This window comes from Solanum dulcamara, chromosome 2 (assembly GCF_947179165.1).
Source record: "Solanum dulcamara chromosome 2, daSolDulc1.2, whole genome shotgun sequence".
Taxonomy (NCBI): domain Eukaryota; kingdom Viridiplantae; phylum Streptophyta; class Magnoliopsida; order Solanales; family Solanaceae; genus Solanum; species Solanum dulcamara.
This window is the reverse complement of record NC_077238.1, coordinates 10,248,381-10,320,469: the sequence shown is the minus strand read 5'-3', so window position 1 is coordinate 10,320,469 and position 72,089 is coordinate 10,248,381. Positions and strand designations below refer to the sequence as shown.

The 72,089-nt window shown below is 34.8% G+C and overlaps 2 protein-coding genes and 2 long non-coding RNA genes across 8 annotated transcripts; all 4 read left to right on the top strand.

Annotated features, from left to right (window-relative positions):
• The first annotated feature begins 1,357 nt into the window (after window positions 1-1,357).
• Window positions 1,358-3,161, top strand: LOC129875266 (uncharacterized). Its single transcript, XR_008763129.1, has 3 exons — window positions 1,358-1,440; window positions 2,110-2,187; window positions 2,837-3,161. It is a non-coding gene; the product is annotated as an uncharacterized LOC129875266 (long non-coding RNA).
• Window positions 3,162-26,890: 23,729 nt separating this feature from the next.
• LOC129880286 (tRNA (guanine(37)-N1)-methyltransferase 2) lies at window positions 26,891-38,552 on the top strand. 5 transcript variants are annotated; one of them, XM_055954251.1, is made up of 12 exons: window positions 26,891-27,137; window positions 27,804-27,931; window positions 30,974-31,071; window positions 32,040-32,144; window positions 34,008-34,070; window positions 34,261-34,334; window positions 34,827-35,331; window positions 35,410-35,538; window positions 35,713-35,877; window positions 36,888-36,994; window positions 38,094-38,168; window positions 38,283-38,552. In XM_055954251.1, the coding sequence occupies exons 2-12, from the start codon at window positions 27,831-27,833 to the stop codon at window positions 38,334-38,336; spliced, it is 1,476 nt and encodes a 491-aa protein (XP_055810226.1). In that variant the 5' UTR covers window positions 26,891-27,137; window positions 27,804-27,830; the 3' UTR covers window positions 38,337-38,552. The 5 variants fall into 5 exon arrangements, with proteins under 5 accessions (XP_055810226.1, XP_055810227.1, XP_055810225.1 ...); XM_055954252.1 differs by having other exon boundaries at window positions 27,799-27,931; window positions 35,410-35,529; XM_055954250.1 differs by having other exon boundaries at window positions 27,799-27,931.
• A 1,247-nt stretch (window positions 38,553-39,799) lies between these two features.
• LOC129880288 (glucan endo-1,3-beta-glucosidase 8-like) lies at window positions 39,800-42,975 on the top strand. Its single transcript, XM_055954255.1, has 2 exons — window positions 39,800-40,290; window positions 41,410-42,975. The coding sequence occupies exons 1-2, from the start codon at window positions 39,932-39,934 to the stop codon at window positions 42,524-42,526; spliced, it is 1,476 nt and encodes a 491-aa protein (XP_055810230.1). The 5' UTR covers window positions 39,800-39,931; the 3' UTR covers window positions 42,527-42,975.
• A 14,945-nt stretch (window positions 42,976-57,920) lies between these two features.
• LOC129880285 (uncharacterized) lies at window positions 57,921-60,056 on the top strand. Its single transcript, XR_008765360.1, has 2 exons — window positions 57,921-58,149; window positions 59,780-60,056. It is a non-coding gene; the product is annotated as an uncharacterized LOC129880285 (long non-coding RNA).
• The last annotated feature ends 12,033 nt before the right edge of the window (window positions 60,057-72,089 follow it).

The following is a 72,089-nucleotide window of genomic DNA, read 5'->3' as shown; positions in this document are numbered from 1 at the left end:
TTTTGTGGTCGGACTTCCAAAGACATTGGGTAAGTTTGATTCTATATGGGTGATTGTTGACAGGTTAACTAAGTCTGCTCACTTCATTCCAGTCAAGGTGACTTATGATGCAGAGAAGTTAGCCAAACTCTATATCCGTGAGGTTGTTCGATTACATGGAGTTCCGATTTCTATCATATCAGATAGAGGTACACAATTTACTTCTAACTTTTGGAGGACCTTGCATGCTGAGTTAGGTACTAGGTTAGATCTTAGTACTGCATTTCACCCTCAGACTGATGGGCAGTCTGAGAGGACAATTCAAGTGCTGGAGGATATGCTTCGTGCGTGCGTGATAGATTTTGGTGGTCATTGGGATCAGTTCCTACCCCTGGCGGAGTTCTCGTATAATAATAGCTATCACTCGAGTATTGATATGGCTCCGTTTGAGGCATTGTATGGGAGGAGATGTAGGTCTCTTATTGGTTGGTTTGATGCATTTGAGGTGAGACCTTGGGGAACTGATCTTTTGAGGGAGTCGTTAGAGAAGGTGAAATTTATTCAGGAGAAGCTTCTAGCAGCTCAGAGCAGGCAGAAGGAGTATGCAGACCGAAAGGTCAGGGACATGGAGTTTATGGAGGGAGAGCAAGTGTTGTTGAAGGTTTCACCCATGAAGGGTGTGGTGAGATTCGGTAAGCGAGGTAAGCTCAGTCCGAGGTATATTGGGCCATTTGAAGTTCTTAAGCGTGTTGGAGAGGTGGCCTATGAATTGGCTTTACCTCCAGGTTTGTCTGGAGTGCACCCAGTGTTTCATGTGTCTATGCTAAAGAAATATCATGGTGATGGAAACTATATTATTCGCTGGGATTCGGTCTTGCTTGATGAGAATTTGTCTTATGAGGAAGAGCCTGTAGCTATTCTTGATAGAGAGGTCCGCAAGTTGAGGTCAAGAGAGATTGCTTCTGTGAAGGTTCAATGGAAGAATCGTCCAGTTGAGGAGTCCACTTGGGAGATTGAGGCTGACATGCGTGGAAAATATCCACATTTGTTCGTCGAGTCAGGTACCATTTTCTATCCTCACTCTTCTTTTGACCGTTCGAGGACGAACGGTAGGTAAATTGGTATCTGTTGTAACGACCCTTTAGGTCGTTTTGTATACTATGGCTTTGTATTTCATAAAAGACTCACCCCGTAAAATTTTAGTGGGTACTTTGGACTAATTGATAACTAAGGTTATTTAATTGAGGGGTAACTTTAGATATTTAATTTAATTAGTGGGTTAAAGTGTTAATTTAGTTAATGTCCTATACCACTTGTTCAATACATATAAAAATATATTAGTGGGTTTAGCTTTTATTTATTTATTAATTCATGATTAGTTGCCCTAATTACTTAAAAGAAAACAAACAAAGAAAGATAGAAACTTACCTGCGGCGTTGAGACGAGAGCACGGTGTGTGAGGTAAGTGCTTCGAATTGTTTTTATCATTTGAATGCATATTAGATTGTTAGGTTCATAAAAGTTGCATCAATTTGATATCGTTAGTGTATGTGTCAAATGCTATATTATTTTATTCTCTTTTTTCCCCTTCTAAACGACAAGACAGTGACCAAACTTGTTATTAAGAAAGTATGTAAAGGAGATTTTCCTTTAGTTTCTAGATGATGATACAATAGACTACTAGTCTACTGATTCTACAAGCTTGACATAGAGATACACTTTCCATCAACCAATAATATTTCTAAACTTGTATTTTTGGTAATCTCTTATTTTCAGTAAGTCTAAATTTGTCTTATATATAAAGGTGCCTTTTAGTAAGTCATTAAGGACAATAGGTTGAATTCAGTATAATTAGTGGAGTAGTTTTTTTCAAAAATGTTCATATATATTTATATTTTTGAAGTAATATTACCTGTAATCTTTGTATTATATTATATGAATATTATTAGATTTATGTTATTCAAAGGAATTGAGACTTAACCCTTACCTAAGATTTAGGAATATGAAACTTGAGATATTAGTTGGTATAAAAATTTTTTAGGAATTTGAAGGAGTTATTGAGTCTAGGCTAGATATATAGTAATATGGTGTTTACAGACTCGTGTACTTATTAATATCATACATTGATAGGGTGGAAACGTTTTGAGACATTGACGAAAGAAAAGACATTGGTGGATTAGTTTGCTTGATTGCGGTTCTTCGGTTGAGGTAGGTTATGGTTTTTATTCTATATCATAGATAGACTCTTAATAGTGATTGATATTCATTGAGTAATATGTGAAATTTACTACGCATTTAATTGTTGTGGTTTGGATGGTTGATATGTTGTTGTGATTGGTCTGAAATCCCGAGGCCATGAAATCCATAATTTTGAACTTGCCTTATCAAAAATGGTGCCTTGAATAAAGAAGGCTTGATGAAATATTGTTAATGAAGTGGAATGTAATCATAAGGAATGATAAATTAAATATATTTGGATCGGGTGTCACGTTCCGACACGGTTATTTGGATCGGGTGTCACGTTCCGACACAGTATATTTGGATCGGGTGTCACGTTCCGGCACGGTAATATTAAAGGGAAATAAATTAAAATTACTTAATGCTACCCAATCTCCAAAAACTCATATTTCAAAGAGTATGGTGTGGAGGCTTGAGTCCTCATGTGTGATCTTGATATTGTTGACCGGTTATGTAATTGTTTGTTGGTTGCCACCTGTTAAGTGTTGTTGTTGATTTCCCACTATTATTTTATGCATATTGATTTCTATTTTGAGTCGACCGATGATACCTACTCAGTACGTGTTGTCCTGTACTGACCCCTACTTGCATCTTTCTTGTTTTATTATGTGGAGTGCAGCGAGTGTTCCACAGACTTCGACTCGACCTCAGCTCTAGTCAGTCTCAAGATCATCGGATTTCAGGGTGAGCTATCCTTCTAGCTGCGTGATGGATTTTCTCGGTTATGGCATAGTGTCTTTAGTTTTCAGACACATTTATTTAATTGTTCATTTTGGTGCTTAATGTTCCAGACTTAGTTTTAGAAATTAGATGTCCTTAATGTGATGACTTTCAGATTTTGGGGAAAAATATATTTATTTGAGTTTCCGCGTTATTGTTATTAGTTGGGGTTTGTATCGTTGGTTCTCCCACCCAGAAGGTTAAGTGTGGGTGCCACTCACGGCCCATTTTGGGTCGTGACATTGTGATAGGTTGATTTGTGAATGAATTGAGTCCCATGATTGTGTTTCTTGAGAATTTCCTTAAAAATTAACATATTTTATATAATATTACGTAATTGATGTTTTTTAAGAACTTGTTTCTTCAACAAATGATTTTAAACTACTTACTTCATAAACCCTAATAATATTTTAACTAATATTGGATGTATTTGCCTAAACATTGAGTCTAGAGCCTTAAACTTGTGAATGCATGATTGTGATTGAGATGTGAGCATGATGATAGTCTTGATGAAATTTGATAGTTCTTTATATCTTCATAATTGAACTCAATTGAATGGTCTCAACTAAATGTTGTCATAAATGATTGTCCTAACTACTCTTAAATGATTGGGACTGATTAATTGGTTGAAAGGACTGATTGGATAGAACTGATGAACTGATAAAAGTCCATATGAGATTTGTTGATTGGTTTGATTGGGATTGATTGTCTTATGAGTATTGAGTCTTGAGAGGAGTATCGAGCACCGAATTGGATGAGAGTAAGTAATAACTCAAAATCAATAACTACGTCACCAAATGTAGAAGAGGATTGAACCGTTATGTCGGATATTTCCCTATTTTATTGTCCTGAAAAGATAGGACTTGATTGATTGTTGGATCCATGATTGGTTAATTCGTCCTTTACCTTGGCAAGATACTGGACGGTTGTGGCAACAACAACGAGCTTGTTGTACGATCACTGGCTTATAAGTGAATGTTGTCGGATAAGAGAAACTCTCATATAGGTCTTAATAGTACTCTAATTGAATTAGATTGGATTGGATTGTACATGATTGGTCTTTGTCTAAACCTCACTCTTGCTTTAGACTTGTGACATCTTGATTGAGTTACTTGAGTTAATGTTATTATACCTTATACATGTTTCATTCTGTCATATTACATACTCATACATTCCATGTACTAACGTCCATTTGGACCTGCATCGTTTAATGATGCAAAGACAAGTTTTAGAGATCATCAACAGGCGCATCGTTGAGGATCTGTTCACACTCAACTTATTGGTGAGTCCTCCCTTACATTCGGAGGATACCACTTATGTTATTCTTGCTTTGAGTTTAATCTTTTCATTGTGATTGAGGTAGCCATGAACGTGTCATTGACACCATTTAGATAGTAGTGATAGAGGCTTCATAGACTAGATTGGTGATGTGTAGATTGAATATTGTCTTTTGGCTGGTTTCATTCATATTAGTCTTGTTGATTGGATTAAATAAATTGTTGGCCTTTGGCCTTATTCCATATGTTATCTATTTGATTATCATGTTGAGTTATTTTCGTGATGAGTTAGTCTTCCGCTGATAGAATGCTGATTGAATGAATGTGTGAACAGGCCAAGTGGTTCACTTGGGGACTAACAATAGTTTCTGAGTGCCGATCACGCTTAGGATATCCTCTCGGGGCGTGACATGAATATTAAATTTTGAGTCATTTAGAGTTTATTTTGACTAGTTTGGATCAATTGTGAGACAAAAACACGTTATTGAAATATTCCCTTCATTTATGCGCACACAACCCAACACAAGATATGGATAACAACACCCAAAAATACTCACGCTAGCGGTGGACGGTCGATTGTTCGATTCGATTTTGTTTAAGTTCAATTTGATTTTTTAGTGTTTGATTTTGGAAAAGTATGCATCGTATTTTAAATTATATTAGATCGATTGGTTCGATGTTTTGAACTTTGATTCAATTTATTTTGATGTTTTTGAAAAGGTTTTTCGGTAAAAATAAAAAATAAAACAAAACTAAAAAATTATTATTTGATGTAAGATATAGAGGGGGATATGATAAAGACTAAAAAAGGCATATGATAAAGATTAAAGAGGGCATAAAAGAGTACAAATTAGTGTATCAATTATCAAATTTTGAACAACAGCCAACAAATTACAAATAGCCAATGTATAACAGTTATACCATAACTATGTCCAAGACCGAAGACTGAAGAAGAGGGGCTCAACTGTTTGAAGAAGACGTAAAACTCTTGACTCACGAATTTTGTTTAATTTAGGGCTTCAAAATTTGAGCCAAAATTTAAAATGGATTAGATCATAATTAATATATTTTGGGTCAAAATATATAAGTAATATAATTTAAAATATTAATCTAAATTTATTTAATAAAATTTTGGTTCTTGATACATCGTGAAATCGTGACCTTGCACCGAACATCAAATCAAAGAATCGAAATTTTCGAAAAATAGAATATAATCAACACCGAACCAAAATACCAAAAAATCGATATAAAAAAATCGAATTAATTCAATTCGATTTAGTTTCCGATTTTTCAATATTTATGCTCACCTCTACTCACACATACAACAAAACAAAAAAAAGAAAAACATATACGAAAGACACATGCAGCAAGAAAAGAACAAACATCCAAATTTTCAAAAAATCCTACACACTACTACACGACATATACACACATACAAACGAACATCAAAAATAAAAAAAAACAGATACCCAAAAATAGAAAAAAGAAAAAGAAAGAGAATTAGAAAACAGAAAGGAGAAAAAACAAAAGTGGAGTTTGAGGTTCGCTTTCGTGATTTTAAGTTCGTGGTTTTTAATTGTGATTTTTTCTTTTTTTGAATTAATTTTCACAAAAAATAACACTTAATTTTTATTTTATAAGTTGATTTCACAATTATATAAGACTCGATTCCAATCTTATAAAGTTGCTCAAATTTATAGATGTTTAATTTTGAAATCATACTATTGAAATATGTTTAAACCTTTTATATCGTTAAATTTAGAATAAAATTTATATACAATGTGATTATAAATTGCAAAGCTCATCTAAAGTCCATTTCTTCCTTTGATTTAGTGTTCATCTGTGAATAATATAATTGTCATGTTGTTTGAGTTCCATTAAATTATCTGTTTTATGGTGTATTTGTGTATATGTACATATGTTACTGAATCAATTACAATGATAACAAATTAGGATTAAAACAATGTTATAAAATACGAGTTTGTTAAGTTAAGTAATTGGACTATATATATGGATTAATAAGAAAAAAAGGAGTTGAAAAGGTCTAGGCATCTAAATTGGTATGATTCTCAACTGATTGCATAGTTTGATTCTCGATAATGAATTTAAATTTTTAGATAATTTATTATTATGTTCTTATTTTAATTGGGTCATTTGAAGCATGTTTAGGCTATTAAAAAAAAATCATAGACAAACATTATTAAGATAAATTGAATGTTACGAAAAATTTAAGCATGTCTTATATTCGTAAATTAAGATCATGGTTATGCATTTTAGTAAGGACATGAATATAGAATGTCAAGGTCGTGGTTATACGTCTCGACCTAAATATTTGTTAAAATAATAATCTTTGGTTTAAGCAAGACTAATTGTTTTTAATATTAGATGAATTTTTAGGCACGTTTCAAAAGCCAGTTAATTTTAATTAAGAATGTGGTTACGTATATTTTTTTGAGACGCTTAAACAAGGATGCAGTGATGCACTTTGATCAATAATCAACTTTTGTTAATTATTTTAGTAATTTAACTTTCGCTAATTAAGACATGTAGACATCGATTATTAGGTGTGATGCACTCACGCAAAGAAGACATTATGCCTCTAAGGCGGTGTATGTCAAGATCAAGAATGTGGTGAAACATCTAGGTTGAGACCAATAAAATTGCAACAAATAAAAGTACGAACAAATCATGACCTATAACACAATATATCCAAATTTAGTTTAATCTAAATACGAGTCGATAAAAGCGATCGTTCTAGAACCACGAGACTCGAGGAGTGACTCATACCTTTCCCTCGATCAACATAATTCCTTATCCATTTTTTTATTTTTGCAGATCTATAAAAAAGAGTGATTTTCTTTTGATTAGGAATTCAAAAATTAAAGGTGACTTGAAATACTATAACTCAATTCTAAGTGGCGACTCTGAATAAAGAAAATAATTTCCTTTCAAAGTTGTCACTTCAATTAGAAAAACCCTATCAAAGGGTGTGACAAACCCTCATCTTAGGTGCATCAAATCCAAGCAAAAGAAGAAGAAAGAAATGAAGAAAGCAAAGTTGTTAATAAGAAAAACAGTGTAAAGTCTACAAGAAAGAAACAATAACAACAGTAAAATAGTGTGGTGATCGAAACACAGTAAACAACAAATGGCAAGAATTATAAGAGTACGACTAGTACTACGACAAGCACTAACAAGCCTAAACCTACGCACGGCAAAACAACACTCCACTACTACTAACCTCCTATTCTAATACGCGACCTTCACTACTTATCTAGAGTCATATCCTCGGTAATATAAAACTACACCATGTCCTGTCTAATCACTTCTCCCCAATACCTTTTTGACCTACCTCTACCCCTTTGCGTAGCCCCTAAATCAGCTTCTCGCACCTTCTTTCTGGGGAGTTTACGCACCCCCTCTACACATGCCTAAACCATTTCAATCTTGCCTCCCTTATCTTGGCTACCACAGAGGTCACTTATACCTTCTCCAGAATAACCTCATTCCTAATCTTGTCGTTTCTAGTATGCCCACACATCCATCTCACATATAACTTTATCTCCATAACATGCATTTTCTGAACATGAATCACTCCACCTCATACAATAAAGAGAGTCTAACCACCACTCTGTAGAACTTCTCTTTAAGTTTAGATGATACCTTCTTATCACACAAACCTCCATTTCATCCAAGCCGCCCCAATTTTATGTGTTACATTATTGTCGATGTCCCCCATTACTAGAAAAACTTAGATAACATGGAGATTTCTTGGTGATTTTAAAGAAAAAATCGCACGTATATAAGTTTTCTGTTGTAACGACTCATTAGGTCGTTTTGAGTACTAGAAACTTTTATTTCATAAAAGACTCATCCCGTAAATTTGTAGTGGATATTTTGGACTTTTCGATAACTTCGGTTAATTAGTTAAGGGGTAAATTTAAATAACTAATTTAATTAATGGGCTAAATTGATATATTATCCAATACTCTATACCACTTATCCCATATTTATTAAAATAAAGTGGAATAGGGTTTAATATTTTAATTGTCCACTACTATGCAAAACTGAAACGAGAACATACCTGCGGACGACGAAAGCATCCCAAACTGCTTCAGTTAACCACCGAAATCCCTGTAATGTTATAAGGTTATATTAGTATATTGTATTGTTGAGTTAAGGGAAAAGAAATGAAAATTTCAAGAAATTTTAGGTGATAAATTGGTCAGTGTTCGTTTTTGATTTTAGGAAGGGGACAAGTTTTAGTTTTCCTTATTAGGAATAATTGAGGCAATGATTAAGTTATTGGAATTGACATATATACAATATAAGATAGGTATTGGTTCTACGAATTCCCTCTTGCTGCGTTATTAAGTCATAGTTAATTTTGGTTTTAACTTATTCTATTAATTATCATATTATGATTCAAGTTTTGATATGTTGAGATAAGTAATAGTTATATTGTATTATATAAATGCTATTAGTGTTATATTATTTGAAGGAATTGAGACTTAACCCTTACTTAAGATTTAAGAATATGCGACTTGAGGTATTAGTTGGTATTAAAATTTAGGAATTTGATTGTAGATTTGGATGTGTTATTGAGTCTAGGTTAAACATATATATAATATTGGTGTCTACGGATTCGTTTGCTTACGAATATTGTATATTTGATAGATTGGAAACGTGAGGCATCGAAGAAAGGAAAATCACCGGTGAATTAGCTTGTTTGACTTCGGTTCTTCGGTTGAGGTAGGTTATGATTTTATTCTATATCATAGATAGACTCTTAATAGCGATTGATAGACACTGAGTAATGTGTAAAGTTTACTATGCATTTAATTATTGTGGTTTGAATGGTCGGTATGTTGTTGTGATTGGTCTGAAATCCCAAGATCGTGAAATCCATAATCTTGAACTTGCCCTATCAAAAATGGTGCCTTGAATAAAAAGGCTTGATGAAATATTGTTAATGAAGTGGAATGTAATAATAAAGAATGATAAATTAATTATATTTGAATCGGGTATCACATTCAGACACGGTATATTTGGATCGATTGTCACGTTCCGGCACGGTATATTTGGATCGGGTGTCACATTTCGGCACGGTATATTTGGATCGGGTGTCACGTTCCGGCACGATAATATTAAAGGAAAACAACTTAAAATGACTTAATGTTACCCAATCTCCAATAACTCACTTCCCAAAAAAGCATGATGTGGAGGCCTGAATCCTCATGTGTGATCTTGATATTGTTTTCTGGTTATGCAATTGTTCATTGCGTTGTCACTTGGTCTTGATCTTGTTGGTTGCCACCTGTTTAAGTGTTATGGTTGATTTCCCTCTATTACTTTATGCATATTGATTTCTATTTTGAGTCGGCCGATGATATCTACTAAGTACATGTTGTCTTGTACTGATCCCTACTTGTATCTTTCTATGTTTTATTTTGTGGAGTGCAGGGAGTGTTCCATCGACTTCGCATCGACCTCACCTCTAGTCAGTCTCCATTTCATCAGATTGCAGAGTGAGCTATCCTTCTAGCTCGTGATGGATTCTCTCGATCATGGCATAATGTCCTTAGTTTTTAGACACATTATGTTATTTATTTATTCAGATGTTTGATATTTCCAGACTTAGTTTTAGAATTTAGATGTCCTTTAGGTGATGACTTTCAAGTTTTGGGAAACGTTACGTAATAGATTTTAGTGGCTTTTGTTATGTCTTACTTTAATAAGGTTTGAGCTTCCGCATTATTATCGTGGTTTATAAGTTGAATCGTTAATGTAAGTTGAGGTTTGTATCATTGGTTCTCCCACCTAGGAGGTTAAGTGTGGGTGCCACTCATTGCCCATTTTGAATCGTGACACCTGCGGATTTTTTGCCACACAAAATTCATTGAAAAAAAGCTCGTGAGTAATTATTTACAAAAAATATTAATAGTTCACGCAAAAAAATGGCCAAAAGATCGTGAAAAATGAAATTCCTTTGCGGATCCTTACCTTAGCTATAGCTTGTTCCATAGTTGCTCCTTATAACCCCAAATTCTTATTGTTTTTGTTCGATGTGGCACAAGGAGCAACCACATGATTCTCTCCCATGACCCATCTATTAAATCAAAGATGTGAAAATATTCATTTGTTATAATTTTCTTTGTTTATTTTTATTTATCTACTATTCTAAATATATTTTTTCATTTTTATTTGACAATTTTAGAATTGCAAGAGATTTATATATATATATATATATATATATTATCATTGACATTAATTATTTATTTTTTAAAATCTAAAACTAAACATCAATTAATATAGATATTGTAATAAATTACTCATATCCATCATTATTTTAACAGGCATGCAAAGTTTAAAATGAACAAGTAAAGTGAACGAAAAGAGTATATAGTTTTTGGGGTTAATTACTCTAAACTCTCCTATAACTAAACTCTCCTATAATTTGATTTAATTTTGAATACACCTGATGTATTTTAAAATTTAAAACTAACCTCAAATATTTTGAATTACGCTTATATCTCATGTGAGGTATATACGCAATTAAGTATATTAAAATAGGTATATTATTATTATTATTATTGTATTTATGAAATTAGAAAAAAAAGATAAATAATTTCGTTGGAGATCTTTATTCATGTCTTTCATCAAAAAAGAGTATTTTTTGTTGTTGAAAATACATGTCTTTTCCAATTCTTAAAGAAGAAAATATTTGGAAAAAGATAGAGTATATCCGGATCTTACTATCTTGAGAGATAGAGAAACTATTTTTGATAAACCTTCGGCTCAAGAAAAAAATTATGTTATATAAAATATTATGATTAAATTAAAAAATAAGTTATATGTTTAAAGTTCAAAAAAATTATCTCGTTGGTATATCTTATTAAGTATTTTGTGGTACATATTAAATATTATAATTTTGGTAACAGATATACCTCGAATCTTTTCAAAATTATTGCTTAAATCACAATAACAGAATTTATAGGTAAATTTATTAACCTGAAAATTCCTAGGTATATGCTACTATGCTGGTACAAATGATTATGAAAAATTTTAAAATTTCTACTTATGTACGTTCGAATCTGCGAACTCATTTTTTTTCATCCTTCTATTTCATTTTCTTTTAGTATATTTAGTTATTTATTTGTGTTTCCACTTTAAATTTGTATATACCAAACTTCAAGGTAATTCCCAATATATTATATCCCCAAGTAAATTCTCATAGTAAATTCTCATGAACTAATGACTAAGGTTGCATATTCGGTTCGGTTTTAAAGTTAATTTATCGGTTCGATTTATTGATTATCGGTTTGTGGACATGCTAAATTGTTAAAAAATTATTAAGATATTAACTTATCGGTTATCTGTTTATCAGTTATTGAGTGTTATCGGTTTGGTTATCAGTTTAACCGTTAAAATTTGACACACAAAAAAAAATATTGAAAATTACTTAGAAACAAGGTGACAACCAAATGAACCATGCTTATTAGTTGATAGATTGCATTTTGCGATCAAAAGCAAATACTGACACATTGTAGTATAATCGAGAATTTGTGATAGCTAGAAATAAAAATAAGTCAAAGACTTTATATACTGAATGGTATAAATATAATTTATTAATTTACTATCGGTTATCGATTAACCTGTTAAGAAAAAACCTCAAACCGTTAAGAACCGATAATCCGATAATAAAAAAATCAAAATTGTTATCGAAACCGCAAAACCAATAACTCATTACCAATAAATCAATAACCTTTTTTCAATTCGATTATTAATTTCGGTTCGATTTTGAACAACCCTAAACTAATCCACAAATTCTTATATATCAAACCCCAAGGTACATTCACAGATATGTCTATCCACAAGTAAATTCCCATTAAATAATCTTCAAGTAAATATCTAAATTGGAAGTAAATCTCCATGTACGTATATCCCCAAGTAAATTTTCATCAAATAACTTTCAAGTAGATTCGCATATATTTAAAACACGGATAAATTTGCATGTACGCATATCCCTTATTAATTCCCATCAAATAATCCCCACGTAAATTCATATATATCAAATTCCCAGATAAATTCCCACATACTATGTATATCCCCAAGTAAATTTCCATTCAAATAATTTCCAGGAATATCCCTAAGTATGTTTTCATGCGGATTTTTCTTCAAATACTCAAAATAATTTTCTTTCTCGATTTTCTTGTCGTTATACCTAGGAATTTACATGCAAATATATTACTTACAGTGGCGGAACCAGGATTTTCATTGAGGGGGTTCAAAAAAATAAGTAAACACGCTAATAGTATCTACAAATAAGCAGATCGGATCGGGTCATATATGAACGAGTCGAATCAAATATAAGCAACTAGATAAAATTCAACTTTAGCTCAACACTAACAATAAAATAGAGAAAGTACGCGTTTGACATAATATTAAAATCAATATGAGAAAATGTATTTTTAAAATTTTAATTATGGGTTCTGTCGCCGTCATTATTGTATAAATACATTATTCAATTTTTGAAACTAAATAAGGAACACAAAAGATTATACTATCCAAAAAAATATATTAAAATAAGAGAAATAATTAAATGAAAGTTTAATAATGAGGATTTTCTTAATTCTTGATTTGTACGTTAAAGGCATATTTTTTCTTAAGTTGTGGTCACTAATCTGTAGTAGAAGGATAAGAGAATACTTCCAAAATCCAATCCTATTTATTTAATCTTACTTATAATCATATTATTCCTTAATCAAATAAAAATTAAATGTTTGACTTAAAATGAGTATGAGAGAATTTTTTAAAAAATTTTAAATATGAAAACTCAAAAAAAGTTATAACTTTTACTTAATTTTATAAAAATAGAATTTTTTTTATTGTAAAGTGTAATTCATTTTATGTTGTGCTCTAAAATATTAATGTAAAATAATTAAACACATATAATATAGTTTAATATTACAATATTGGGGTTGGACGTTTCATTTATTAAGCAAATAAAAATTAAAATTGGCTGAAACTAAAATATGAAAAAAAAAATGTTGCTACCCGGGCTCGAACCCGCAGACTTAGCTTCAGAATTTGCAATTTCAAGAACCCCTTTACCGCTGAACCAAGTCTTTGACTTGTGTTCAGGGGGTTCATTATTAAATATATACTCATAAACCAACAAATTGATTCTATATATACAGTGTAATTTTTCGACGAAGGGGGTTCGGATGAACCCCCTAGGCTGCATGTAGGTCCACCCCTGATTACTTACACATAATTTTGCGGATAAATTTTTTGCACATAATTTCGATACGTACTTTACCTGCAGAATTTCTTGGTGTAAAGTGGAAACCAATCCGCATGTAAAAATTATCAATCACTGAATTTTTAGTATTTTCGCATGAAAATTTGTAGGTAATATTTGCGAAAAAAAGTCTTAAGTAAAATTTTCTGGCAATTAACACTTTTCTAGTAGTGCCCACTGTTCTGGAATACAGATCCAATATACTTAAAACTTTACCTCTTGGAAATAGTTTGTGTGGCAAGCCCTACTTCCACTTCCGCTTCAATCAATGCGACACTGAATTTGCACTCCAAATATTCCATTTTGATCCTGCTCAATCTGAACCTTTTGGACTCTAGAGTTTGTCTCCAAACCTCGAACCTAGCATTAATTCTATCCGGTGTCTCATCAATCAGTATGTCACCTCAAATAACATATACCATAGAACCTCCTCCTGAATAACTGTGTCAACTCATCCATCACCAAAGCAAATAGGAAAGGGCTAAGAATTGATCCCTGAGGTAGGCCCATCTCAATTGGAAAGTGCTTCGAGTCTCCTCCACCATTCTAATCCGAGCCTTTGCTTCATCATACATGTCCTTTATCAACTGAATATACATCATTGGAACCCCCTTAGACTCCAAACACCTATAAAGAACATCCCTCGAGACTTTATGATAAGATAACACTATAACAAAAACTACTTTATAACGGCAATAAATATGCACATTACCGACATTAGCTAATTGTCATTAGATCCAATGTCTATTTAGGTTTTAGCAAAATTGACAAAGAGTGCTATAATGTAATTGTCAATAGTTATTGCGTCTAAAAAAACATACTTAATAACAATTAAGTTATTATCGTTAATTAATTGCCGCTGAAAATCATTTTAGATGTAATGTAACATGATAAGCTTTATAGCAATGTGCCATAATCATCATGATTTGGTAGCCAATTTATGGCCATCATCAAAATTTGTGACAAGGCAACTTTAGCTATTTTTATAACGATCAGAATCCATAAGCAAGTTTATGGCCAATTTCTGGCCGTGAATCTATCGTTATAAAAAAAATTAAATGAGATCAAAATTTAATTAATGGTATTAAAAGATCCTATTTGTGCAAATCACTTGTTTATCAGCTGCTATGCTTATAGCTTTCTCGTAATTTTCATGGCTTTTGTGTAAGCTTGACTATTGGGCCTAATCGGCACAAGATCAGCTCGAATGAGCTGAATCTAGCCGACCTTGATTCGGTCACGATTAGGCCTCAACTTAACTAGATCTTAATTTATTGAAATATTGAATTTCATTTTTAACTTTGTAAAATTTGAAAGAATTCTATTTCTTCTTAAAATCCTACGTAAAAATGACTATTACAATGCTGAATAACATTGATTTGTTTTGTTCAATATTGCATTTCCCGAACAACGTTGAAGTGTCTTTATTCACATTAAAGGACCATATAGTAGATCCACTACTTAGGGTGTTTTCGATACTAAAAGATTTTTTTTTTTTATCTTCTTAAGAGCCACGACCCCAACTTGCCGTGACTGGTACCCACAATACTTATTTCAGTGGGAGAACCATTTAACAGCCCAACAACAATAATCGCAATAGGTACACAAGCTAAAAGATGCGAAAGCAGGTTTAAATTAAAGATACACAAGCTTAAAGATGACTGGCACCCACAATACTTATTCCAGTGGTAGAACCATTTAACAGCCCAACAACAATAATCGCAATAGGTACACAAGTTTAAAGATGTGAAAGCAGGTTTAAATCAAAGATAAGTGTTGAGTTCCCATAAACTCAGAAAACTAACTAGTTAGAACCTCCATTGTGCGGAATTGACACCTCTAGGAACTGAAAGTCGTCATACCAAAACTCTAAACTAACAAGTCTAGAACAAGAGTACAACTCCAAATAGAAACCTTGTTTGAATACCTATGTCCTAGAAAAGAAAAGGACTAGAATAACGATAGAGTCCAAGCAGCCTGAGGGAAGGCAGAGTTTTAGGCGGCAAGAGACTTTAGGGCTTGTTGGAGCTTCTGAGCGAAGGACTAGAATAACGATAGAGTCCAAGCAGCCTGAAGGAACAGCTCACCCTTGAACTCGAAGACACAATCACTCCTCTAGACGAGGTCTCTCCGTAACCAGTTGAATATGCCCTGTACTCAACAAAAAGGCAAAGCAAGTGTAGTATCAGTACACAAAAGACAACGGTGTACTGGTAGGATCATGCGGTTAGCCAGTAAGCGAATCATAGACAAGTAAATCCAAAGCAATAGGCATATACATATATAGAAAACAACATCTCAATATCACAATTCAATGTCTTTCACATGCTATCATTTCACACAAGGGTACTCTCAAGGGACCTACAAATAATTAACTTGGTGTCGGAATGTGACACCCGATCCAAGTATATGTTGGAACGTGACACCAATTCCAAATACGTGTTGGAACGTGACACCCGATCTAAATTATGTGTCAAAACGTGACACCTAATCCCAAGATATCACAATTACACGAATATTTAATGTTTACAATATTTATACCACCAAGAACAGGTTCATCACAATAACAGGCCAGCAAGTGATCATTTCACATATAATCTAGCATGTTTCCCTATTCATATACACATATGCATATCATGAAGCAATTTAACAAGTATATGAAACACATACGAGAAACTAGACTATCACTTACCTCAAATTGAAGCTTTCACAACCTTACAATGCAAAAGCCTTCCATTTTCGAGTTCGTTCATCTTGTTCTTGGTCTAGAAACATTAAATACATATCAAGGATCAATACAATGGCCTAACTATTCAGAAATATAACACAATTTCATTCTCTAGGCCAAACCCATGATCCTAACCTTACCCTAAGGCTATTTACCACCATAGATTTTCAGTTCAAACCCTCTCCCAATGATTATCACCCATACTCCTAGTTTCTAAGAATCAAAGTATGAATCTAGGGAGTAAAAACATTACCTTTAGCGTGAAAATCTGTGAAAAATCAATGAAAATCGCCCTAGGTCGCCTCTTGGGGTTTAGAAACTGATTGTTGCAGAAAAGATCGTTTCTGGTCTTTCTCACGATTTAAGTCGAGACTGTCCCGCTCTGACGGGATATGCGAAACAGTGAGCTCAGAGTTTTTGCTCCAAGCCCCCATTTCACAACACACCCATTTTCAAAGATGTACTAAAATATACCATTCACGCTAATTTCGATTTCGGGAGTTTTACTAGCCCGAATGCGATTCCGCGAAGCTGTAAATACTCTGCATCGTCTTGGCTATCAGCCTGTCCAATCAAATTATAAATTTGACCTCCCATCATTCACGTGGTCACCCTAGGTTTCACCTGATTCAAAATTCGTCCAGGTTTGGCTTAGGCTCAAATTTTCCAAAGTTACTACCTAAAGTTTTCTGGCTCGAAATCCTTCCCCATTGGCCTATCACTAACAACGAAAATAGGTCGTTACATAAGGAAAATAAATGGGGGTATATTTATCTTCGTGTGTTTGGTATGTAAGTCAAAAATATTATTTTAAATGTATTATATATATTCTAGACAAATACAATGGAAAAAGGTTGATCCAAAAATTTTGTTTTATGAGTTCAATTTTAGAAATTTTTAGCATTGAACTCATTATATATATTCTTAAAAATTTGGGTTCATACCTATTATTTATTACAATTTACATGAATCTTTTACACAAAATTGTACTCCATGTTAAAAGGACTTAGTTCAGATGAATTTGTTACCTTTGAACTGCATCCACCCTTGACTATGGGAGCTGCCTAGTGGGATGAGGTGTTTCGGAGGGTGGAGAAGAAACAATCAACATGAAACTTGTTTTTTTTACTTTCACTAAAAAAAAGTCACTTCCTTCATTTATAAATAACTTCTTTATTCTAGAAAAAAATATTTTGTCAAAAATTTGATCAATAAAACATGATAAAATGAAAAAAATACTCTATGGAAAATATACACACCCTGGGGTGTGTTTGGTAGGAAGGAAAATGTTTTCCACAAAAAAATATTTTATTTTATATTTTCTTGAAAAATAAAAAAAATCTTATTTAATTTTTAGTGTTTAATAAGTAATTAAAATATAATATTTCAAAAACATTTATATATAAGTCAGTAAAATGCTAGAGTAAGAACTGGGGTTCAGGGGTGGTGGAATGATAGTATTTGGGATGTTGAGTGAGTGGGAGAAACAATGAATTTGAAAGTTATTTATATAAAAATCATTTTTCTAATTTTTAAGTAATTTATTTTTTAAGAGAAAATATTTTTCAAATTAAACATAAAAAAATTCTGAAAAAATATTTTTCGCCCTGTATCAAACACACCCTAATAATTATGTATGATATTCTAACACGAAAAACGAATTAAAAGGGAAAAAGAAAACTGAAGAAAAGTCTTCAGTCGTGAAACCGTCGAAGATAGTTTCTAATTAAACTGTTCAATTATTATTTTCTTCAATCGTGAAATCATTGAAGATAATTTCTAATTAAACTGTTCAATTATTATTTTCTTTAGTCGTGAAATCGTCGAAGATAGTTTCTAATTAAACTGTTCAATTATTATTTTTTCTCCCAAAATTAAGGTGTTAAATTTATAAAGAAAAACAATAATTTGTTAGTTAATGGATGTCCATGATAAATTAATTAATCAGAAAGAGCCAATTTGAGTATGTAACCCCAATCACCAATTCATGTTGTGATTGTTAAAGGCACGTCTTTCCACACGTCTGACTTTCATTAAAAAAACAAATGTGTATTCACTACTTTACCCCAAAAATGAAATAATATGAAATCTTCTACGTATAAAAATTGGTTTTATACATACTCTCTTGAATTTGTTAATAAAATTTATTTAAATATTCAAATTATGATTTATTTTAATTAAACATTTAAAAATATGAAAAAGATTCTTACTAGATGCTTTCGATTTAAATTCTGATATTTTTTTATGTGTTATGAAGTGCACGTAAATAAGTTAATCACTTAAAATATAATCTTTTTTTTAATTATACATATGAGTCTTAGTACGCCATAAAACCTCAAGATTATTTCAATTGAATTCGGTGCATAAATTAAAGGAAAGAAACATATTTATAATAGTCAACTTAATTACCTAATACACTTGAAAATACACGTTAAAAGAAATTCAAAATTTGAATTTAAAGTGTCTAATCAGAATATGTTATCATGTATTCAGATGTCAATTGGAACAAGTTATAATTCAAGTGTCTAAATCAAATTTATTGATAAGTTTTTAAGTGATTTTATATGTATAAAGCCTTAAAAATTCATCCTTGCTGTTTCCATAGATGTATCAATAAATTTTCTGAAGAGTTTTTATAAGACATAAGGTTTAATTATCCAAGTTCTTTTTATGCCTTCCAAAATCCCATGGAAAAAAAAAGAAGAAGAAAGATAAACAAACTAATAGCTAAATATTAAGAAAACAAAGATGGGGTACTATTTGATTTAATTGTACTTATAATATCCCACATATATTATGAAATAAAAGTTTAATTTTTAATAGTTGATGACGACAATATATTTAATTATAGTTACACGTATTTAATTTAATCATTTTACCGAGTCTTTAATTTTTTTTTCGTTTGTCTGGTTTTACAGAGTCTGCTTAGTTTTTCTAATCAATATATTTTTGTTAATTTTCTAATCGTGGAAGCAATTAATTAATTAATACGGTATATATTTTAATTTTCCAAGTGTAGAGGTGCAACTGTGACATTTCCCCCAACTTTTTGTTTCACTGTGATAAAAATATATGCATAATTCATTATTATTTTTTTCTTAATACTTTTTGTGTTAACTTTTGCTTGTCATATTTTATGTTAGGAGAGTTAATTTGATTAATTTTCGAAGCTAAATTGAATTAAATAAATTTAAATTTAAATTTAGATGTTCGAAAATTATACGAAAATACTATAAGTTGTAATCTTTCTCTTTCTCTTATTAATATGACGAAAAATACATATCAAAATATTGGTCAAAGTTCTTATGTTTAACTCTCAAGAAACGAAATATGATAAAGTAAAAATTAACGCAAAAGTATATATTCCATTTTCCTATATATTGAGAAAACATCAATTGTAATTGACAATCTTCATTCTTCACCATCTGCTCTATGCTTTCTTTTCTTCTTTTTTTTTTTAAATTGTTCTCACGTTCTTAACAACCATCAACATCAAAAAAAAAATGGTTTTGAATAATTGTAATGTTCGAATCAGTTTATGTGCACCTCTATTAATATTTTCATGATATATATGTAATTTCCCACCAATAGATATCAGGTAAATATGTTAACCAAGGACATGAAAGATTAATGATCTAAGAAATCACCTAGTGCTTTTATCTTTATTAAATTTGAACCTGAAACTTCATGATTCTCAATTCATTTTATTAATCACTAAACCACACACTTGGTGCCATCAAAGCCGAGTCATTTAATTTAGACTTTGTCTAATTCTTCCAACTCAATAAGTTGTTTCATTAATTAAATACTAAGCACTTATTGGTGTCATTGTGCAAATGATCACGTACATGTCTAAATTAAAAACCAACTTAATTACTAGAAATTGTTGAAATGATCTCCACCATCCAGCTAATTGCTTTATTTTCACATACAAAAAAGAAATATATATATAAATAAATAAATAAAAAGTCGTACCACCTTAAAATCATATTGTATATAAGTGTAGTATTTGCAAAGAACAAACCAATCCATTTTAAACCTTAAAAAAAACATTCTTATTCTCAACAAAACAAGTTGAAGGCAACTTTTGAATCTTGAAAACAAAAAAAGAAGAAGCAATGGGTTTCAAAGTTTCAAGTGTTGCATTCAACTTCATTGCTTGTGTTATATTCATGGTGTCTTTTGTGGTAGCTCATGAGGGCCACCACCACCCTGCCCCCGCCCCCACCCCCGCCCCCGCCCCGGCTCCATCGGATTTCTCTAGTGCCATAATCACTTCATTCCCTTCAATGGTGGCTGGATTTTTTGGTTTGGTTATTTCTTTCCTTGTTATTAAGGAAAGGATTTAATGTTATATGTTTATTGTCTTTGTTCCTATGTTTTTGATTTATCATGTTACATTTGAGAATTTCTTGTACTTTGTTTTGTCTTTTTCTAATTGTTGTTTCATGTCAAGTTGTTTGTACTCTTTTCTCAATATTGTGGTGAAACTTATGAAATTGCGTCAAATAATATCATGTGTTGAGTTGAGTCATTAATATCTTTCCATGCTTATTGTCTTGAAAATGTATTATGATGTTAGGATTTGTGAGATCCTAATAATTTGGATTGCAATGATCTTTTATATATTATATATATCCCAACCCCCTCCGATTCGTCTGAATTTACACAATTACAGATTCATATAAAAAGCGAAAATGGTCAAAAATGTATTAATTTATTGAATTAAGTTCAAAAATACTATTCTTCCACTTATTAAATTAAAGATTCTCTCAATTTATCTTTTATTGATCGGATGAGACTTTACAAAAACCACGTACATGGCAATATTATATGATTGATCCAAGTTTAATGATATATGTATAAGAATTTTGCACTGTATATTTTAAAAGAAAAAAATAAAATAGAGAATTAAAAACATTAAAAATATTTGAAAACATTATAATGTTCTTAATGGCATTTATGTATTGATTATTGATTATCATATATATAATATAAAGAAAAGTGAAGACATACAAATATTAAACCAAAGGCACTTCCCTCCCAAATTCTTGACCACACAATATCATTAAATAGAAAGAGTTTAATTCAGATATTTGTATCGAAATATAGGTGTGAAATGCAACGGATGATATATTTTCTTTTAATGTACGGATTGAATAATTTAATTCACATTATATTAAATTTTGGATCAATTGCAATGTGACTTTTTATAAAGTGTCATCTAGTCAACAATTACTTTTAGTGTAACGATTCGTTAGGTCATTTTGGGAAATAGTCATCTTTTTTTCATAAAAGACTTCTTCTGTATATTTAAATTGAGAATTTTGGACCTTGCGATAAATACGATTAATTAGTTGAGGGGTGTTTTTTTAAATAATTAATTTAATTAATGAGCTAAATAATTAATTTAATTAAGATTCTATACCACTTTACCCATGTATTAGCACAAGTTAGTGGGTAATATCTCTACCACGCACACATCACCTGCGGTGAAAACGGTGATACAAGAGGAGCGAATTGGCGGCGGCAAAACAAAACAAAAAATTAATAAGAGAATTTCATCAGGTAAAAGCCTTAATCAGCTTATGTTTTGGTGTTTGTGAATATAAGTTGGGCAATCTTATCATTATTATATTATTGAGTGGTGAAGGAAAAAGGACAAGAGAATATATATTAATATTATAATACTATGTGAAAAGAGATTTGGTCAAATGCAGGTGTGATTAGTGTTGGTCTTTTAGACCAACTATGAGTGATAATTAATGGCCGCCAATGAATAGGTAAGGATTGGCATATATTGATTAGTGATTAAAAAGATAGGAAGGATCAATTGTGTGCTCGAGTTTAAGTTGTTGGTCGGATAACTTGACTATAAATTTTATTTATTTCTTCCTCTATTGGCTACCGTATATAAAATATTCAAGGGTTAATAATATTGGTATATATATAATTACTTGTTAAGTGTATAGTATTATATGAACACTATTAAGTTTATGTAAATTAGAGAGAGAGAGACTTAACTCTATGCTTGATATTTAAAAATTGATTATAGATTTGGATATGTTTTTGAGTCTAGGATAGACATATAGTAATATGGGTGTTGTTAGTTTCGAAATCTTATTGTGATTATCTATTTGACTAGATTATATTGATTTGGAGGCCCAACGAAAAGGGAAGGCTCAAGTCCCAGAGTGATTGCTTATTTTTTTTGAGGCAAGTGAATTTCTAAACCTCAATTTAAGCTTGTGGATGCTTGTATTTCCTTGTTATATGCATTGGGGAGTAATGAGAATTGGATTGGGTTATTAAGTGTATGATTGGCCTTAAATATTGAGACGAGGGGTATAAAATGGCGATCTAATGACATGCATTGGTGAAATTGAGTGATGAGATTATGAATTTATTTTGGACATGTGAAATGACTATGTTGATGTGAGATAGGAAAAATTATTTTTGTTGTCATGTTATTATCGTGAATTATATGAACATGAATTGATTGCATTGATTCTGACATATTGTGTTGAGACTGAAAATGATATGAAACAAAGGGGGCGGGCCACACGCTCCGTGGAAGGTGTTATGAAACAAAGGGATCTGGCCACACGCTCCGTAGCAGGATATGTATATTGAGGGGACGGGCCACGCTCCGTGGCAGGTAACATGGACAGAAATGTCCCCCATGGGTTATGGACTGTAATTCAGCGGATGTGTACAGATAGGACAGACATGCATCATCTCATTGCATTGCATCGCACTTTGTTGATATTTGTGAATTCGTGTTTACCACTTACTGCTCTGTATATGTTGAACTTGACTTGATATGATTCACTTTATGAGATTACTGATGAGTATTCGTGGATTGTATTATTATTATTGTGTAGAGTATAGAGTTGGTTGGTTTTATGCAGGTTGTAGTTAAGGAGGTTCGGTTGAGATGACAGGAGTACTTGTATCTATTAAACTTTGTTTAATTTTAGTTATCCACTTGCTGAGTACCGTGTTATTTGGTACTCACCCCTTGCTTCTACACTTCTGTAGATTGTGAGCCCGAACCTGCTTGATCTTCTAATGTTTTCTACTACTTCTGAGGCTATCATCTCGAGTGTTGAAGTAGCTGTTACATTCATCTAGAGGACACCTCTTACTCTTTTAATATGTTTTAGTCGTATTCTAGAGACAAAGACATTGTGACTGTATTTTTCTTTCATATTTCATTAATGTATTAGTGGCTTGTACACATGACAACCAATCTTGGGGGAGTTTGAGTTTGTTTTACATATTTTCGGTTAAATTAAATTTTGATTTATTTACGTTTCTTCCGCATCTGTTTTTCGTTGAGTATTAGACTGACTTATCTCGGTGGGTTAAGATGAGTGCCATCACACCCGAATTCGGATCGTGACATTTAGGATATTTTTAAATCAAATAACAACTTTAATAGGGTATTTTGGATTCAATACATTTATTGGAATAATCTAATTACTACAAACAAGGGATACTAACAGTTTCTCTTTCTATTTTACCATCTCTTTTCAACTTCATTCAAAATATTTTTTTCTACATCATTTCAATACCTTTATTTTCAACGCGATTTCAATGATTTATCAGGATGCATAAAAATATAAAATTTTGTCAAATGCCAAGAAAGAGTCCAAGATTTATAAAAGATGAACATGATGTAGATATTGAGCCATCAATTTTCAATATTTTAATCCAAACCCCTATAAAAAAAATATCACCCCGACAAAGAAGAATCTAACTCATTTGAAGAGGAATCAGAATACATCCACAAAGAAGAAAACTCAAGTCAAGAACAAAGAAACCACGGAGAAGGAAAGAAAAGAAAGGGGAAGATGTTGAATTCTCATTCATCCGATTTTTCAGATTCAAATTCTGATTCTAATTTCGTAAGTGAGAATAAATCAAAAAAAGGTAAGAGTGTGAAAAAGGGCGAGCCTTCAAAACCCTAAAAAAAAGACTTAATAGTTCAACATTGAAGGATTCAAAAATCCTCAAATCAAAAAAAGGTCAAACATGTTGTGAAGGTATTCATTTAACAATTATTTTTGAACATATTTTTTTTAATTTTTTTTTATGCATACCCCTGTTATAAAATTTGTATGAAATTACTATGAAATTGGTATAATTTATGTCTAGGCATTTTTTTTAAAAAAGGGATGATTTTGATTTATCTTATGTATATTTTTAGATTGTTTATTTGTTATTATAGACTACACTTTTGATTGTGTGTTTTACAATTACCCTAAATTTGTATAAATCTGACATTTTGATGAAGGTGTATTTATATATTTTAATTTTGTGTTAAATTAATATGTAATTGGGATAACATGTCTTATATATAAACTCTTACAAAGTATGTAATATTTTTTTGTATGAAATTTGTATATAAAAGCATGTAATTGATATGATTACAGATTATGTATCATAGACCTGCTTTTTGCTTGTTTTATAATTATTCAAAATTGAGTTAAATGGATAAGTTTGATATATATTTTTTGTATTTGACATGAATTGGTATGAATTTTTCTAGGGTCATATAGTTGGCATGGAATGTGCACTATGTGAACATCAAATGATGTGAAAGTGACATGAATTTTGACATATATTTTTTCATGAATATGTACCGTGTCAACCTAAATGGCAGGGATGAGACTTGACATAAAAATGACATGTAATTTGTATAGATTTGACATGAAAGTGACACGTAATTTGTATAGATTTGGCATACTGACATGCAATGGGTGTATAATGTATATGTAAACGACATGTAATTAGTATGAAAGTTATGTGATTTAGCTATAGTGTTTATATATTTGGCATGAAGTTTGATATTAACTTTCAATTGTGTTGGAATTAACTTCCAATGAAATTAGTATGAATTTGTCTTTTATTACTACCTCAAAACTTGTATAATTTTGATATCTTTTTGTACTTTTCATAAAGTTGGTATGCAATATTTATTATGTGTATTTTATTGGACTGTAAATGATATAAAGTTGACATAATATGTTAAGATATAAATTTTCAGGAAAGAGAGATACACACAGTGAAACAGAAAAGTATGTTGATTTTCAAATGGAGGAAATTATATATTACGTGCAACACATGTCGTCAGGAGGGACACAACATGAAGACATGTTCAAATTATCTTGCTAAAAATTAGTCACAATTTATTTTTATTTAATTTAGTTGTTTAATTGTGACAACCACATTTTAATTTTTTTGGTCTTTTAACTCAATAAATTCTAATTTTAGAGTATTTATTATGTGTAATACTTAATCCTTTGTGTATGCATTATTTTTCAAATGTAGACTTAAAAACTAAAACTGATTAATGCTGGTAATCATTTAGTATCCACATGGTATCCAATTGCTATCCACTTAAAAAATTAAGTCCACCAATGTATGCAATTGATTTCTAATTGGTATACTATTGATATCCAACTGAAAATATTAAGTCTAACCATGTATCCAATTGATATATAATTGGTAACCAATTGAAGATACAACATACAATTAAGATTTTAACCGAGTAAGCCAATCTAAAACTAGTTAATATTGTATCCAATTGATATACATCTGCAAAGCTTAAGTATAACAATGTATGCAATTGGTATCTAAATAGAATTTCAAAATATTTAATTCTTACTACTTTGTGTATGCAATGTTTTTTAAAACTAAAATTCCAATCTAGATACCAATTTTAATTAAGATTTCATATTATTATCTCCTTATTAAATCAAGATTGAATGAATGTTATCATATTTCATACTGAAAAAAATTATGTTAATTTACAAAATTTATATAAAAATAAATTAATTTAAAATCATGGATGAAAGCATAAAATTTGTATTGAAGTCAAATAGGGAAGAAAAAAGAATAGAACTGTGCATGAAAGGAGTTAAGGAAAAAATAACTAATGCGTGTATATTAAGGGAGAAAATTTCGTGAGAATATTAACGAGGGATTTAAAAAAATGAAACAGATTTAAGAAATAAGAATACTGTTTTTAAAAAAAAATGATTTTCAAATTTTTTTTTAAAACAAAAAATGATATCAATTTTCAAAACAATAATTTTTTTAGAAAGAAGGAGGAAAGAGAAACTAAAACATGATATTGATACTATTAATTAGGAGATTGATAACAACTAAAATAGTGTCCAACTAAATGGAGAAAATCAAGGATTGATATATCTGACCATTTATAAAACACCATTTAAGAAAAAATATATTTTTATTTAATTACTTAATAAAATATAACCAATTAATAATAAATTGAAACTAGAGTCCTAATTCAATGGTAATTCGGTATTACCATTAATACATTTATTACCCTTTTCTTTAATTCGTTTATTAATAAATTAATTACTGAATTGTATTTTAAAATTTATTATAACTTGATAGAGTTTTACTTTTCTACAACTTAAACTTATAAAATTCTATCATAACTCAAAATATGATATCTTAAATGACATTTCAAAAATTTCCGCAAATCGAAATTAATTAATACACCAATTCACCAAATATGAATAATCCAAATGCCCAATACCATCCTGAGACGACCCAATTCAAATATAAAAGGTGCGGCCCAGTTCAAACCCAATTCCATATATGGTATAGTGAAATTCCCAAATTCTGAAAATTGAAATCCCTAAACTCTCTAGTCTCTAGTCAGTCGCTCAGTCGTCTCTCCGTCAGTCAGTCTCCACTTCCACTCTTCCTAGTCCCTTCTTCTCGTTGGCCGTTTCTCCTCGTCCATATCTGATATTGGTAGGACACTAGAACTACTCGTCTGCTTCATCAAGGACCACATCACCAGAATCTTCTTCAGTTGCAGCAGCAGCAACAGCGGGCAATAATATTAACGGTGAAGATTCTTCTGTCACTCCAATACCTTGGGCTGCAGATACTACTACTACTACACCTACTAGTTCTATTGATCTCTCACTGAAGCTTTCTTGTTAGTTTTTTTCTTCTAAAGAATCATTTGAAAAAGTATATGGTTTAATTTCTCTGAATTTTGTCTTTTCACACTTGTGTGAAAATTTATCTGATCAAAGACCCAAACACTACTTTTTATTTACCCTTTTGGTTTATCTTAATTAGCTCTCCAAAATGGAGCAATACATTTCTGGGTTTTTATTGTATCTGTATATATCTCTACTATTGGGATTGTGTGTCAGTGAGATGTAGATGCTTCAGTGTTGTTTTTCTTTTCAGATCTTATTTTTACTGTTATAACTATATATTTTGCTTCCTTTTGGAGTTCATCATCAATTGTTTCAAACAGAAAATCTCAGTTCCTTATTCAAAATTCAATTGTTTGGACTGTTTTGACTAATTTGGATGTATGAAGAGGTCTGATTAAATCTCACAAACCTAAAATCGAACTGAAATTGCAAAAACCGAACCAAATCGAATTTATTTTAGTTTGGTTCGGATTAACATTTTCACCAAATCGAAAACCGAAAAACCAAAACAAACCCTAAACCCACTGGCGGGAATTTGATATCTTCCATTAATTGCAGTTTAGAACTTGAGCTTCCTCAATCCTGTAAAAATGGTGGAACTGGACGAGAGCAAGTTTGATATGCACCTGAAGTTATGGGCGCTTCGAATTCCACGAGAGCATTGTAAGGCTGCTATGAAAATACTCAACGGGTACTCCTCTTCCTTACCTCTATAATTACATTAATTTGCCTTATTGCTCTAGTATAGCTCACATATCAAGTAATAGACATTGGAATCAAAGATCATATTGAGCATTTTATTCAACAACAACAACATACCAAGTGTTATCTCGCAAGTGGAGTTTGGGGAGGGTAAAGTGTACACAGAGCTGGTGTTTCTGATAGATTCTTGGCTCAAGGAAAAGGAAAACAAAGTAGTCCGGTAAAAAAATAATAATGGAAGTGAAGAAGGCATGACCAACTACTATACAAAGCATGATAAAGCAATTTGAAGAAAAGGAACAATAACTACCACAAAACATTCCCAACAGCTTATGCATCTTCAAAAACTAAGCGTTTTTGATAAGGTTAAAGATTATCATTGAATGGGCATCAGGAAGATGCCAAATTACAAAAGGTGTGACCAGTTAGCTCCAATAACCTAAAAAATGATTGCTGGGAGCATCCTCCAGACTTTCTTGATGGCTTTGTCAACTCTCCAAGAGATACAGCTGATGTTTGACTCCTTGATCGACCTGGGCATACTCCAGGAAAGGCCATATAGAGAGAAGAAAAAGTTCCAAATATCAGTTGTGATAGGGCAATGCAAAAATAGGTGGCTAGCACTCTCAAGATTCTGTTTGCATAAATAATATCTTACTAGAGTAATTTCCCTTCTGCTAAGATTATCTATTGTCAAGCAAGCATTATTGAGAGCTGTCCAGGCCAAGCATGTAACTTTGAGTGGTAGCCTGATCCTCCATACATGCTTCCAAGGCCAATCCTCCAGCATTCCACCCTGTGAACACAGTAGATCATAACTTTTCTCGACTGTGTATTCCCCCCTTTTAGATGTACCCCAAATGATTTTGTCTGCTTGATGCTCATTAATGTTGACATCTGCTTGTGTTGCAAGTAGAGCAATCATGTCATTGATTTCCCAGACCCGTGGTTCCTTCTGAAGGAGGGCCTCCATATGTTGTTGTCTCTGTTTTGTGCAATACTAGAACTCTTGTTTCTGGCAAATTGGTAAGTCTTGGGTAGGTGTCTTTTAGAGCAATGTTCCTGAGCCATTTATCTTCCCAGAATTTAATGTGCATACCATTCCCAGCCTTGAAAGAAGAGTTTTGATAGAAATCAGAATTCAAACTGCTAATATGCTTCCATAATCCTACCCCATGTGTCCTGAGCTTTGTCTAGTGCACCAGTGATTCAAAGAGCCATAATTGGCATCAATTACATCTTTCCAGTGGCGTGCCCCTGGTTGAGCATACCTCCATAACCGTTTCATTAGTATACTTATGTTATGAAACTTGAGGTTCTTGGATGCCTAGACCCCCTTTGGCCTTAGGTTGAATGACTTTAGGCCATTTGACTAGAGAGAACTTATTACGGAACAGATCTGAAGGAGTTGCACCAAAGTACATACTACCTTAATCTCTTGGAGGATAGCAATCAACTATCCTCAATACAAAGAGAGATGAGGTAAATGCTACTGAAAGTTGAATAAATAGACCATTTAGTAGGGTAAAAGGTATCCCAACTATACAGGATATTGTAACCCTCCAAAAAAGGCTTTGCGGCTGTAAAAAATATCCATTTTTCAAGGTGGCTCTAATAATTTCTGATTTTCTTCTTTTTGATTTCCTTATGGTCTGTCTACTGTCATGAGGCCTCTAATTTGTGATGGTAAATCAGTGAAATTGTTGAACATCTGCATCTGAGAAGAGGAGTGACTCAAGCTAGCAAGCCTATCTGCTATTTGGTTACTTTCTTGGAACACATGCTCCACAATGAAGACAAAGTGCTCCTTTCCCTTTCTAATCTCCTCCCTTTCCTTTAGAATCCTCCAGGGAATCAAATTTGATCCATTGACCCAGCTGGTAGCTTGGAGTCACTCTCAGCTACAATGTACTGAAAGTTATTCTCTAAGAACCAATTGATGCCAAACTGGAGAGCATCTGCCTCTCCCCAATTGCTAGTAGCTTGTCCAAGGGGAATCACATATACATTAATCAGTCTTCCTTTAGTATCTCTGATAAACCCCCCTTCTCCGCAAGAACCATTCCTAAACTGCCATCTGAATTTAGCTTAACAAGCATGGCTTTTTAGGGAAATTTTAGTAGCTCAGTTGGTTGGCTACCTGAACTTTTACCTTGTTGGTGAGGGTTCGATTCCCCACCTTGTAGTCCTCTCCCCTGTTTCCCCTTCCCCTCCCCCAAACAAACAAACAAACAAACAATCATGGCTTTTGATCAGGTGTATTATTGAGCTGTATAAAAAATTATGCTACTTCACAGAACTTGTTAGGAGTTGAACGGTTTTGCTGGAAAAATTATCTTGTAAACATTGATTTCCTTGTCAAAATAGAAAAAAGAACTTTTGGGGTGCTGGCACTTTAGTTATAATGTTCTGATATTGATAAAATAAAGTATATGTATGATCTCTTACATGAACAGTGATCCTTGATAACAGTGTATGAGTTTTATGATATTCCTCTTTTACATTTGCTGTCAAGTTAATGAGAAATTCAACTTAAGGCATGCCATATATATCTGTTTTTTTTTTTCAAAAGTAAATATTTCTTTCCACGTTTGATTCTTTTAAGTGAAACATAGTTTGAGAACTTAATGTTCGCTATAATTCCAATTTGATGATTTGAAAGCCTTGATGTGCACTCAGCTTTGGAACTAACTAGCTTTTCATAAGTGACTTAAATATGTACTACTTTCCATTGCTTTTCTCCTTTTCCCCACCTGTTGATGAATTCTCCTTTAATTTACAGTACAATGTCTTGTGAAAATACCTCGCAGAGACATATCTGAAACTCAATATTAGATGTTGTTTAAAGGTCACACTTTTCCTCACACCTGTTTTTATTGTTAATTTTCTGATTTAGAGCACACACCTTCTGGAACAACCAAACACTCAACTTTCAAATATTTAGTGGTATCTCCTTTGCTGCGGGTCTGGGCCTCATTTACATTTTTAACGTTTCTTTTGCGTTGTTGGTGACAAAGATCATTTCTTGTAGGCATTTATTTGACAGGCCACGCTTAAAGCCTATCACTGAGGATCCAACAAATGAAAACACCCGTTACATGATTTTCTCAGAAAAAGTAAAAAACCCAGGTAAATGATGTTAAACATCTCGTTTTTATGTTACTTATGACAGATGGTCTCTGTAAATATCCTCCAGATATCTGGTGTAAATTGAAATTTCTTTTCCATTAAGATTTGATGGTTTTAACGTCTTTCATGCATGGAAGCAGCTTCTTGTTATTTCTCCAATCAAAACCTGAGCATGAGCATTCTCATTTCGTGACTTGGAAAACAAATTCTGCTATGGGGACACCCAAATTGTGCTCTTCAATGCCTTTCGATAAAAAAGAATGAGAAACAACTAAAGAGTTTACTCACATAAGACACAGAATCAGAATATCTTGATTCTCTGATGAAAATTTGGCATCTTATTGGCTGACCAGATTGCTGTCAGCTAACATTATGCTTAAAATTTATCACGTTCATTGCCAGCTTAGGCAAGATAATGTGGGATTACAGTTCACGGCATGCCTTGATTTAGATTTCAGATAAGTGGTGTATTTCTTCAGCATGCAACTCTCTGCTTGGTATAGGCTTTCTCCTTACCAAAGTAAAACAAAGTTGTGTGTGGATATTGTCTGTGCCACCTTGTTCTCAACCAATTATTGGTTGTAGGAAATTTTATCTAACACATTGTTCTTAAGTAACTTTGTTACTCATTAACTGATCATTTTAATGACTCGTTATCCCCATTTCTGTTACTTGTGGCTTTTGTTCATTTCCCGTGTTATCTCTCATCATACTCTCATTCAAATGTTGTACCCTGGAAGTCACCGTTACTAACTTTGGATGTCTACAACAACACCCAATGTAGTCCCACAAGCTGGGTGTGGGAAGGGTTGGATGTATGCAAAACTTACCCCTACCTTTTGTGGGGTAAAGGCTGTTTCCTTTAGATGTCTGAGATGCAAATTTACTTAGAATGCTGGTACATTCTGACTACTGTCACCTACAACTTCTTGCTAACCTGCCTACTTTTTTGGCCAATTATTTGACAGACTTGTCTGATATTCCTGTTCAAAAGCTTGCTGAACTGAAAGGCCTGTGTCAGTTTGAAGTTGCTGCCTATTCACTGACACTTGGCTATTCTTATTGGAGTGCAGGTCAGCAATGATTCTTCCAGAATAAGTTGAAATACAAGTCCTTTATCTCCTTGCAGTTCCTGATATTGTATGTCTTTGTCTTGCAATACTGCAATCCTTTTTACTTTAATAGTCCGGAGGCTAGTTCCCAATGGATGTCTCCACTTTCTCTCTTATTCATTCTGTATACTTTTTTGAAATCATGTGAACTTTTCTGAGTTGATATTCAGTTGCACCAAATCATAGTGGATTCACATTATCAACAGTGTCAGCAGAACAGGAACGATTTCAAAGCTCAGTTTGGTAACATTTTGCATTTTCACAAATGTTGCTCACTTGAAATAAAAGGAAATAGTAGAAAGGCACTGAAAATTGTGTATCGTGCGAAAATCATAAAAACGCTAAAAATTGTGTATACTGTGACTAGCAACCCAAACCCAGTAACATTTGTTTTACTGAATAAGGGACGAACTATACCCTTAATTGAAACTTCTGCATGACATCCTCTGTCGTCGGTTCCCTCAATTTGTGGATGTGTTTCCCCAATGTCGCGCACGAAGGGAAATGAAGAATGTCACCATCGTTCTTCAATCACAATAGCACAAGAGAAGAGTGATTGTGGGGAAACTAATCCTAATGCCTCTGTATCCTCTCGCTTATAAGTATGGGATCCTACATACCCCATAAGTAAGCCTACTGCCCCATGACACCAAGGAAATTGAAAACCTAGTCTCCGATACCAAGTTTGTTGCGATCAAAATATGGATCTAGGCCGCGACATGGTACCCAACAAGCCACTACTCATAGCCTATAGGTGAACCCTCTTAGCTACAACATGCTCATAATGAACTTGATAAAAAAACTTGCTCATAATGAAGAATAAGAAAGAAATAAAACTACTAAAACTGTCTCAAATAGAATTAAGTGTGGAAGCATATTACAAGAGTCGGTGTAAAACATCCCAAACCACCCAACTAGAGACTATTTAATGGAGCGCTAGAATTTGAATATGACTGATACAAGTCACAGCTCAATTAAAGAGTCACCAACTGAAAATAAGGGATAGAAGCTGAAGCCGCATCCACGGACTAATGGTGGCTCACCTCAACTGGATAGAACTGGCAACTGGCTGGCATTACTGGATCTCTGCCTACTAGACCTGCCCATATGCAGTAAATGGGAGTCTAAGAGGCCCAGCAAGATCGACTTGCTCACCAGCCTACTCCTGGGGCAAGTCGCATACAGACCCCTCATCATAGCAATACAAGTATAGATACGATATACAAGTAAAACAACTGTATTGAAATCACGAACAAAGATCCTTATCAAAAAAAGAAATCATGAATAAAGATGATGAAAGTAGACATGATGTGCGAACTACTAAGCCTGCTATGGTGCCATGAGTCATTGCTCAAGTTCAAACCCAACTGTGTGTGAACTGCTGAAATTGCTGTGGTGCCCTGAGTCATTGGTCAAGCTCATCCGTTTTATCTCCAAATTTCTTCTTTTGCGCAAAATCATATCTTACATAGCAGTCATATTAAGTATAAAGTGCTCAGATTCAAACTTAAACACAACTAAAGCATTCAAAATAGGAGGCGAAATGTAGCTTAAAACATATGTTTCTAGCCAAAAGTCAGATAACTATTTTGTGTGTGGTTGTATGTATCTCAAATACCTTAGAAGCTAATCTTCACAGGCTTTGCCTTCCTATATAGTGTGTAACACTTCAGCCGTGTAACATAATTAAAAACAGTGTTCCTTGAGTTCATACGTATAATATGTGTGTATTTTAGTACATCTCAAATCCAACAATTGAGATGGATATTACTAGTTGGCTTATTTTCACCAATCGCTTCTTTATAACTAGAACTTCATTTGCAGATCATATATTAAAGCAGATTCTGCCCCCCGGCCTTGACGTACCATCATCATTTGAGACAATAGTTAAGTATTTTAATCCAACATTTTTCTCTCTTTATCTTTTCTGTACTCTTTGAATAGGTTATAGAGAATCTCGTGTTGTGCGTCTCTTTTCCTTGACTAAATTTCGATGCTTCTTTAATTCAAAGTCAGAATTTCAACACTCTGACCTTCCAATCGAGTTCCCTAATTAATTGACTTGGTACTTGTGCAGGTCACATTGCTCATTTGAATATAAGTGATGAGCTTCTTCCTTACAAGGACATGATTGCCAAAGTTATTTATGATGTATGTTTTGTAATTTATGGCCTCAATCAGTGTATCTTCCATTTAGCTATTTCCATGAAAAAAAGAGTTAAAAGTACATTTGGTTTTCTTTCAAAATTCATTTTTTAAATGAATTTCTGCTATAGTGCGATGTAAATGTTTTCATTTGTGAGTTGTTTAGCATCACATTTAACTTCTTCACCTTTAGTATTTTTGAACTAATTCATGAGTATGAGATATTTAATTTTTCTTTTTCCTAAACTAAGGGTCTTTCTTTCTGAATGAAATTGCTTTTCCTTAACATTATCTTTGGTGCCAGACACTTGATTTTACCTCATTTGCATTAGATCCAGAGTGCCTCCCTCCATCTCCTTCACTTTATGTCCAGGCATCCATGTGATGATATTTCTATCATTATTACACTTTTAGTGAGAGGATGCTACCCTTTTTCTTCCTTTCCCAAGTCACCAGTCTTCTTAATTTGAATAAGTTATTCATTCCTGATCCTTGCAGAAAAACTACCCCAGGATCCAGACAGTTGTGAATAAAGTTGGAACCATTACCAATGAATTTCGTGTGCCAAAATTTGAGATACTGGCTGGCAAAGATGATATGGTCACAGAAGTGAAGCAATACGGAGCAACTTTCAAGCTTGATTATAGCTTGGTGTATTGGAATTCTAGACTGGAACATGAGCATATAAGGCTGGTCTCAAAATTCCAGGCAGGGGAGACTGTATGTGATATGTTTGCGGGCATTGGTCCTTTTGCTATTCCTGCAGCACAGAAAGGATGTGCGGTCTATGCAAATGATTTGAATCCAGATAGCATTCGTTTTCTCAAAACTAATGCTGAAATTAGCAAGGTTGATCATCTAGTTTTCCCATACAATATGGATGCAAGGAAATTTATTTCTCAGCTCATAGCTGTACCCTGCAATGGAAGCAATGCAGAAGCTGAGATTGATTGCTCTGAGAAATTCAGTGGCCAGGCACATAGGGAGGAACTATCTGAAGACTGTATGTGCACTATTCAGTTATATACTGGTTATCTTACCCACAAAGCATCTCATGCATTAATCTGAACCACCCTTGCAGATGAGGTCAAAGAAGTACCTGACAGACCATCATGCAACATTGCAGGACTCGGAGACTCATCTGTGATGGAAGATTTGAGTGTGATTTCTGTGAAAAGACGTGCAGAGAGCCCTCAAGAAGGTAGGGCTGGTAAGATATGATATATGCTCTAGTGTGCTTAGTTGTAATTGGTGATGTATATTAAATTTAGAGATGATTTTCTGTTTATTTACGTCCAAATGCTGAATCTAATGTTTCTATAAATACCATGCTTTTGGGATGCTTTGAACACAAATAACTGAATTTGTTCATTTGGTGGATTAGAGGGAGAAGGCAGGTCTGCAGTCAATGATGGTGTTTATGTTGCTGGTAGGAGAAAAAGAGGTCCAAATAAGAGAGTGAAGGGTTCCGAGTCATTGAACACAAAGCCCTCGGAGCATGTGGACCATGTGATCATGAACCTACCAGCTTCTGCTCTGGAGTTTCTTGGTAAGTGTACTATGACCATATCTCCCTGTCAACATCATATCTTTGAACTGAGGTCGACATTATATGCTTGTCAGCTGTCTTTATCCTAGTATGTTGGACGTCTCTTTCTAATACTATATGTAGATCATAGTGCAAGTATCCAATATAATTCTGACAGGGTTTTAAGCATCAGTGGTAATATTTTGATCTTAGTGTCTTAATATTAGAATCCAACCAATTTACAAACTTCCATAAGAGGGAAATGTGAGAAGCTTGCCCACCCACAGCTTCTTTGGCCAAAGTATTGCAAAATGTTTACTTTTTGGTGATAGGTCATAGAACTGGTGCCCAAATGTCAGAACCAATCATTATCTCTGCACCGAAATGAGAAAGTAAAAAGTATTTAAAACTATATACATTTGCTGTTCATCAGTTCATACCGTGATTCATTTACAAAGTTTATGAAGGTAATATAGCTTGTGATGCAATAAACTGTGTCAATCAAATCCATTTGTTGTACGAATCCTTCAGGGTGGTCCAGTGGTTTGGGCTTGTAACTTCCTTGTTGGAGGTCTCAAGTTCGAAACGTCTTGCCAGCGAAAGCAAGGGGTTTGCCTTCTAGGTCGAGCTCGTCGCACCGGACTTGGCTAGTGCGGGTTACCTTTCCCGTGTGGTTTATGAGCTATTGCATAGGAGCGGGGTTTTTACCCTGGCTGCACCCAAAGGGTAGCAGCTGCGTGTTTCCCTTGTCATTAAAAGAAAAGAAAAATCCATTTGTTGTACTTAGCATGCTCTATTTCAACTAAGTCACCTCTTACGGTAATAAAAATAGAACTGATGTTACTTTAAGCCCTATACCAGGTTATAGTTGTGTTTTATGGATGCATTTTCTCGTTTAGTATCTTGTGTTTCTGGGGCATGTGATTCTTTCAAAGCTGTTAAACAGAACTTCTTGTCTTGTTGTCAGGCATTGATATTTACTGATGTATTATAATTCAAAGGCAATTAATAGTTTCTTTTTCTTTCCCTAGATGCCTTTAGAGGCCTTATTAGAAGGAGGTATTGGAAAGGATCTCTACCCTGGATTCACTGCTATTGCTTCATACGGGCAAGTGAAACAGAAGACTACATAATTTCGGTAATAACTAGTCCAACAGCTAATTTGTTCTATTTTGACTTTTCTTTTCAGTTTGACAGTTAGACTTGTAGTATTCCACTTATTTCTCATGCTTGAAAGCAGCATCTGAAATTAAGAAATGGTGGTGTGATTCTCTGTTATTTTATTGTCTCAAAAAGCTGAAATAAGCATATCAATTAGGTGTTTTACCAAAAAAATGATATCAATTAGGTTTGCTCTGAATACATCGTTTTTGGTTTAACAATGAACATTGCGTCTTCTTTTGATTAAATTAAGCTGGTACTGGATAAGATGCTCGAGATTGTTCATCCAGTGTGAACTTTGATAAGTATAATCCATTTAAGAGGCCACTGTGGTATTAATACATAGGCTAACATTGCAAGGTTGTATTAAAGCCTTATAGATCTCTCTTCTTTTGTTTTTCCAGATTGGGGAGAGCACAAAAATGTAAACTACCCACTGAATAAGTTAGTAATACTGTAATAGCCTTTTACTCATTATGGGATTTATTGACAGCAATGCTCTCTCTCTTTCTCCTAATTTTCATGTCATGAAAATAAAGTAAATCAAATGACTATCATCGTCATTAATCCAAAACCTTGTCAACTATGGGGAGGATGAAAGCCATGCTCTTACATTTTCAATTGCTGCCCACAGGAGTATTTGAAATTTACTTAGTATCGTTGATGATATAATGGAACAAGTGCATGACTTGAACAATGATTTGCAATTTTAGTAGCAAAATCGAAATAGCAAAGTTCCCAGGCATGTCAACGGGTTAGTAAATAGCAGGTGTAGTTAATATAATACATGATTGTTGATGATTAATGCAGTTGCTTTTAGTGTTTACCATGTCCTTGAATAACTAGATTGGCTAATCTGTCAAGCATGCTGCAGCTTGCATAGTATTCAATATATCTGGACATAGCATATCACAGGTCAAGTTGGTTATTAATGCTTTCAGTTATTACTTTACCAGGCCATTGAATCCTCCTAGTGCTACTAAATCTACCCTCACAATGTACTTATTCCCATCTTTCATTTATTTCGGCTAGTCTACGTTCACTTGTTATGATCTTCACAATTTGTTGACTTGCAGGTGGCAGAGTCTGCCCTGGGAGCCAGAGTCCAAAACCCTGTATTTCACAGGGTTAGAGATGTTGCTCCAAATAAGGTAAAAGTTAAATAGAGGACAACTTTTTAGGAGTGGCAGCATTGATTTTGTTCATTACGTGTATATACTTGTATGTTTATGCCCCTGAGCTGTTCTTTTTCCTATCTTATGCAGGCTATGTTTTGTTTAAGCTTCAGATTACCGGAAGAAACATGCACTGATGATTAGGGTAAACAACGATACTCTTCAGGGCGAGAATCATGAAACAAAATGAATCTTCGTATCTGGATTCCTGTAAACTGGAAATTTATTTGTAAAATGCTCAACCTTTAATTTAAGAAATAGTACTCTTTAAAGTGATAACCTATGAAATCCATCTTTTATTCTTTTATGAATCTTGCAATAGGGGTCTGTGTGAACTCAGGCCCTCACTCCCACAATTTATGACGTTGGCATTGAACTTGAGCTGACCTTATAGGTACTCTATACGTGCAAGGGAAGTCACCAACCTCGACCATGGCCCTTAAACTTTCTCTGTCCATGATGGTTTTCGCCTATGGACAACACAGTCAATACTTGTGGATGTTGACGGAGGAATTATATCTTTTGCAAGATGTATATCTGCTTGAATAGGAATTGCACCAGAGTCTTGAGCCAACTTTTTCTGAAAATCAAAAGCTACAAAAAGCATGTAACTTTTGATGAAAAAGGAAGTGTAAACAACAATTTGAAAGGTTGCATGAGCCTTAAAACACGTAGATTTTGGTTGGAAAGTTGGGCACTGTCTATGATTCTTTTCAATATCCTTACAGAAAAGAGTCAATTACCTCTTCAACTTTTTCTGGGGTCGTATCTTTTCTATTACTTTATTTTATTTTGCCCCCACCAAGTCACACATTTGTCATCAGATTTATGTCATCATTTTATGTTAATACACACTAGGTAATCGATTCTTTCCGTATGTCTTAGTCTTGATAGATAGAATTATTGCTTGCCCGGACACTAATGATATAAAAAAAAGAAGGAAAGAAACTGATATGGTGAGAGATTACAGATGATAATGGAAGTGACTAACATAAATATTTTTATGTAAAGAGATTAAGAGCCGCTTATAAGTTGTTTTTAATTTTTTTGAGTGTCTGTCTGGTTAACTTAAAGTCATTTTGTGCTTAAAATAAGCCTCAAAAAATAATTGAGTTTGTTTGGATGGACCTATTTTAAGCAGCTTATAAGTTGAAAACAACTTATAAGTCAATTTTTTTTTTTGGGCTGCACCTACTTATTTTTTAAAAACTTATAAGTAGTTTTTAAATTATAAGCTAATTAAAATAAGTCCATTCAGGCTCTAGTCTTGACTTTTATTGCCAGTTCTTTCTGTTAACACTTTCTTATGACTCAAGTATGCTAAATTCCTCTTTGATTGCTAAGGAAATAATACATTATACAGAGCAACATAAAACTAAACAAAGCACATAAGCAAAGACAAACAAACTAACTTTTGAGTGATATAATCTTCATTGATATAAAGTCTGGATTCTCATCAAATTCTTCCCTTTCCCCTCCATTATCCAATCTGCCCCTTCAAAAAAAGAAAAAAGTAAAAATAAAATACTAATATTAAAAGAAAAAGATATATTTATATGTATATATATTTCAATTTGATAACTTTTGGAAGTGCAAGATGGCTTTTTTCGCTGGCTACTAATTTAGAAATGGATTTTTCTCTCATGGCATTTTTCATTCTTTTTTCATCCTTCTCGTTGAGGTTTCTTCACTAAGAGATTCATCTTCAACGTGTGTGTGCATATATTCCTTAGAAGTAAATGATGATGAGTGGTGTAGGTTGTAGGCATATTTTGATTTTGGGAATTGTAGCCTTAGTGTTTATAATAACAATGGCGCGGAGATGTTTGAGTGTGGGAGTGAACTGGGGTACTATGGCATCTCATCAGTTGGCAGCAGAGAGTGTAGTGAAGATGCTTAAACAAAATGGATTTGACAAAGTAAAACTGTTTGAAGCAGATGACAAGATTTTGAGTGCTTTAATAGGTAGTGATATTGAAGTGATGCTTGCAATTCCTAACTATATGTTGCAAGATATGAGCACTAATCCTGGGATGGCTGCTTCTTGGATTGATGCCAATGTCTCTGCTTATGCTTACACTCATGGAGTCAAAATCAGGTTAATTAATTCAATCCAATAAGTTTCACTTCTTTCAGAAACAACCTCTCTATCTCCATGAGGTAGTGATAAGATCTGCATACAATATATCCTATTTCACTGGGTATGTTGTTGTGGTTTATGTTTCGCTTCTTGCATGGACATAGTCAATTTTTTTACTTTCTTTAGATGAGCACCCCCCAACCCCCCACCCCCACTCCACCTCCAAGTGTGGTTTTATGTGGACGGATATGTTTACGTGAAACCATGCTTCCCTCTCCCCTCTAGAGACTTGTCCTCTTTTTAGTTATTTTCATCGTGGCTTCTACGGTTACCATGCTTTCTCTCTCTATTTGTATTTTTTGAATTAACATAAATAGAAAGTAATTTTTTTTGACTATTTATCCTTATCTATATTATTGGAGTTCCAAAAGTACAAAAATATATGCAAGTATATTGTTTACTTTAAAGAACAATTATTATTGAGGGTAAATTAAAAAAAAAATTAAGTCTATTTTATTTTTTTAATTGATAATATATTTTTGATCAAATATTTTAAATAATCATGACAACTAAGTGAAAATCATCACCGATAAAAAATAAGTGTTTGTCAAAGAAAAGTGAACTTAAAAATAGAAAATCTTTTTTAATGGTTGTTTAATTTGCTATATGGAAGGTAAGGTACTTAAAATTGTAAATAATAATACTATAATTGATAGTTTTTAAAGTATGAACACTCGTTGAGGGAAATAATAAAATGAATGATGATTTCTTGTTGTAATAATAGTACTAATTCTAATTTGGTCGTCAACTTTTTGTCACTATAAAAATTTATATAATCAAATCAAACATTTATCTTAAAGGTAGTGGTACTTAACTTTCATAATTTTAAATTCTAGATACGCCTCTCCGTCCTCTTCTCTTCCATACACACTAGGGGTGTTCATGTTTAGATTAAAAACTAATCCAAATCGAAATCAAACATTTATCTTACATAATGGTACATCCACTTAAATTCTAGATATGCCTCTGCGACCCACTCCGCCCCCACCAGCCAACTCAGCTATTAAGATTCAACTTGTTGTCATTTTCTTTTATTCAAATCAAGAGTATTAACACAAAATTTGCTTGATAATGCAGGTATGTAGCAGTTGGAAATGAGCCCTTTCTTCAAACATACAATGGCACTTATCTACATTCCACTTTTCCAGCTCTGCGAAATGTCCAAGAAGCCATCAATCATGCTGGATTAGGGCCAGAGGTGAAAGCAGTCGTCCCCTTAAACGCGGACATTTACTACTCCCCTGACTCGAATCCTGTCCCTTCAGCAGGTGATTTCAGGCCAGAAATACGTGATTTAGCCATTCAAATTGTCCAATATCTCCACTCAAATGATGCACCGTTTGTTGTTAACATCTATCCTTTCCTCAGTCTCTATGAAAACGATTACTTTCCATTTGAGTACGCCTTCTTTAACGGAACAAACAAGCCTATGAAAGATGGAGATTATCTTTATACTAACGTGTTTGATGCCAATTTTGATACTCTTGCCTGGTCTTTGAAGAAAGCTGGCTTTTCCGACATGAAAATCATAGTCGGAGAAGTAGGATGGCCAACGGATGGGAATAAAAATGCAAATATTGAAAATGCGCAGAGATTTAACCAAGGGTTGATTCAACATGTTCTAAGTGGAGAAGGAACCCCTGCAAGGAAGGGGAAAATCGACGTTTACTTGTTCAGCCTTATTGATGAGAATACTAAAAGCATTGCTCCTGGTAACTTTGAGAGGCATTGGGGAATATTTGAGTTTGATGGTAAGCCCAAATATGAGCTAGATTTATCTGAAAAGCTGCTCGCTGCAGTAGAAGGTGTGAGTTATATGCATAAAAAGTGGTGTATACTAAAGCCACACCTACCAAAAGATGCACAAACTTACTTGGCAAAGAGTGTTGATTACGCGTGTAGTCATTCTGATTGTACGACTTTGGGCTATGGTTCTTCTTGTAATCATCTGAGTGCACAAGGAAATGCTTCCTATGCTTTCAATATGTATTATCAATTCAAAAACCAAAACAGTTTGGATTGTGATTTCCAAGGCTTGGCTATGGTAACTCATAAGGATCCATCCGATGACAAGTGCCATTTTCCTTTGATGATTGATGACGGTCGTAGAGTGATGCTGTTGCACAAGAATTTATTGTATATCGTACTGGCTATTCTCCAAGGATTTCTAGTAGTTTTGCTGCTTGTTTCTTAGAGAGGTCATGCATTGCGCGGTTTTTGTTTCTTTTTTCTGTTCTTTCCTACAACAAGAAGATGATGTAACTAGTAGCAGAATACAGGTCATTTTTACAGCATTGATATCTAAGCATTCATATTTCAACACACATGAATTATGCAAAATGCTTCATTTTGTATGGAACCTTCATATAAGTCGAGGGTAATAAGACACAACACATCCAGAACAAAGTAAGTTGATGCAGTTTCTAAGAAGTCTTAACGAAAACTATAATCGGTTGAGGAGTAAAATCCAAATGATGAATCCAACATCTTCAGTGAACCAAAGCTTATTCCTCAATCAAACATGAGGAGAATCCTCAGCTCATGTTATGGAAAATTTCTCTAGGAGTACAAAAAGAAACAGTTCCATGGCACTAAATTAATACAGATTACCAAAAAAGTAATCTTTGACGTTCATAGTTCCTTCTCCATAAATTAGAGAATCCTGGACTGCAGAAGAATCAGAAAATCTGAAGCCGTCAACATCCAAGAGTGAAGACGACTCTCCAAAATATTTTCTTTCAATACCTCCCTTGACTTCTCTGAGCCTGCAGATAGCACAAGTTCATGAATTTGAGAGTGAAAAAAATATAAAGAGGAGAGCAGAATTCATAAAAATCAAATATAAGGAGGGAAAAAGAACATCATTTAACCAGAGCTATCAAGTATAAATATTAATTTATGGACAACGAAACTTCACAAACGAATTCTATTTACTTCTGTAAATTTGGTTCCTGATTGAAAAAGAAAGGACAAAACTCGTATACTTACAAAAGGAGGGAAGATGTACTTGCTCTCCAAATGCACGTGGAAACAAACTTCACAGATGAGTCCAATTTCCTCATCTAGAATAAGATGGTGGTTCCCCATCTGACAGCCACTTAGGTTTTCAATCTGCATCGGTGAAACAGATGGACTTGTAAAGCCAATACACATGTCCATTTCAGCAAAGAGATCGTCAGTCTCCTTTTCCCATTCTTCTTTCTCGGGTGGAAGAGGTTCCTCGTCTTCAAACTGGAATGTTAAAGGAAGTGTTTCTTTGACAGGAACCTGTTCCTTCTCTTCAGTAAGAGTGAGTTTGTCAACCTCACAGTCCTTTTCAGACGACGATTTAGACTCCTCATCATCACTAATGATAATCGGGCTACTACAAGTTCTATGTTTTAGCTTCTTCTTTTTGGACTTAGAAAGTGAGTTGTGAATTTCACCCTCAACAGCAAGCTGAGGTACTAAACCCCCATTTGACTCTTTTTTTCCTCCTTCATTGTTCTTTTGCTCCGAAGGACAACTCATGTCCTCTCCAATATTCACAGAACAAGTAGTAGGATTACCACTTTGACTCAACCTGTTCCTCTTCTCAATTAACTCAACCATATATTTTAAAGATTGTTGTCTAGTCCTCCTCCTTGGAACAGAACCATCCCCTGAATCCATCTTGCACAATATGCACCTGAGTCAAAACACTATGTACTAGATCAATTTGCACAACCATTAGCACAAAGTTTGGTATTTGAGTTATTGATAAATTTTGATTTTGGTACTTACGATATATGTAACTAAGACAAATAAATTGAAATTGAGGGAGTATTGTATTGTAATTTTAGTGATTTTTTTCCATTTATACTATGCGTCTAAAGTAATGAATTCAAATAAGAGCCCGTTTGGATTGACTTAAAAAAAGTAACTTTTATGTTTGAAGTGCTTTTAGAACTTTGAAGTGTTGAAAGTTATTTTTTTAAATAAGCAGTTGAGTGTTTGGATAAAAGTGCTTATGATGTGAATTTTTGGGTTAAAAGAATAAAAAAAGGTAGTTTGAGAATTTAGTTAAAATACAAGGGATATAAAAGTAATTTCCACGGTCAAAGAAAATGACTTTAAGCACTTTGGAAATAAAAAGTTAGGAATCCTAACTTTTTATTTTTGACTGACTTTAAGAACTTTATGGCTTAAAGTCATCATTAGGCAAACACGTCCAAAAGCTAAAAAAAGGCTTTAAGTTGGTTTTGATCAACTTAAAGCCAATCCAAACGGGCTCTAAATCTAATATCATTACGCTGCGTCCGACTATATAAATATGTCCATGATGCTCAAGTTGTGTGCGTGTATAAAGCTAAGCTATGCACACAACTGCACAATGAATAGATTTTGTTATTTTTTTTAAGACACAAGTCTTTTAGGCTGAAATATTATGCAACCTAATAAACACAAAATAATTCCCAAACACACCCTATGTAAATTCAGCACCAAATGCCTGAAAAATATATTCACTTTAGGCTGTGAAGTTGTGAAATTTTATTTTTATGTTATAAATATTTGAAAGCAATATAAAAAGACTACTGTGCTACTATAGTTTTGGTATATGTCACACATTCCCCCTTGATGCGCGTCTGCGTGCGCTACCATGCATGTTTTTGTATATGTGGCTACTACCTTGATGCGTGCTTGCTGCGCACCCGAGACATAACCTGCATGATAGTGCACATCAGAAGTATTATAAAAGAACCCCAATGTCGTGGTTCACCTCCCAAGTCCGAAAATTTATCCTAAAAAGAGAAGTTCTCAAAAATCCAACTTTATTCAAGGTTCATCCATGGTAAAATTTAGCCATAGAATATTGATGATTCCTTCATCAAAACACAAATTAATACCTTCTACTCATGCAAATCATAGCATATTAGGAAAACTTCTCAAGAACTCACTCCTAGAGTTGAAGACTTGATTCTTAACAAGACCAAACATCTATTAAGAAGATTATACTTTCTTCCACATCAAAGTAAGCATATTCTCATGATTTTCTAGTGATTTTAACATATAATTATGAATCCTAATCAACAATCTATGATCAAGTCCTAGGGTTTCTAAGAGAACTCATCTCAAGGTTCAGGGATGGATTTTTTAGATTCTTCTCAAATGCTAGAGTTTTATTGGAGTGATTCAAGGTATATAAGGTTGTCTTTATATGTGAGAACATCTTATTCTTCCCCACGAATTACGTTTCCATGTTTTTAGAATGTCTTCCATGAATGAGTTAGGGTTAGAATGAAAATCTATGTTCTCGACTTGTTCTTGATTCTTTATAAAATCCCACGAACCCTCCATGAAAGCATCCTTCTATTCCCATGAAGATTCTTACCCCCGTTAGTTTTACCAGATTTTCTCCATAAAATTATGAATGATTATGAAAGTAACTATTTCTATCTTGAAAACTAAATCTAATGATTTCTTAAAAACTCTTATGTTATGAACCCTAGAATTATGAACTATGAAATTCCCCAAATGTAAGTCATATGATGCTATCATATTTTTCCTTGACTACAATATTATGATATGATATATGTCTCCCATGAATGCAAGGTTATAATAGATGCATTGTAAGCTCATGGCATGATGATATGAACATAATTAATGAACAATGGTCCTTGAAAGTTATGAACATGAGCCTTCGAGCTAATCCATGAACACATGAGCTTAAGGGAGCTAAATAGTTAACCGAGAAGGCATACACATGAAACTATGTTTGCTAACGTAGGTAAGGATCGTACCATTGGTTCGGAAGACTAATTCTTTATGCCCTTAGTAAGGGATTGTTATGGATCCACATGACATAGACACGTATGTCTCATACCCGTCAAGGTATGAGACGACTTAACTGGTTGGGCTAAGATTGGACTCCATATGCTCACATGGTGGTTTATGTCAGTTATATTACTATTTTACATACAGAGTACTATTCAACATGTACTTACGTCCCTTCTGCTGGGGCGCTGCATCTTTTTAATTGATGCAGAATCAGGTACAATGACATATGATCAGATCGCTTGCTAGGTCACATGCCTTCTGCTATTGGTGAGCCCCTCTCTATTTCTAAAGGCTTTGTCTAAAGTTTTCTAGTATTTTATGATTATGTTTTTAAGGTATGACGGGGGCCTTGTACCGGTAGAAATTACTCAATTATGTTTAGAGGTTTTATAGATAGACAAAGGTATGCTTCAATTAGGACCTTTGTGTCTTTTGTAAATAATTTTAGTACTCTTACTTACATTTATGCAAAGTGCTTCTTTTACAAGACTAGTCTCTTCAAATACTTTTAAACTATGTTTCTTCTCATGTCTAGATGTATGTTCATGTCTAATGCCATGTTATGGGTACGCTCGATCCAACAATGACATCAAGTGCCGGTTTCTCTTAGCTCGGGGCATGACAATAGTGTCCTTCGACAACTTTTATGCCCTGGTCACAATTTTTAAGCCTTATTTTCTCCGTAACATTCAAGAGTTCGTCCTATGAACCAAATCTTATCATATTATTAAACATACATTTAACTATTCGATGTGATTAAACACTTACATCACAAAAATCTTTAATAATAAAAATGGAGAAATAAGGAAAAAGAAAACAAGCAATAAAGAAGACACACATGTCCCAATTTGGGTATATATATATATATATATATCAAGAGAGTCATATAATCCAATCAATGATATAGAAACGGAAAAAGAAATAGGTAAAACTTTATACTTACCGATGATTGAAGTCGGACAAAGTTTTTCAGCGATGATTTCGACAGAAGAGATTCTCAATCGGACTTCTTCAAATGAACGGAGATGAAAGTATTAGATGATGAAAAAGACTGGACTTATTACGTAGAAATTATAAGAATCTTTTTGTCTATCATAACATAATTAAGTTTTAATGTATGGTCATGTTTTATTTTACCAGTGTAATAAATCAATCGGATATTTTTTACTTCAAAATAAAAATTAATTATGAATTTAGAAAGTTAGTTGACTAAGTAAATAAAATTTAATGTGTGACATACTTATATTTTACTTCTTATTAATAAGAGTAAATGGAGGAACTTCCCATAAGTGGAAATTGACGAAAAGGCCCTTTGAATTTATGTAGTTTTTGTGTTTATTGCCATGTACTTGATGGTGATGTTACAATACTTTTCATTTAGGAACAAACTTAGGGGCCCTGCTAGAAAAAATTGTACTCTGCATATGCAAGATGACTCTCCATTTACAACCTTTTAACTTATCCAGTGTCTGCAAGATAGCAAGCTGCTACTGCATACTTACTAATTATTTCCATGGTACGATGAATATGCATGTATATACAAATATTAGTGGTACCTTTAGAAATATTAAGCCTTGTGGTTCAGGTGGTTAAAGCTCAGATTAACCACTGTAGGGATACAAGTTCAAGCCCATTAATTGTAAAATGAATTGTGAATAAGTAGATTAAAACCCTACACTACTTGTAAGTAAAATCTTAACCAAACCAACAGAACAATTCTAAATTTTGTTTGCAAATTTGCCAATAAATATTAAGTATTATCTTGCTCTATGCTGGCGTTTTTGCCATAGATTATTGTTTAAAGCAGCGTGACAACAAAAGATTCAAACATATAATTATGAATCCTAAGCAACAATATAAAGAATTTCAATTAAGGGTGGGTGACAAAAGAATTTCAAAATTAAGAAAAAGTGACTCAAGGATTTTTTTTGGTTAAATTTTGGTCTTTTATTGATGAATTAATGAGTATACAATAAATAAACAGCCAAAAACAAAACACCTAACACTTTGAACCTCCCTGTCCCCTCTATCCCTTTGCTGGAGTTACTCTCAAATAGGGACATTTTAGTTTATCACTGTTAATGATCTTTCTTTCTGCTACTTTCAAACTACTGAAATCTTGATAGTTGCACCCTCCTTTATCGATTGCAATGTTTGCCAAGTAGTTTGCTAGTTGCTTTCCTTCCCTTAGAATGTGCTGGAATGTATGTTGTTTGTCTTGTAAGGATGTTTTGATTTCTGTCACCATCTCTGCGATTATCCAGGAACATAACCATTTTCCTTCTAGAATCTTGTACAATAGCATAGAATCTGTTTGAATGATTATATTATTGTGTTGATCTTGCTTGCTATGTTTACATGCTTCTAAAATAGCCTTTACCTCTGCTACAGTGTTAGTGGTATTTTTAATAGTATCTCCCTCTGCATATAGTAAATCTCCTCTTTCATTCCTCAAACAAAAGGAATAAGAGCTTATACCTGGATTTCCCCTTGAAGCCCCATCTGTATTGTATTTTAGCCAGCCTACTAGTGGGTAATCCCACAATACTCTTGTTACCTTCATTTTGGAACTGTAATATTCCAATTCTTTGATCATATCTGGCAAATTACTAAGACATTTCATATTAGTCTTCCTCATTTGTATCATCATGAAAATGTTCCTGGTAATATTATGAATGAATCTATGAATTGATGTCTTCTTTACCTCATGCTTCATTCTATTCCTCCTTCTCCAAAGTTCCCATATTATAAAGTTAGGAATAGCTCTATAGTATGGTCTCATTCCTCTTTTAACATCTGTCTCCCAACATAACTTTATCACTTCCCTCAAGTGCAGTCCTTCAATGTTAAAACCTGCAAAAGAACAAAAATAAGATCAAGTCCTGTTAGCTAAAAAAGATCTCAGGAACACATGAACAAGTGTCTCCTAAGTAGGTTTTTCACAACACCAGCACCTAGATGGGCCTTCCCGTCCCCATCTTCTCACTCTGTCATCTACAGGTAGTTTGAATTTCCATAATCTCCCCATTATAAATGCCACTTTAAAAGGGATGACTTTTGTCCAGATACACTTATAGATTTTGTTTTCTCCTTCTTTATGTCTTATATACTGCCAAGCTGATTTCACAGAAAAGGTGCCTTTATTGTCCATCATCCATACTGGCTTATCTGACTCAATCATTTGTCTAGGAGGTTGAATATTATGACTGATATGCTCTACTAGCTCCTGTGACAGTATATCATTCAAAACTTCTGTGTCCCATTTCCCCATCTTTACTAATTTATCAACTCTTTTGTAATTGTCTTCCCATTCATAGTCTTCTCCTATAATGGTATACAAGTTCCCCATTCCCATCCAGTTATCATGTCACACTGATGCTGATCCCTTTCTTAGTAGCCAAAAGATTTGATGCTCAATAAGATCTCTGGCTTGTAGCATTTCTTCCACACTTGTGATCCTTTATTTCCTATTCTCCACACCACTTTATTTGGATCCTTTCGATAATACTTAATCCTCATATACTCACTTCTCATATACTCACTCCATAGTGATGGATTTGTTCGAAAAGTCCACCATAGTTTGCAAAATAGGGCCATTGATACACCTTCCATTAATATGAATCCTAGTCCCCCTTCCTTCTCTGGCAAGCATAAATTGCTCTACTTTGTCCAATGTCTTCCTCTCCCTCCAACACAACCGCTCCAAAAAAATTGTGCCATCATTTTTTGAGCTTGATTCAGTACATTCATGGGAGGATTCATGACTGACAGGAAATGAATGGGAGTGCTTTGGAGCGCATGTTTTATTAGAATAGCTCTTCCTCTATAGGATAGTAATTTTCCTTTCCATGCCTGAATTTTAGAACCAATTCTTTGTAAAATCTACTGATAATATGCTTTCTACTTCCTTTTATAGAATATGGGGCATCCCAAGTAAGTGAAAGGGAATTCTTTTCTTAGGATTCCTATTGCTACCTCAGCTATCACTACTTCTTCTCTCCTGCCACAAAATGATGCATATAAACAACACTCTTCTCCTTATTTATTTTTTACCCAGAAGTATCTTCATATCTCTTCAAAGTATCTGTAATCATCTACATTGTTCTCACTTCTGCCTTGCATATTATAATCATATCATCTGCAAATGCTAAATGATTCACTTTGAGACTACCTCTTGGCATTCCAACCCTCTTAAAGTCCTTCTTCTCCATAAGAGCATTTAGGGATCTAGTCATAACTTCAGCTGCCAATATAAATAGAGTTGGTAAGAGAGGATCACCCTGTTTAAGTCCTCTAGATGATTTAAAGAATCCCTTTGGTTGTCCATTTAGTAGAATCGAGTACCAGTTGTTACTGATAAGTCTGAACACCATATCAATAACCCTTTCCCCAAAACCTATTCTTCTTAATACCTTAGTCATGAATATCCATTCTACCCTGTCATAAGCTTTCATCATATCCAGTTTTATAACTAGATTTGGTGGCTTTCCTCTTTTTCTGATTTCAACAATGATTTCTTGCACTAATAGCACATGCTCAGCTATATTCCTTCCTTGCACAAATCTTGCTTGTTCTAGAGAAATAATCTTAGGTATCACTGCCTTAAGTCATTCATGAATAATTCTTGAAAAGATTTTATTCACGAAATTACGTAAAGAGATATGTCTAAGATTTGAGAAAGTATTCACATTAACTTTCTTAGGAATGAGCACTAAATTCACATGAGTTATAAACCTCGACAGCTCTTCCCCTCCAAAGAAAGATCTGACCATACTGTAAATATCCTCTCCAGTGATATCCCATGTTTGCTGATAGAAAGCTCCTGTCATTCCATCCGGCCCTCCTACACTATCCGTATTTAGTCCCACAACTGCCTCTTTGACTTCGTCTACTGAAGGCATTCCCTGAAGTTGCTCTTTTTCTTCCTCACTAATCACGACTGGTATTTCATTCAGCATTTCAAATTCATCCCTATCTGCTTATTTGTAAACTGCTTGATGTAGAACTCTTTAGTTGACTTTGCAATATCTTCTTGATCCTCTAACCATTCCCCATCATCATTTTGGATTGTATTCACTCTAAGTCTGTTCCTTCTCCCCTTGACTATTGTATGGAAGAACTTTGTATTTCTCTCTCCGTCCTTGAACTATTCAATGCCTACTTTCTGTTTCCAGAATTCCTCCTCTCTAGAAAGTTGTTTTTTAAGTTCCCTTGAGTTTTGTGAAGCTTTTCCCTATTGGCTTCTGATGAGTCTATCTCAAATTGAGTTTTCTGAACTTTAATGACTTCCTCCAAAGTAGTTATCTCCTGAAATATATTCCCAAAAGTATCTTTACTCCATATGGCCAAAGCTTTCTTTAATCCTCTTAGCTTATGATGGAATAAAATAAAAGGATCCCCTTCAAAATATACTATCCAATATTGCTTTACCACCTCCTTAAAAGAACTTTCTCTTAACAAAAAATTAAGAAATTTAAACGGTCTCACTATTATCTTCTCAGTGATTTTGAAGGTAATTAGATGAGGTGTATGATCTGATCCGTTTCTCACTAAGTGCTCTACCTCCAGTACTGGAAAGAGATCTTGTAATTTTTCATTGCTCATCACCTTATCTAGCCTTTTAAAAATACACTATGCATCCGTTCTACCATACCACCAAGTGTATTTACCTTCTTTAAATCCGTTATCCTCCAGATTACACACATTAATACAATGATTGAAGTCCCTGACTTCCCTTTTGAAAACTGGTAGACCCCCTAGCTTCTCATCTACATTGTTTATTACATTGAAATCTCCCCGTATCAGCCAAGGGCATTGATACTATCTGTCAACTCCTCCCTGGATTTCCATAGCCTTTGTCTTTCACCTTGCGTACATTTAGCATATACAATTGGTACCACCTGATTATGTACCTAACCCTTGATTCTAAAGTTCGAATGTTAACATCTGCTCTTCATCTCCTTCTATAGAGTTTTCCATTGCTTCATCAATGAATGTCTAAATTTTTCCATTCACATTTACCACTACATGTTTCATCCGTAGCTTCCTTCTGAAAACTTCTAGTTCTTGCTTCTCCTCAAACGGTTCTGAAAGACCCACAAAGTAAAATTGGTTTCTTTTATGAAGATTAATAAGCCTAGTAAACACCTTTTGAGTGTTTACTGATCTAATATTCCAAATTAGAGCTCTTATTGATATTTAGTATTTTTGATAATCATTCTCTTAAACCTTGAAGAAGCTTGTGCCACATTGAGTTCTCCTCCCCTTTGCTTCTTTGGCTTGGTATCTGATCCTTTTAGCCTGCTTATCTATTTAGAGGATAAATCCCCTTCTATAGCTACCTTCTCTATGTTTTGTGCCATATCTTCCTTTTCATTACTCAACCCTGTTGATTCAATATGTCCCTCCTGATTATCTTTCTAGATTGCTAGGGGCATTATTTCCTTGTTACTTGGTTCATAAACCACCATGGTTCCAGCCTTTTCCTCTTCTCCATTGTTTTCTCCCTCTTTTACATCTTGTTTTTCTTTATTTTGTTTTGTATAAACTTCCCCTTCCTCTTGTTCCTCTTTATTTGTCTCCTTGTCATTTTGTTTTTTTTGGTTGTGTCTCAGTTTGCCTCATATCAGATTTCCCTTCTCTTGTTCCTTTACAATTATAACCTGCTGCCTCTCTTCTTGTCTCCCAAAATTCCTTGTCACCCATTCTTTCGTGCTTCTGATAAACTTATTTGTATTATTAGTTTCCAAGTTTCGTTCTTCCTCTTCTCCCAATGCAGCAAAAAAATTATCATTTTGTACATCCTTCCTTCCTTTTATATGCCCATATTTATCCCTCTTATATTTATTACTCCTTCGAACTATCCACTCCTGTTTGTTGTATTTTGGTCCCACAATCTTTCCACTCGTCAACGTTCTTCTTTCTTACCCTTTCGCTCCTTGCTTATTTTTGAGTTCTTTTTCCTCCTGCTTATGCTCTTCTTCAATCCTTGAATCATACAGTTCTGGATGGATTTCCTAGCAAATGTGTTCGTTATGTCCTTGTAAACAATATTCCTTATAGTATTTGGACATGTAGTCATATTGCACTTAGATCCACTTAAACTTTATAGCCCTGTCGCATCATCTTCTTCCGTTATTCTAACCCTTTGTGGCAACTTCACAATCAGATCTACCTCTATTTTGACTTTAGCATAACTAAGTCTCGTCTGATTCCTCGTTGCCATGTCTACCGTTAGTGGATTACCTATTGCTGCAACTATAGAGAAAATTACCGCCTTCACAAAAAAGTTAGGTGGAAGATCTAGAAAGGATATCCATGCTACTCTTATCGTTGTTTTAATATATGGTTCAAACCAAGGGTCCCATTTTAGTGTTCTCATCTACCAATAATTCTCTCTCGCTTTCACATAGAAGGCTGATGTTTAAAATAGATGTACATAGTCCTCCAAACTTGTGAGACTGATTAAAATATATCTTGTGTCCAAAACGCCAATCGTGTATTCACTTTCAATTCCACATTGATTTGGTATTGTTCATCTCAACTCCATTATGTCAGGTTTCCCATACGAAAATTTGCCAATAATGACAAATTGTAGGTTTTCTTGAATGATAAGAGATGTGACTTTCGATGCTTTCCAAGTGATATTCGGTTCTCTATGAATTATTACTACAGGTTTGGGGGAAACATTAATCTATGGGGTGGTGGTCAATTTTGGTTGAAGAATATTGGCAAACTGGGCTTTATTTGGTTCTTTAGGTTTAGTATTTTATGGATCTGAATTGCTTTTCAGAGGTAAGAGTGGAAACTCCTCCGGTGGGGTGGTCCCATCGACGGTGGCTGCAGCCATGACGACCTATTCCGTAGTATAGGTAAGGGTGGAAACTCCTCCGGTAGGGTAGTCCCATCGGTGGTGGCTGCGGCAATGATGGCCTATTTTGCAAGGTTTAATAGCTTACAACTCCTCAAGCCAAAACCTAGCAAACAGATAGAACAAAAAAATATTGCATGAAAACAGATAAAGAAGAGAAATTTAGGGCTAACAAACTAATTTGCCCCAAATATCAAAATCATGAAAGTAGCAGCAAAGAAAGTCTGACCCGAGCTCTACCACAACTGCTTTCTTTGTTTCAAGAATTTTGCCACTACTGGCTGTCGGTTGGCGGGTACGAGATTTGTATTTGTACGTAAATAGCCAAGTAGCTCCCAAAATGCTTTTTAGATCTAGATCTGCCTTGCCTTAGTGGAAGGGCTGTTGCAGGTGTGAGGTATCTAAGCTGAATCAGAGTAGTGTACGATGGCGATGAGCTGAGTAGCACCTGGTAAAGGATCACCAAATGACCGTGTGCTGCTGTCGATGAAGACCCCACAAGTAAGTAGTAGCAACTGTGCCTCCGAGGAAATGGTGAGTCATTTGAAGAGTAGATCTAACAACAAATGCTGTTTGTGTGAATTTGCTACTTGTGGATTAAGCTTTCGTCGAAAAGCAGATTAACGTGTGTGTGTTCTAGGATCGATGCAAATTCTTCAAAGTAAAGATTTGATAATTGATCAAAGTCGTTTGAAGAGGAGATCCATTTCTATGCACGTGTTTGCAGTAACGTCGCTAAGCAACTTTCTAATAAAATGGTCCTTATGACTGACTCAAGGCTTAATTATTAAGTAGAGGTAACAATTTTAAGATTAGTCCTAATGACACTAATTTTAAAAACTTCAAGTTTTATTATTTACACAAAAGTCCTATCCATCCTATCCCACCCCTCCCCCTTCCCTACCTACTCTACCCTTCTACCGTTGCCATTTCCTCCCCTTCCGCCGCCGTCACCGCAGTCTTCACCACCTCTACCACCACCAATTATTCTTCCACACCACCACTTCCTCCTCTACAACCACAACCGTTGCCACCTCTTTCTCTTCCACCTCCCCACCATACAACCACCACCTCCACCTCCGTTGTCATCATCACCTTCACCACCACCAATTCTTCCTCTTCTCCCTTTATCACCACCACTCCTCGTCTTCCACCATCACTGTTGCCACCTCTTTCTCCTCCACTGTCACCGCCATAATAAGCACCACCTCCACCTTCGGTGTTACCATCAGTATCAATATCTTTTTTGTCGCCATAACCACCCTTTCCTACACCTAACAACTGCTAAAGTTATTGCAACAGGTAAGTCATATGTTGCAATATGTGTCCTATCTATTGTATCAGATGTAAGAGAAAAATTTCAAAATTTGAAATTTGAAAAGGGAAGAAAGACTTTTTAAAATGTTGAAATATTAATATACCCCTAAAGATTTTAATTACTCTAATTAAGTATAGTTTTCATTTAATTCTATTTGACCAAGTCAAAGTTACCAATATTGTTACATCCCGCACTTTGGCGCATTCAAAAAAAAGAAGACTTGTAGCTTTTGGGCTTAACTAATAGTAATAAAAGAATTAAGGCCCAACACATGATATGGCCCAAGTCTTAAAAATTTAATTCATTAATTAAAATTGGCCCATCATCTAATTGGTATATATGTCTCTAGAAGTTTCAAGACTCCAAAAGAGAGCTAAGTCATCTTCCAAGAGAAGAAGAGACCGATACTAGAGGAAAAAAAGGGGAAAAAATTCCAAGTTCTTCAATTTTGATCCAAAAATCTTGTCTTCTTGAATTCTTGTCAAGTTCGAGGCCCTCTTCAACGTGGTATAATTAATTGAGCGAGAAAATTTTGTTTGTGGCAAGTCGGAATTTGAAGAATAAGATAAGAATTCTATCTTTTATGTCATGGAAGAAGTGTATGCGTTGTAGATAATAGAATTAAGTGGAAATCATGTAATTGTGATGTATGTGTGTGTGTGACCATGTGGGTGTGCAAGTGGGTGTGTGTGGCCATGTGGTGTGATGGTTGGGAGAAGAGGAATTGAACTTTATTTAGCTTGTTAGTTGTGTCGTTATGGCGGTTACGGTGTAAATAATAGTTTCATTATTCAAGACAACCTCAAAATGGGTTATAAGTTGTTATAGGGAATTATATGATTTTAGTATAGTTTATATTTAATTATGGAAGTAGAATTCTATTGTGGAAATTATTGCCATTCTTAACGAATTTGGAAGAAGGTAATGCGATTTAGTAGTTTTCTTGTGTTCGTAGAAGTTTTGGATGGATTATGGTTTTAGTGGAATTTTGGTATATTGTATGGAATAATGTTAATTTCTTTTGAGTTATGTCTAAATGGTTTCAAATTAGTTAGTGAGGAAATATGAAATATTGATATTAGTTTGAAGGTGAGGTGAAGTAGAACTTGTGGCCTTATGTGACAAAACAGAAGTAGAAAGATTATTAGTGTAAATTGTGCTTTATAGTAATTGTTGATGTTGTTGGTATGCTTGTGGGTGTTGTTGTTGATATTCTAGCCGAGTTAAATTCTCGGGGATGTTGAATTTATAGGGGAGGTGCTGCCTAAATTTTTGTAGGCAAGTGAGAGAAAAAAATTGAACTCTTAAAGGCTTATAATTTACATTTGGTAATTGTGACCATTTGTAGATTTTGGAAGAAACGGGATTTGAGTTTGAGTGAGCGTAAGAGGTGGATAAGGTATGTAAAGCTCTTCCTTTACTTCTTTTGGCATGTCCTAGATGTAGTAGGTTGTAATTTGAGCCTCGGAGAATATTTTTTCCATGGCAATCCGAGTTTACATTTCCTACAAATCCATTCAGCGAAATTGAATTAAAAACTCATGAATGTTAAAAAGGAACTTGCAAACATCTGTAATTTCTATTTACAAGACTAGATCATATTACTACCTTGATAGATGACTCTGTAGAGCCAAATATTTGAAATTCACGTATGCCACCTCGGCTTGACCGTAGGTGGGCCCACTAACTCCGAAACTTGCCTAGTTTATCCTATTTAGTTCATTCTTGTAGAACATAGAGGGATAACTTTTGCCTATGATTTTCTCTGCTAAAGAACAATGTCCTAATCTTTCCCTTATGCTCCAATACCCATTTTGGGGCTGTATATATAATTTTAGGAATGCTTTATATATTTGTGCTATATTAGTTTCTCACTACTCCGCTCGTGCATACTATTATGATATCATTCGCCGGAACTCGAGCCGGCTTTGTAATCGTGCGCCCTATAATGTATTCGGTAGTATGATGTGTTACGAATCTCGAGACTCCGCCATAAGGTTGGGTATCGTTTATGGCGTTATGATGTGATATTGCATATGATATGTTCTAATGATACGACATGTTGTGAAGATATGATATGTTCGTAGTTTGTACGGAGATTTGAAACCTTCCGGAGTATGATGTGTTGTGGTACCAACGTCGGGGTGGTGACCACGTTCTTGAGCCATAGGCATGATTTTTACTTGCATTATGTACCTATGTTTTCAGTATAGATTTTGATGCCCTGGTTTATATTTGCTCCTTGTACCTTTCCTTTCAGTTATGGGTTAGATTTTCTGCACTTCATACTTTACATATTCAGTACACATTTCGTACTGACCCCTCCTTTTCCTCGAGGGGGCTGCGTTTTATGCCCGCAGGTATCGATGTTCGTGATCCGTCCGTGTAGGTTACACACCGTCTGTTTATGCCTTGTGTCTTAATGCGGTCCCTTATGTTATAACGGCCAAATCAGCCCATACGTTTGTATATATATGCTCATATCTAGCGATGCGCGTTTTGTCGCCCCTTTTTATTTGATATGATATTTTCTGTACGCGCGACCGCTTAAAATAAAAATTGCCTTCTGTTTTGTTTAAAAAAAAAATACTAAACTGGAATTCTCCTGTGATATGACGATTTAGTATGTAAGTTCGTTTGTGTGTCCAAATAGGGCACCAGTCGCTGTCCCGGAGTTGGGTCGTGACAAATATTAAAAACAAGACACCTTTTGTTAAATCTTCACAACAATCTATGATCAAGTCCTAGGATTTTCAAGAGAACTCATCAAGGTTCAACGATGGATTTTTGGGATTCTTCTTCATTGTTAGAGTTTTAATTGGAGTGATTCAAGGTATGTAAGGTTGTCTTTATGTGTGGGAACATCTTTAAAACCCAATCACTTTTCCTTTTTATTCTCATTATTGTTTACGTCTTTCCTCTCTTTGTATTGCTCCTTCTCTATGAATTTGTTCCATGCTGCTCAACAGATGCAGGTCAGCAATTGCTTTAGACCCTTTTAATTTCAACGATTGAATGTTTTTGTTCTATATATATTTGCAAAAAGGTTCAACACCCTAATCTGCTTGAATTGTATAAATGCTCATAAAAATGGAACAAAAGTGCTGATAAAAATGGAACAAACGGCTTTGCATAATTGTTGTTATTGTACCTTTCATGTTCTAATTTGCGAGTGATTTATGCATTTAACATCACAATAAACATAAAAGTACTTATCTTTCAGCAAATTGTAATGACAGAAATGCGTGTTCTTTTCTTACTTTGTTTGAAACAGTACTTGTGTTCTGAGACCGTAAAAATGTGTCTACTACTACTTCTGCTACATGTTTGATGAAATGCCAAGCTGAGAGCAAGTAACATCCTTTATTCCTTCAGTTTTCCTGCTCATAGGATCTTTGTTGTCCTCGACTAAAATTCTCATTGCACAGTGATATGATCAATAACTAGAAAGCCTAGAATTATAATCCACAATTAGATTACAACGAACATGTTATTGGTTGGTCTTTGCTAGCACCTGTGTACTTAAAAATGACACCACAAACTGCTATTCTTCGAAACATGTTCATATTTAATTTTTTTTGTTACTATTGCTTTTAGCATTTTACCACCCACATTCTACCCCACAAAGATAGCGATAAGGTTTGCACATATCCAAAGATCCCTAGAGTACCCCACTTATGGGATTACACCGAGTATATGTTGCTGTTGTATTCTCAAAATACATGTCAACCCTTCAGAAAAGTACCCATAATATGTAAATGAAAAGGTTAAATTAGTTATCAGTCCTTCAAATGAACTTTCCCTAGAGATGTATAACATTCTGGATGATATAGACTCTTTGCCTCACTTAAGTTATTTAGTTGTCATATATGTGATGAATAGCCTTATTTTGTTTCCTTAGGTGGAACACATAGTCAAGGATGGTTTTAACGATGATTTCTATGGGAGTTATGTTAAGTCTTAGCAAGCAATATTAGTGTAATAAGAGTTGGCTATCAATATATTCAATTATTTAACTAGATATAATTTTTTTGGTGGTTAGATTTATACTTTTTCTATTTCTACTTGATTGGTACAAGAATGTTTTGTGTGTTGAACATCTTTAAAACATGAGACAATGAGGTCTCAGTGTGCCATTGAAGAGTCCAGACCTACAATTATTCTTCTAAGTTGAGGCAAATTTCAAGATCCTTATGGCGGTCTTTAAATTTGAAGATATGTTCTTTAAAACATTGTGAATTTATGATATTCTTTCACCAGAAAATGTATCGAAAAGAAAAATAAAAAGAAAATAGTCAAGTCAGGTTTTAACAAAAGATTTCTATGGGAGTTATGTTAAGTCTCAACAAACAATATTAGTGTAATAAGAGTTGGCTAACAATATATCTAATTATTTAACTAGATATAACTTTTTTGGTGGTTAAATTTATATTTTTTTTTCTATTTCTACTTGATTGGTACAGGAATGATCTTGTGTGTTGAACATCTTTAAAACATGAGACACATGAGGTCTCAGTGTACCCTGCATTGAAGAGTTCAGAATTACAATTATTCTTCTCCTACGTTGAGGCAAATTTCAAGATTCTTATGTCAGTCTTTAAATTTGAAGATATGCTCTTTAAAACGTTGTGAATCTATGATATTTTTTTCTTCAGAAAATGTATCGAAAAGAAAAATAAAAAGCAAACTTTTTCCACACAATGAGAAACTTTCAAAGTTTGTGCTCTTCTTAATATAGAATTCTCCCTCAACCTTTCAATGGAAAATATATACTCATAGTTGGCCTATCCGTTGATGCTAAATGTGCCAAAAAATGGTATTCTACGAAGTAGATGATGGATTTCATCGACAAAATACATGGACTTCTATTTCCTAACTCATATATACAATTTGAAGTTTTCGAGTTCAAGCCTATACGCATACGAAGAATGGTCCGAATCTTAGCGTAGAAATTTTGAGGTGTTACAATATCCCCCCTTGTCATCATTCATCCTTGAATGATGAGTAAACCAAGGATGGAATCGAGGTAGAAATAACAATCACGACTCAATCATTCAACCAATCAAATGCTTAAAATAAATTACTATTCAAAATCAAGAATGAACATACCAATTCAAATCAAGAAAATGGACATTATCTTCAACATTCTCATCGATAGGCACGAAAAGATGCAGTTATTTAGTTTTCATATCTTCCTCAGCTTCCCATGTGGCTTCCTCAACAAATTGATTTCTCCATAAAACTTTGACCAAGACAATCTCCTTGGTCCTCAATTTGCGAACTTGACGATCAAAAATTTGGACTGGAACCTCTTCATAAGATAAGCTATCCTTAACTCTAATACTATCAATAGGGACTACCAATGAAGGATCGTCCAAACACTTCTTCAACATCGAGATGTGAAATACCGGATGAATGGTGGCTAGCTCAGAAGGTAACTCTAACTCATAAGCGACGCTCCCAATCCTCCTCACAATCTGGTAAGGACCAATGTATCGAGGACTAAGCTTTCCCTTCCTTCCAAACCTCATGACGCCCTTCATAGGTGACACTTTGAAGTACACCCAATCATCCACCTCAAATTCTAAGTCTCTCCTCCTCACATCGGTGTAAGATTTTTAGCGGCTTTGGGCTGTCTTTAGCCTATCTTGAATAACTCTCACCTTCTCCATAGCTTGGTGAACAAAATCAGGCCCAATCAGCTCAACTTCACCAATCTCAAACCACCCAATTGGTGATTTACACCTCCTCCCATACAAAGATTCATAGGGAGCCATTTGTATACTTGCTTGATAATTATTATTTTATGCAAACTCTATGAGAGGTAAATGATCATCCCAATTTCCTTTGAAGTCAAGTATACACACCCTTAACATATCCTCCAATGCCTGGATGGTGCGCTCCGCTTGACTATCTGTATGGGGATGAAAGACTGTACTAAGATTTACCTTTGAACCTAGTCCTTTCTGAAAGGATCTCCAAAATTTGAAAGTGAATTGAGCTCCTCTATCTGAAATGATAGACAGGGAAACCCCATGCAATCTGACAATCTCCTTAATATATATTTTTGCATAATCTTCTGCGGTGTTAGTAGTCTTAACTGCCAAGAAGTGAGCTGATTTAGTCATTCTATCCACAATCACCCGAATTGAATCATGCTATTTTTGGGACCTCGGCAAACCTGTAATAAAGTCCATATTGATCATCTCCTACTTCCATTCTGGAATCTCTGTATTTTAAGCTAACCCACATGGCCTTTGATGCTCAACTTTAACCTGTTGGCAATTCGGGCACTTGAAAACAAATTTGGCGATATCTCTCTTCATTCCACTCCACCAATAGACTTCCCTCATGTCATGATACATCTTTGTACAACTAGGATGAATAAAGTATCTGGAACTATGCGCTTCCGCCATAATTTTTTCTCGAACATCATCAACATCCAGGACACACAATCTATTTTGGTATCTCAACACACTATCTCCCCCTTTGGTGAAAACCATCACCTTTTGTTTGTGAACAATTTCCTTCAACTGGAGAAGGATGAGATCTTGGTCTTGCTTCTCTTTTGTAACACCCTGGAATTGTCACGCCCCGAGAGGGTACCCTAGATGTGACCGGCACTCGAAAGCCATTTCTGGCCTTCAAGCGAACCACCTGATTCAGTCACACTACCATTCAATCACATTCACTCAAAGGAGGGTTCAATCATAACATACTATTCATAATATAAGGCCCGAGGGCCAATCGCTATCAACTCATCAAAACAAATATAATAAGACTTCTCAAAAATAGCAGTCCAACCTTCCCACACTCTAGTCTATGAAGCCTCTATCAAAGTCTAGAAGGTGCCAATGACAAGCCCATGGCTACCAATAATCAAAATAAGGGAAACGACAACAAAACTATACAAGAAAGCTCAACATCCTCCGGAACATAGGAGGACTCACCAAGTAGCTGGAAGTGTGAAAATCTTCAACGGTGCGCCGGTTGATGATCTCTGGTACTTGTCTCTGCATCATGAAATGATGTAGGCCAAATGGCGTCAGTACGTGGAATGTACGAGTATGTAAAATGGCCGAATAAAACAACATCAGAAAAGGATCAACCAACTTGGGAATCTCAACTCATAAAGAAGTGACAACTCACTCGAGTGTCCTAAGTCTAACAAGAAATGGTTTAGACGGGACCAATTCACATGCCACTCAACTCAACTGACTCGGAGCACTATCGAGACGTAAATGGGAGTTTCTCTTATCCGACAACCATCACTTATGAGCCAGTGATAGTACAATAATCAGATGTTGTTGCCATGTCCGTCCATACCTTGCCAGGGCATGAACGCCTCCCTAATCATGGATTCCATCGATTAGTCAAGTCCTATCATTTTAGGACAATAAAATGGGAAACATCCGACTTTAACGGTTCGATCCCACGGAAAGCATTCGACTTTAACGGTTCCATCCCTACCTACGTTGGCGGCGTAGTTTCTGGGGTTCGAGTATGGACTATACTCTCACCCACTTCGGTGCTCGATACTCCTCCCATGACTCTATGCTCATAAGACTCCCTCCAATCATCTCAAACAAGCCCTCACAGCTAGTTTCATTTAGAATTTTGCCAACTCATCAACTCTATTCTCATTTCAACTCAATCAAGTCATAATGGCTAGTCTCATTTAGGACCTTGTCCACTCGTCAATTCTATCCCCCAATCAACTCAATCAACCCTAAATTAAATATGCATTTATAACATCCCACAAACATGACAAACCATTCCTCTCTTCATTTATCACGTCCTTAGGACTCATCACAACTCTAAGGTTTTAAACCAACAATTCAAGAGGAATAACACATTTAAGGAAATTGACACATTCAACATAATCACATGGTTAAGAAAATCAACCGAGCATATTAACAAACCATCTCTATTAACTCATGCTAACATGAAGGTTTTAGAAATTCTTAGCTCAACAACTTCAACACAATAAGAATCAAATTAATAGGAGACAAGAATCATTCAAACATAAACCATATCAAGAAACTCCATTCTCATGGACATCTAACCTCAAAGAAGAGTAGGGAACATAGGTGAATTCAACCCATGCTTTGAGTAGCCTTACATACCTTAGAATAGATTCTTGAAGAAACCTTATTGTTGGGTCTTCAATGGAAACTTGGAATTTTGAAGCTCTTGGAACAATTCCTTGTTGGAAATGGAGAAGAAGAAGAAGAAGAAGAGAGAGGGATTTCTAGGGCTTTTTAGAGAGAGAGGGAGAGGCTAAAAAATGGTCCCAAAACGCCCAAGGCTCGAGTATATATAATTTGGGACAATTCCCAAATTGCCCTTCCTCCAAAATTCTAAAAAATAGGCTGAAAACGCTCCTGGCGCGATAGTGGAGCATCGCGCCATTGCAGCGCCAGGTCGATTAGGCCTAAAACCTGCACATCTGTTAGTGGCGCGCCGCGCCAAGGACCAAACTACTGAGGCATGTTCTTGGCGCGATAGTGGCGCGTCGTGCACTTACAGCGCCAAGGCCATATTTTCTGGATTTTGGAAAATAGGCTTGAAAACCCTACACATCTCGTAGTGGCGCGCCGCACCAAGGACCAAACTACTGAGGCGTATTCCTGGCGCGATAGTGGCGCCAGAAACAAGCCTCAGTAGTTTGGTACTTGGCGCGATGCGCCACTATTAGGTGTGTAGGATTTTTAAGCCTATTTTCCAGAACCCAGAAAATTTAGGATTGGCGCTGCAAAGGCGCGACGCACCACTATAGCGCCAGAAAACAGCCTCAGTAGTTTGGTCCTTGGCGCGATGCGCCACTATTAGGTTGCAGAGTTTTTAAGCCTATTTTGACTTAGCACTGCAGTGGCGCGGCGCGCCACTATAGCGCCAGGAGAGTTTTTGCCCAGTTTTCTAGATTTTTGAGGAAGGGCAAATTGGACTTTTCCCCTAATTATACATACTCTAGCCTTGAATAATTTGGACTATATTTTCAATCTTGTGCCTCTCTCTAAAAAGCCCTAATCTCCATTCTCTTCTCTCCCAAACATATCTAACAAGATTTGCCCTTAAAAGCTCAAGGATTCAAGATCTTCAAGTCAAGTCTTGGTTTCCGGTGAGATGATCTTCAAGCAAGGTATGTAAGGCTAACCTAAAAATATGGATTGAGTTCTTCCATATGCCCATAGATGTGTTGGTTAGAAGTTGTGAAAGATTTGAACCTTCTATGAAGGTTTTCTTGAAATTTCCTAAACTATAGAATATTACTAAAATGTGTTAATGATGTTCTTGAGTTGACTTTATTGAGAGTATGGACTCATGTATTCATTCAATAAACCCAAGATGAGATTTGTTTTTGGTCATAATTTGTCTTGAGGATGAGATTGATGGTCTTATGTATAATAAAAACAATATTATTTTCATAGTGAAACGAGGTATTCTTTTACATGAGTTTGATGAAATTGATTTTGAGTTATATGAGAATTGAGATAGTTATGAATGTGAATAGCATAAAAAGAAATAAAACATTGGTAGAGTTAGAATGTCACTTTTGTTTTTATAAATGGAATATAGAATTAAATAAGAATTTTGGAGCAAAATGTTTGATGATGGTGTGAATGATGATGTTTGATAATGATGTTTTGATGATGGTGTGAGTGATGATGTGAATGGAGGTTATGTTAATGAGGATGTTGTGTGATGAAGTGGATTAGAGTCTAATGTGATCATGTGATATGTGATTTGCATAATTTGATTTGATTGAAGTCTTATGAACATTTTAAAAATAGATGATCTTTTGAGAAGGAGTTTTAAATAAATAATTTGTGAACATTTTTGCATAAACTATTTATACACTATTTTGAGTTTAAAGAGTGATTATTTTCATCTTTGATTTAGAAAGAGTTTAAGCATAAATTGAGTTTGAAAAAGTCTTTTAAATCCTTATTTTTGAACATGAGTATTTTGAGTATAAATGAGTTGAACATTTTTACTTTAAAATGTCAATTTTTGAGATTGAGTTGAGATTGTATCAATTTTAAAGAGAAGAGTTTAATGATTTGAGATGAGTCGATTTGAAAGAAGGTCCAATAAGGCCAGATTTGATTTGAGTTTTGAAAAGAGTCCAATGAGACTAAATGAGTTGATTTGAAAGAGTCCAATGAGACTAAATGAGTATTTTACTCACTTGATAAATATGAGCATATTGAGTCTTGAGAGGAGTATCGAGCACCGAATGGGGTAAGAGTATAGTCCATACTCGAACCAATAAACTACATCGCCAAACGTAGGAGAGGATTGAACTGTTAATGTTGGATGCTTCCTAAATTATTGTCTTGACATGATAGGACTTGATTGGTTATAGATCCATGATTGTTGATTCGTTCTTACCCTGGCAAGGTATAAACAAACGTGGCAACAACGTTGGCTTGTTGTACTATCACTCGCTCATATGGTGATAGTTATCGGTTAGAGAAACTCCCAATTGAATGGATTGTGCTTGATATGATTGGTTTGATGGTGATTGTAGATGATCGAGTTGAGTTGTAAAACATTGGAAAATTTTAATTTGCATATCTATTAAATTGAGTTGATTGCATATGATTGGATTGGATTGGGTTGGATATGTGATTGGATTGGATTAAGTGATATGTGATTGAATTAGAGTTGATGGTATGTGATTGGATATATGGTTGGATTGGATCGGATTGTACATGATTGGATGGGATCGAATTGTAAATGATTTGATCGAACTGTGTTGTACATGATTAGATTGGATTATACGGTATATGATTGGTCTTTTTTTTTTCTAAAAATGTATTCTTACTTTAGACTTATGACACTTTGATTGAGTCTCTCTTATCTTTATGATTTTGAGATATTTGAACCAACGTTATTCTTCCTTGAGGTATGTTTCATTCTGCCATATTACATACTCGTACAGTCCATGTACTGACGTCCATTTGGACCTGCATCGTTTTTATGATGTAGAGACAGGTTTAAGAGATCGTCAATAGGAGCACCATTGCGTCAAGTTAGTCCTTTTCATTTTGATTTGAGGTAGCCATGAACATGTCATTGACACAAATTAGATAGTAGTGATAGAGGCTTCATAGACTAGATAGTGATGGATCGATTGAGTATTTTCTTTTCTTGAATTATTCTTGTCAAACTATTTTTAATGACAAAGATTGGAGTTTGATTTATTGGCCCATGGCCTTTTTTTCTTGAGTTAGATCGTTGATTTGGATTGCCCACTAAATTATTTCTTTATTTTAAACTTTCTACTGATTGATTGATATAGAATGGATGTGTGATTGGACCAAGTGGTTTGCTTAGGGACCAACAATGGTCTTCGAGTGCCGGTCACGTCTAGGGTACGTTCTCGGGGCGTGACATCTTTTACCTCTGCCACTATTGAGGATGCAGACCCATTCTGAACATTAACTCTATCTTCATTATTCTCTTCAAGACGAACTCCTAATCGAGCTAAACTATGCACCTCTTTAGACAATTCTTTCCTTCCCTCCTCTATATGGGCAGTGCTACCCATAAACAACCTGGTAAGAGCATCAGCAACAACATTAGCTTTACCTAGATGGTAGAGAATGCTCATATCATAATCCTTGAGCAACTCTAGCCATCTCCTTTGCCTCAAGTTGAGTTCTTTCTGACTGAAAACGTACTGCAAACTCTTATGATCGGCGAACACATCAACATGCACTTCATACAAGTAGTGGCGCCAAATTTCAAGAGCAAATACCACAGTTGCCAGCTCAAGGTCATGAGTTGGGTAATTTCTCTTATGAATCTTAAGTTGTCTTGAAGCATAGGCTATTACTTTTTCCCTCTGCATCAACACACACCCCAAACAAACTCTACACGCATCATAGTAGATTTTAAAATCCTCTGTTCCATCGGACAAGGTCAAAATAGGAGCAGTGGTCAACTTGGTCTTCAGTTTTTGGAAACTCTCCTCGTAAGCATCGAACTATTGAAACTTAGCCTTCTTTTGGGTCAGCTTGGTCAATGGTGATGATATGGATGAGAATCCCTCTACAAACCTTCGTTAATAGCCAGCCAAACCCAAGAAGCTTTTTATATCTGTTGGGGATGTGGGTCTGGGCCAATTTTTCACTACCTCAATCTTTTGAGTATCAATCTGAATACCATCTACAGATATAATGTGGCCTAGGAAAGCCACTGATGCAAGCCAAAATTCACACTTTGCAAGACGACTCTAAGATGATAGGCGTGCTCCTCTTCATTCTTGGAGTAAACCAAAATATCATCAATGAAGACAATCACAGACATATCAAGATATGGCTTAAATACCCAATTCATGAGATCCATAAAAGCTGCAGGGGCATTAGTCAACCCAAAGGACATAACCAAGAACTCATAATGGCCATAATGGGTCTGAAAAACTGTCTTTGGGATATCACACTCCCACACCTTCAACTGATGGTAACCTGATCTTAGGTCTATCTTTGAGAAACAAGTGGTACCCTGAAGTTGGTCAAATAAATCATCTATTCTGAGGAGAGGGTATTTGTTCTTTATGGTGACCTTGTTTAGTTGCCTGTAATCAATACACATTCCAAAGGACCCATCTTTTTTTGCACAAATAGGACAGGAGCACCAAAGGTGAGACACTTGGCCTAATGAATCCTTTGTCTAACAAATCCTTCAACTGTTCTTTCAACTCTTTCAACTCAGCAGGAGCCATTCTATATGGAGGGATAGAGATAGACTGTGTATCAGGAAGGACATCAATCCAAAAGTCGATCTCCCTATCAGGAAGTACTTCGGGTAGATCTTCAGGAAAGACTTCAGGAACTCGTTGACAATCAGAACCGACTCAAGGGATGGAGACTCAACATTGTCGTCTTTCACTCGGACGATGTGATAAATACACCTTTTCGAGATTAACTTTCTTGACCTAAGGTAGGAAATAAACTTACCCTTAGGCACGACAAGATTATCCTTCCACTCTATGATAGCCTCATTCGGGAATTTGAACTTAACAATCTGCATAACATACATAAAGCCAGTCCATGCCAAGGATCACATCAAAATCAACCATGTCCAACTCAACTAAGTCAACCAAGGTGTCTTTGTGATAGATTGACATAGTGCAATCTCTATAGACTCTCTTAGCTAAGACAGAGTCACCGACAGGAATAGCTACACTGAAAGTCTTAAGAAGACATTCAGGAATTTTATTAAATTTACTAGCCACATAAGGAGACACAAAAGATAGTGTGGCACCCGGGTCCATCAAAACATAACAGTCAAGAGTAAAAACTCGAATCATACCCATCACAACATTTGGGGAGTTCTTCTGATCTTGGCAACTACCCATGGCATATAGATGGTTTGTACCTCCACTTGTACCTGAAGTAGTGCCCCTCTGATTACTTCTAGCTATGGTGCGGTGGTAGAATACTAGGCTCTATTTCCCCATGTCGGACACTCTCTCTGAAAATGACCCACTTGGCCGCATTTATAACAACCATCCTTTTCCTCTCTACACTCTCCCAAATGGAGCTTACCGCACTTGCCGCATGATGGCTTTCCCTTCGAACCTTGACCCACACTAGCCTGGGATTGAGAACCCTGGGATCTAAAATTTTGATGACTTTGTCCCTGCCATCATACCTGTTATGCGGCACAGATGCACTTGCTGCAGATGGGGCATAGTTGGAAGACCTCTTCTGATAGAAGGACTTGTTGCCCTTGCTTTGCCTCTGCTCACTCTCATGTCCAGCTGATTTTGCCTTCTTGCTCAAATGCTTCTTCTTGTCTTTCCTCTTCTCATCCTCTACCTGCTGAGCATACACCATCAATCTAAAAATATCCATGTCAGAGATCAATAATGCTGCTTTGCACTCCTTCTTCACATGTCTTCCCAATTCAGAGATAAATTTTCTCATCTTTGACCTCATATCTGGGATCATCTCCGGGCATATCTGGACAACTGGATAAACTTCAAACTATACTCCTTAACTGCCATACCCTCTTGTTTCAAATTCACAAACTTTTTTATTTCCACTTCCCTCAATTCTCTGGGAAAGAAGTGATCAAGGAATGCCCTTTCAAACTCATCCCAATTGGAAGGCTCCACATCATTACCTCTACTTTCTTCCCATTGGTTATACCAGATATTGGCCACATCTTTGAGTTGATAAGACACCAACTCAACCCCCTCGATCTCCGTAGCATGTATCACCTTTAGGATCTTCCACATCTCATCAATAAAATTCTGAGGGTCTTCATCAACCTTGGAACCCATAAATATCGGCATATTCATTCTCAAATAGGCTCTAATCCTCATGAAAGCAGAGGCCTCCTGATAACTAGAGCTAGGAGTTGGTGAATTCTGGCTATCATTGCGGGCAGCCACTAACTGAGTGAGCATAGCAATCGCTCCTCGAAAATCTGCCTCCAAAGTTGGTGTAGGCTGAGTAGTAGGCATTTGAGGTGCATCAGTATATCTCGCAAGTCGGACCCTAGTCTTTGGAGAGGGCATCTCTGTTTGTGGCACCTGTGTGCGGATAGCGTTCCTCTGATTTGCGGTATATTTTGGAGGCATTGTCTGGAACGTGTAAACGCACGAATTAGAAAATAACCTTTATAGAGTTAAACTCTATCGCACGAATTCAGAGTATGAAAGAAGTAAAACAATTCTTAATGTCTTATAGCCTCCTGATTATAAGCGTGGTGCATAACACACTCATAAGCAAGACTCTACTAGACACGACTTCATAGACTCCCTAGGACTCTTGAACTCTGTGCTCTGATACCAAGTTTGTCACGCCCCGGGAGGGTACCCTAGACGTGGCCGGCACTCGAAAACCATTGATGGCCTTCAAGCAAACCACTTGGTCCAATCTATTAGCGGAATACTCAAATCACAAGAATACTATTCATAATTAAGCCAAAGTCCAACCACATATCCAATCAACAACTAGTAAGAATAAAACTAGTCAAAATGAACAATTCAACATCATCCACACTCTAGTCTATGAAGCCTCTATCAACAATCCAAGAGGTGCTAATGACAGGTTCATAGCTACCAAAAATCAAAATAAAGAAAAACAAAATCAAAGTTGAATAGATCTTCAACGGTGCGCCGGTTGATGATCTCCAGTACCTGTCTCTGTATCATGAAATGATGCAGGCCAAATGGCTTCAGTATGTGGAATGTACGAGTATGTAAAAATGGCCAAATAAAATAAACATCAAGGTAGAATCAAATTAACTCGGAATCTCAACTCAGAAGCAAGAACAACTCAATCAAGATGTCCTGAGTCTAAACAAGAATATATGATTTAGACAAGACCAATCACATACAATTCAACCCAATTCATCCCAATCTGACTCAGAATACTATCAAGACCTATATGAGAGTTTCTCTTATCCGACAACTATCACTTATGAGCCAGTGATAGTACAACAAGCCGACGTTGTTGCCACGTACGTTCATACCTTTCCAGGGTACGAATGAATCAACCAATCGTGGATCCATAACCAATCAAGTCCTATCATGTCAGGACAATAATTTGGGAAACATCCAACTTTAACGGTCTAATCCCCTCCTACGTTTGGCAATGTAGTTATTGGATTCGAGTTATTACTTACTCTTACCCAATTCGGTGCTTGATACTCCTTCCAAGACTCAATGCTTATAAAACTCTATCCAATCAACTCAATCTAATCATATCGACAAGTCTTATTCGGACCCCTGTCAATTCATCAATTCTATCGCAATCAACATCTCAACCAATCATACTATCTAATCAATCCCAATCACATCTTTCAAGAGTAGTTTAGATATGCATTTATGACAACACTTAATCCTATCAAATCATTCCTTCGTTCATTTCACCAATCTTTTGGGGACTCATTAAGACTCCAAGACTCTAAATCAATAATTTAAGATAATCAACATATTTAAGTTTTTAACAAAAATATGTTTAACAACTCATATCAATCAACTCATATCAACATGAAGCATTTATCAATTTCTTGACTCAACAACATCAACATAACAAAAAATAAGTTAATAGATGAAAAAGACTCATTTGGACATAAATCTATCAAGAACTCCATTCTTATGAACATCCAATCTCAAAGAAAATGTAGGGAACATGGGTGGATTCAACCCATGTTTTGAGTAGCCTTATATACCTTAGTGTAGATTTTAAAGAAACCTTGATGTTAGGTCTTCAATGGAAAACTTGAATCCTTGAATTGTTTTGAGGGAAAATCTTGTTGGAGATGAATTGAGAGAAGAGGGTGAAGGTTAGGGTTCTTTGGAGGTTAAAATATGCAAAAATTAATCCCAAATCATTCCAAGTTCGTGTATATATGTTTAGGGAAAATGTCCAAGTTGCCCTTGATCAAAATTCTGGAAAAATGGGCAAAAAAACCTGCAAGTGCAATAGTGGTGCGTCGCACCAAGGGCCAAACTACTGAGGCTAGTTTCGGAAGCTATAGTGGCGCCGGGCGTCACTGGAGCCCCAGGCCTAAAATTCCTGCAGTGATAGTCCATGCCTGAAATTCCCGCAGTGATAGTCTATAGTAAAATGGTCATACCTTTTGACTCCTAACTCCAAAAAAGCAATCTTGATGGCGTTGGAAAGAAAACTCAAAGAACTTTAATTTGATAGGGGAGATATGGTCATTCAAACTTGACCCTTATACGAACTCATTCGGAAACTTAGCCGAGAGAAATTCTTTGGACTTGGCTTGGTTTTTTTGGAT

Bases quoted from the DNA above. Each gene is read 5' to 3' on its own strand.
- LOC129880286 (XM_055954251.1), top strand. From the start codon at position 27,831: ATGGTGGAACTGGACGAGAGCAAGTTTGATATGCACCTGAAGTTATGG. The intron at 35,332-35,409 runs GTATGTGCACTA...CCACCCTTGCAG, and splicing joins GGAGGAACTATCTGAAGACT to ATGAGGTCAAAGAAGTACCT. The intron at 35,878-36,887 runs GTAAGTGTACTA...TTCTTTCCCTAG, and splicing joins TTCTGCTCTGGAGTTTCTTG to ATGCCTTTAGAGGCCTTATT.
- LOC129880288 (XM_055954255.1), top strand. From the start codon at position 39,932: ATGATGATGAGTGGTGTAGGTTGTAGGCATATTTTGATTTTGGGAATT. The intron at 40,291-41,409 runs GTTAATTAATTC...TTGATAATGCAG, and splicing joins ACTCATGGAGTCAAAATCAG to GTATGTAGCAGTTGGAAATG.